Raw genomic sequence first — 72089 nt, 5'->3', positions numbered from 1 at the left:
CAAGTTGACTAAGCTTGTGTCTTAAAACTACTTAGCGCCGCTGTGTAAACCTTTTCTTAAGAAAAGAAGTCAGTCTTAACAGACAAAATTTTAAATAGTTCCTATTCCCCCCTTGGAACTAACCTTGTCACGTTATAAGGGACCAACACCTCTGACTGGTAACTATGCTTTTACTTCAAACAATAGTGTCGAGTGATCTGATGCAACAGTGATCAGGTTGTGTAATTTTGAGTTCACAAATCGTTCCTTCCATGCCGAATTAACTAAGGCACGATCAAGACGCTCCTTAATCCAGCGATTCGTGTTTCGTCCTACTTCCCACGTAAACCGATGCCCCTGCATATTCATACTTGATAACTGACAGTCCGTAACATCGTTTCGAAAACCTTCATACAACCAATTTGGATGACGGTTACCACCACGTTTGTCATCCAGTGAGAGGAGATCATTAAAGTCCCCAATACAACACCATGCTTGAGTTGGGTTGGTATTCAGAGATCTCAATAAGTCCCATGATTCGCGCCTTCTTGTTCGTTCCGGATAACCATAAAAGCCAGTTAAACGCCACATTTGTAACTGAGGGGTAGAAATTTGTGCATCAATAAAATTTTGTATTGAAGATAAAATCTGTACTGAAACCGACTCTTTCCATATCAGTGCTAATCCCCCTCCAATACCCTGACTATCCACATTGAAGTATTGATGAAATCCCAATTTAGTACATAATTTTTTTATTTTTTTCGATTTAACCTTTGTTTCCATAAGAAATAGAATCAACGATTTGTGGGCTCGAACCAAATCCCTAAGGACATTCACTGTTCGTGGATTGCCCACTCCACGACAGTTCCAACTTAAGCAACTCATGAGGTTTCACGGGTCTGGTCTCCAGAACCCGCTACTTGATCGTGTTTTAACTGTACGGTACAGTTTGTTGTGTTGCTATTTGAAGTACCTTCTTTCCTACTTCGTTTGGGATCGATGGCTATCGCCTCCTCCATCTCTTTATCGCTTTGTATCTGATTTTTTGGCTCTCCATCAGATTCTGAATATCCTTCTCTATCTGATACTTGCTCCCTTAGCCATTCATTATTATTTATTATAATTATAACTATTTATATATAATTTATTATTTATTATTATAATTTATAATTATTTATATATAAATTCATCACTATTTATTATAATTATAATTACTTATATATAATTTACAATTTATTATATATATAATATATAATTTTTATTATATGTGCAACTATTGGATGCAAATCGAGAGGGATTGAGAGAAAGAAAGATTGAAGGTTTTGACCCTAAATTAATAACTATTAAGCACGCTCACTTGCTTCAAGGAAATTACTCCCGAAATCAAAAGAAACTCAATTCTTCAAATTGAATGAGCTCATTTTCTCATCATTTGTTGATCGAATTTGTTAATCAAATTTTAAACTATGTTGTTTTTAAATTCCGAATGCATTTACATATAGGGTGTATCAAAAAATTAAAAAAGTTTTTTATAAGTTTTTTTTTTTTTTTTGATGAAAAGTTATTTATAAGTTTTTCTTAGACTTTTAGAAGTAATGATTCCAAGTTTATGGTGAGCATGTGAATGAGCAATCACATCCAAGAAATGTATAATAATTCCCTCAGTTGTACGTATTTATGTTTCCTTTCCAGCTATATATATATTAATTCCCTTTTTCAATTATCCAACTGCCAAGAATATGATCATCATTAAACATACAATGAAGAGAAATAGAAATAACTCTTATTGCTCATTAAATTATGTTTTACATTCTCTATTATGCTTATATTCTATATACGAATCAATTTATATTTTGGAGAAATTTTATAATACGCCAGGCATACCATGGCTTCTGTTTAGTGGAGAAGGCATACCACTTCATATTGTTGAGGTGGTACACCCGGCGGATTATAAAATTTCTCTTTTGTTTTGCTAGCTAATTAACATCACAACCTTTATTGCTAACAACCTTTCCTACCTATCACTAACCACTTCTAGGTTGGGTGATCACAGTTGGTTACTATTTTAGGATTTCAAAATTTCCAGAATTATATCTAGTCAATAGTATCATTCAGTTCGATACTAAAAAAAAAAATGTGAACGGTTCAATCTTCAGTCCGTTTTTAAAATCTCCAACATATTTTTTCAGTAATATTAGGAATTTGAAAATCTCCAAAATTATATCTAACTGAGTAAACAGTATAATTCAGTTCAATCCTAAAGAAAAAAATCAACGGTTCAATTCAATTCTAAATCTTTTTATTCGGATAAATGATCCAGTTCAAAAATCTCTGAAATCCACGTTGAGCCTTACTACTACCAGCTCGGCAGCTCAACTTGAGCTTCTTTACTCGATAAACTAACTGTTTATTCCGAAAGATTATCCATGGTGTTTGATTTGATTACTAACCGAACTAAAATTTATATAATTACTTTGGACTGAATCAAATGCAGTATATAGACGAACATTATGAAATCGTAAATTCCTTATCGGTTCAGTAACTGAATTCCATATAAATAAGCGAAAATAATAAAGGATTTAGATTTAGTTTAGATAAGGAATTGAGTTGTACCAAATTGGATGGATAATATATGTATTATATGTTATTTTATTTACATAGTTTGCAAATAATATTATAAAAACATCTATTCAATAGCGGAGACAAGAGGGGTCTGGAGGGGCCCCGGTCCCTCCAACCACCGGAATCACTCTTATTTCAGCTTCCAATCATCGAAAGATTGAGGTTGGAGATGTAAGATGGTGTGGGAAAAAAAAGTATATATATAATTATAAAATTGATATTTTAGCATAACAATCATGTATTGGTGTGTATTTACATACTATTTGTTTTCAAAATTTTCTGAAATAACTGAATCGATAACGAAACTAATATAAAACCGAACCGAATGAGACTAAATAAACAAATCCAAGCAATAATTTCCTCATTCCAATCGTGAAAGGTAAGAAATCATTTATTTCATTTCATAGCCAACAAAGTTTATCCACCATAGATATGGTGCATGTGCAAAAAAGTATATATAATCCCTAGAAACAGGTTGGTTTGGGGGGTATCATATTAAAAATGATAGGTGGTGAAAGAAGACTTGTTAATTAATAAATTAATGTGCATGATTGAGTTGATATGAATCTTAATTGATACCTAGATCTTCTCTGAGGTTGTAAAGAAATATAAAAGTTTGATATATATATAGAAGATTTTATTGTACTAAAATAATAAGTCTCTATGAAATGAAATGTATGATTAGGGTTTGCAAGACAAGCTGTATTTTGGGTCCTTGGAATCCACAAAACAAAAGTTACATCCTGATCTTGTCCCACATGTTGAGATGCTACACATTTTGACACTTGGCTCTACCTAATTAATTTCTTCTAGATACAAGGGCAATATGCCCTACTTTCTCATATGTGATATTTGACTAACGTATTAATGACCCAATCTAACTCACAAGCTCTTCTAGTTCGGTTAAAGTTGGATTCGAGATGGTTTTTTTGAGCTACGGATTGGGTTAAGACTCGTTAACTGTTCTAGCTCGGTCAAAGTTCAATTCGAGATGGTTCGTTTGAGCTATGGATTGGGTTAAGACTTGTTAACTATTCTAGCTCGGTCAAAGTTCGATTCGAGATGGTTCATTTGAGCTATGGATTGGGTTAAGTCTCGTTAACTGTTCTAGCTCGGTCAAAGTTCGATTCGAGATGGTTCGTTTTAGCTATGGATTGGGTTAAGACATTAACGAGTTGAACATAAATTTCCTTAAGCTCAACTTTGAAATACACTATATGTTCAAATATTTTTTTTGTTTAGGCTTTTTTATGTTCAAATATTTTTTAATTACTATATATATTTCATTAATTTTTAAGTTAAAATAAAATAATTAATGAGTATGGATTAGGGATGGTAACATGTAGGGTACCCGTGAGTAGTGTCAATCACAAACTCTTACCCGTTTATTTTTTAATTACATGTATCATTCCCATTATTCTAACGGGTATATGTTTTACATCCCATACATGTCCCATTTAATTCACGGGTATCCGTGGATGTCCTTACCAGTTCAGAATCAATAAAGAAAACAAAAAATATTACAAATTTAACAAAATATAAATTTAATAAATCATTTATCTAAAAATTGAACAGATTGAACCTTAATCAATAAAAAAAGCAGCTTAATGGTATCACTTAAAAGGTTGGTGTTCAAATATCACATCTTACATCTAAAACACAATAATATTTTTTAATATATAAAAAAGTTATGACAGGTAACGGATACCGGGTACCCTGTGAGCTATTCTCATACTCGTCTCATTACCCTAACGGGTAATAGTTTTGATCTTATACATGTCTCATACCCTTTTATACATTGTATGGATAGTCCCACTAGAGTCGGATAGTGCCGGGTGTCCGCGGGTAGAGTAGCCATTACCATCCCTAGTATGGAGATAAAAAGAATTAATAATTAGCCTCTCAACAAATCACAATTTACGGGACCTATCTAAAATAATACTTAATGATATCATACTAAATGATGGCATATGCGTGACATCGTCACTATTCTCATTGCGGCCCAATCGTAATAATGACTCTCACAATTTCTGTAACCTATGTATAGTATTCATGAGTCTTACTTATTAGTTGAAGTTAATAGGTTAATTGTTTTATTTACATACTATTAAAGCCTCACATTCCAAAAGTTCAAAATACATACCAATTTGTTTAAAATCAAGTCAAAATATTCAACTAAGCCTAATCCCTAAATTTAACATCAGGAAAATATATATTTTGATCCCCCCAACAAAAACCCAATTAAATAATACCCATATACTTTGTGTGTATATATAATAAAATAAAATAAGCCCAATCCCCAAGTGATGACTAGGAAAAATGTGGCACAATAATAATGCATTTGGCCCTAATTGTCTCTCAAAGCAAAAACCAACATCCCTATTTATTTTATTTTATATTATGATCCATCTTGGATGTATTTATTTTTTATATTAAATAATCATCAATGATTTAACTTAATCTTCAGTTTAAGAATCCTCATAATCTGAACATTATGATCTTCTTTTTATATAATATGAATTTAATTATTTCCTTTGGTTGATTTCATCATTAATTAAATAATTAAGGGACTTTGTGTTTTTAGCATATAAAATTAAAATCATTTGATGATCTGTCTTAATTATGCCCAATTAACTTTTCAGATTTTGTTTCTAATAACTTAACCAAAAGCAAAAGCAAAAACGAATCAACCAACTAATTTAAAATCATTCATATGCTAATTTTATCTCTAATTAGTCAACTCTACCAAAGGAGACAACAAGTTAATTAAACTTTATTTTTAATTACTCATTACCTGAATATTAATTAGATAACTAATTGAACCGTAATTTTAGAGATAATAAACTAATTATATGTGTCTGAATTAATTCTTTGAGTAAAAAACCTCTCAGACAAAGATATTCAGATTTTAAAATTTCAATCAATGAGATATATTGTCTACATACTTAAATACATTATAAATTCAAGTAACTTATGTGCTTGAGTATGTGTAAATAGATAACTGAAAAATTACTATTGAAATTGAATTAGTAAAATTCATCTAGATGAAGCTCCATTTAGTTAAAATTTGATCAAAACTCAGCTCGAAATATTAACAATATCGATTCAACTTATAAAGTTCCCTTAGTTTGACAAATTTTAAAATTAAACTTTATTGATTTACTTCTTTTTTTTTTAATGGTTGGTTTAGTGCAATCCAAGTGTTGATGAGGTCATTGATTCAATGAACTAATTTTTAATTCTTCAACCCCATGCTTTCAATTATTTTATTACTTCTTTTTATGGATCCATAATTCACTATTTTATATATATTTAGTTAATTTATGCCCAACTTTATAATTAATTAATTTAATATATAGCTTATTGTAATTAAAGTGCAAATCATGTTGATTGCATGCATGCATTTAGTCAAGGTTCTCAATTTATATGTTTTTTAATCACAATCTTATAATTATTATAAGTTGAGTTATAATTGAAGTTTCTCGTCATTTCTTACTGAGGTTAATTACATATATTTTAATATTGTGACCACTGAACTTCAATTTTTAATGATATAATAACTTAACGTTACACTTTTTAAACTTTTTAATACTGATAGTCACTCAACGGCTCAAAACGGCCGTTCACAGCCTCAAAATAAAAAATTCAAAGAGTTAATGATATTCTAAAGAACTTTAATTCTTAAAAATTTTCGTTTTGAGATCATTTAGATGTTGTTTGGTTAGGAAAAATTATAAATTTTTAGAGAGAGAAAGCTCCAAAAAATGTGATTTTAGAAAATAAAAAATGTAATTTCATAGTAAATGTCATTCTGAACAACTTTAATTCTTGAATATTTTCATTTTGAAATCCTTAACGGTTATTTTGAGGAATTAGTTAAAATTGAGTAGCCACCGATGTTAAAATAGGTAGAATTCAATGGTCATACTGTTAAAAATTGAAATTCAGTAACCACAATGTTAAAATAGGTAAAATTCAATAACCATAAATGTAATTTACCCTTTCTTACTGTAGGAACCAAATTTAAAATAAAAAAAACATCCCACAAACTCAACATGTGTTGCTAATTAAATACCATAATATTCAAAATCAGCCCATATTGTTGTAATGGTAAATCTTTACCATATTGATTTTTTTTTTTTTTTTTTTTTTTTTGGAGTTATATATATCCGAATAGTCTTTACCAAAAAGTAACACATATTTTTATGAAGTTTACAGCAAAAAAATAATGATTAATAATATTGTATTATTGGTGACGTCATTCTACATCAATTTATTTGGTAGGTAATGCGATATTAATTCTATAAACTAAGAGTACGAAAGGGATTGGGAGTATAAGAAAAACTGGTTTTAATTTCATCATATTGAATTAGAAAACATGATCTTGCATACAATGCATAAAAAATATCGGAAAGATTATGATAAAGATTGACAATCATCTAACAAAATTCCTATGTCAGAATTATCACAACTTATTATCAAAAACTTGAACTAACCTATGGGAATCTCTCTCAAAATTGAGGACTGTAAAACAACTACTCAGCTCCCCAAAAGTCCAGAACATCTACAGTGAATGCATTGAGCAAACTTGAAAATCGAACACTATAAACACACAGAAACCTATCATTTTCATCCTTTATGGACAAATTCGATACTTGTATTGTTCAAGTTGACTAAACAAGAAGCATCAAACTTACATTTTAACCATTGAGAAGGCGCCATTGACCAAGGTGAAGAAAGCGGATTAGAGGGAGAGGCTGATTATCTCCAAACAAAACTAGCGCCAACTAGAGTATGATACGTATCTTCATGATGGGAATGACAAATGTGACACCAAGTATCAACCTCGATACACTTACGGATATACATATATATAGTGAATATACGGTTTGCCTCAAAAATTATGAAAGAACAGAGAAACTTCCCTTCTACTGCTACTCCGTTATAATGCATATTTTGAACAGATTTTGCTAACTGAAACAAGCAATGTCTATAACCCTGATCTACTGTTTAAGCATAAATAATCTTCAAATGCTCTTTCTCTGACTATTTTTGTTTGGGGACAAATCGCCACAGGTCAACTGCAATATCTACCTCCTTTTTCTTATGAAATTTGTAGAGTTGTGGCACATCAAACCGGAGCTAACAGGAGGAAAAATATTCCAAAATCAAAATATCATTGAAAAAGCATTTTTCTTTACCAGCTGATAAACCAAGTGTCTTTCTTTTCAGCTGAGCAAGCAGGTAATTCAGATTTGAATAATCTTATGCAGAGTAAGAAAAAAAAGTGCAGCAAATACTGAAGCAATCAGGGGGCCAGCTTACACACCTCTGATAAGACTTCAGCACTGACAGCACCGAAATCTCGCAGTGCTGCTCTTTTTACATGCTGCAAGCAATACAGAAAAATGGAGGGGGGAAAATTGGTCACAAGATAGAAACTCAAAAGAACTGCAGAGAACGTACAAGATCACAGACGATATAAAAGCATAAAAGAGGCGAAATCCATGCCTTACACCCAACAGACAAACAAGAGAAGGCTAATTAACACGAATCCAGTAGCTGGAAAAACCAAGTTCAGAGGCTTAGCTAAATGGATTTAAGAACATTTTGTAGCCCTAATCATGATTTAAATGCTAAGTTAAAGCAGTCAGAAACTATCTTAGACTTGCTTCTGGTCGACAAGAAACTTTTCTATCACACGAGGATAGTCTTTATATATACAATAGTTCATTGATGGTAAAATTTTGCATCTCAGCTCAAACGTGCAAAGTGCCACATAATCAAAATACCCCAACATCCACAATCCACCCGACACCACAAGAAAATCATTCAAGGTTGAAAGCACAGGAATAGGCATTGAAAAGGTACAGATTGTGAAAAAGAAGTCCTGCATGAAGGTGGAACATCACACATTATCAATTATTAGTTACACTACACTGCTCCTTTCTTGTAAGGCATCCTACGAATGCTTATTTGTTAGACGGATAATCTATTCATGTGTTTCCAATATCTAAAATATGCAGGCTTATGACAAGTACTCCATAAAAATACTTCACAGGAAACGTAAACTAAACAGAATATCGATTAATGATAACTGCTAGGAACATCAAACAACTCACATCCCTTGTAGAGGTCTTGTGCAAAGAATAAACTGCATGAGAAGCAACCTGAATCCAAAAGAAAGGGGAGCATATATCAATTAGAACACATTGCAACGTATTTTCTGCATTAGAAAGAAAATATCTGCAGTCATAGCTACCTGTAAAGCTACAGCAAGGAAATCCATGTCAGCACCTTTTTTCCGGGTTCCAAATGGAGGATTCATTATAACAGTATCAACAATTTGACCTGAAAGAGTACTCAAAACCATCACATGAAGACATCGAATCAAAAGCCAAACACCCAGTGACCAAATTTAGTACTTCAATCAGCAGAAATATTTTCTTCAACCATCCAAAAGATGAACTTTATCATGTATAGTGGATAACAAATAAAATTTCCACTCATTTTGTTACCTCTCAATTCTAAGTTCCTGATGTCACACTGCACAAAATTTATGTCCAACTGCAGGTTCAATCATTTAACAAGCAAATATATATCAGTTATGTAGAATTTGAAGAAAACCCAACAAGAAATCAATCAGCATTTCAAAACCACATGTACACAGACATGTAGAGCTTGTTCTCTGCCGGAAACCTATTCTACAAAATAATATTGCGATCGCATATATACATATAATGATTTACCAAAAGGAAGAAAGAAAAAACACCTCAAGTTCCTCTGCATTTAATGATGCTATCTCCAGAGATTCAGCATCAACATCAATGCCGAGGACCTGTCTATTGCAAATTGAATACAAAGTGATAAGAGACAAAATGCAACCAACCATTCAGATGATCATTCAAACACGACTCAGCATACAGATGAAACTCACAAATTCCTCTGTTACACGGAAACTGAAACACTTAGTGAATTTCTACAGATCAATGCTAATCACATGTTCCCTGATATTTTTTTATTTACATGTTTTCCCCAAATTTCCGTTTCTTATATCCTTTACAAATATAGTTTCCTGGTTTCGTTTCCATTTCAGTATCGGCTTCCGTTTTCCGTGTAACATAGACAAATTCACGTCTTTGAGGTTAGCTAACATCAAGTATTAGGATATCACAGCCAAACAGAATTCAAAAACAAAAACACAGGCCAAAGGGGAGAAGATGAAACTCACTCTGCACCTAAAAGAGCTGCTGCAGCACCCAATGTTCCACATCCACAACCGAAATCTGCCACTACCTTGTTGCTCACATCACCAAATGAATTCTCCGCCTACGCAATTACAAATAACTTGTTTGTGATACATCTTCCATGTAAAGAAGATGAATCATAAAAAAAAATTGATTAAAAGAAACGATAAATGAAGCAGGAAAAAAGGCATACAGTATATAGCATTCGAGAAGCAATGTGCGGTCCAGTTGGGTATTGCTCTAGTTCCACCTGAGAAGTAGACAAACTCAGTAAATAGCAAAGCGAAGCGATCATTGAGAGAGAGAAAAGAGGGAAGACCTTCGGATTGGAAAACTGCTCGAGATCGCCTAAGAAGCTTTCTAATTGCTTCAACTTCATCTTTCTTCTCCAAACAAGCAAAAATTCCAAGTATAATTCGTGCCCTAATTTAGTTCAAAAGTATTTGGAATGGATAAAAGCGTAGTATATACTTGAATTTCTTTTTATTAATTTTAAATTTCGGAATCGTAATATATTCTTCCATTCCATTTTCCTTTTAATATTTAGAATTTTATCTAGGGTAATTAATTTATTAGTCCTTATATTTTGACAAAACACACTGTTTAGTTTCTGTATTTTAAAAAACACACGATAAAGTTTCTAACGTTTTCTTGTAAACTGTTTAGTCTCTAACGTTTTTTTCAGTGAACTGTTTAGTCCATGCTGTTAGACTCTCATGAAGATTCTGATAGTCAATTTGGATTTGCGTTCTTCTTTTCCTTTATTTTCCTTTTCTATAAACTCCCATGCATCTCAAATCAACTTTGAGTGTTCTTCTTTTTTATTTTCTTCTTAATCGTTCAAATTCATAAGCATTGGGTCTGTTCTTTTTCTTGTTCTCCATACAAATAGCTTCTTTTTCTAAATTGGATCTCCTCTTCTGAAGTTTGAAGGTAAATAGTAAAGGGTAATTTAGTCATTTCCGAAGTCATAAACGATAAAAAAATCTAACAAACAGATGGAAGGACTAAACAGTTCACTGAGAAAAAGGTTAGAAACCTTATCATATATTTTCGAAAATACAGGGACTAAACAGTGTTTTGTCAAAATATAAAAACTAATAAATTAATTACCCTTTTATCTAATGAAAGTAAATGGTATAATTCACTTTCGGTTTAAAGATAAATTAACAGTTCACTCTGGCTTTGAATCTTTTTATTGGATATAATCAATTATTCACTTAATGTTACGTTTGTTAATTCTAAATGAGTTAATTTTAACTCAATCTCATCTTATTATCTAAATTCAGTACTTATAATAACATTACCTATTTATATTAACGATATTTTATATACTACATTTAATTTTATGGTGTCTTTCACATTTTAATGGGCCAAAAAAAATGTTTTCTTTCTCTAAAATCTTGCAATTTTGATTTTGAAGTCATTTTGAGTCAAAGTAAACAACATAAAATATTAAAAATAGGAGTGTCAAAACAGATTCATGTCATAATCTTGTTATGTTTAATCATTGAACAGATTTTCATACACATTTCGCATCATAATAGTATAATCCCAAAGCTTCAGTATAATCCCAAAGCTCTAAACCTTGTTGGAATCTAAAACCAGCATGAGATAGAAAAAGTAAGGATGTGAATGATGAAGATTCAATTCCACCACGTATGGCTACCTTGTTACAACTTGACCCCAGACGAAGACCCCACCGTGGTATGCACCAATAAGACCCTTTGTAGCCAATAAATCCCAACGCGATTTTCCAGTTTCTGTAAGAATGCTATTAGAGCACCACTAGTGGTGGATGCATCTTTTTGTGCCATACGGGCAAAAACACCTTTAACAATTAACAATCCACTATATTTTTTTCTTACTTTTTTTTGTGAGACTCATTTATTATAGAACACTATACGGACAAGATTGGTAACTGCTGCATCTAATCTGGCATGTATAATCAGTGGAGGAATCAGGACTCCGGATGACTCGGGGCTCAAACATATCTGTAAAAAAAAAATCAAAACGTCAAAAAGAAAAAATCGAAATTAACTGTGTGGTTGACGGTAAATTTTCAAAGTCCACGCCGTTAGGGTTTGGCAAAAATTGTTTAGCTTCCAACTCATTAAAACTGTAAAAATGTTATCATTTTTTTAGAAACTAGCATTGAACTAATAGAAAATTAAACATGTTAGACATATTAAAAATGAAGTCAAAAGTGTTCACATACATCTCAAATAAAAGTAAGCATTCTTAATCATCTTATCTACCTTTAAACATTGAAATAATACTACATAGAATCAATATAATTCTCTCCAAAATATTACCAGACACTACTACTTTAAAAAAAAATTCTCAATTCTCCGGCAGCCTGCCGGATCTCGAACCCCCCCTAACCTCCTCTTGGTTCCGCGCCCCCCCTAACCTCCCCTTGGTTCCGCCAGTATAATACACAGGCAACCCGATTGGGTCATTTCCAAGGCTCCACAAACAAGCTGTATTAATTTTTATTCATATTTTAAACTAATTCATATTTTCTCTCAATTCACAAGCTGCTTTAGTTTTTATTCATATTTTCTCTGACGCAAGTACACTCACTGACACTAGTTTTTAGAACACTAGTTGTACAAAATTTAATGTGATTAGAACTATTCCACTGACAGAAATTCACTGCACTATAAATGAATAAAATTTCATTTATAACCAAAAATTTATATAAACCTCATTTATAAATAAATTTCTGCATTCACTTTACCATAAGATAAATGTTATAAAATTAAAATTCATCTGATAAATATATAATCTGAGTGGATGAGTAAATTTGTTAAAAAAAGTTCATACATAAAAATGAATTTGTAAGTTCGGTTAACAAAAAAATCTCTCCATATGTGCAAACTTCAGTTCCGAATTTAGCATACAACATAAAAGGGGGGATCACAACACCCTTACAAAATAAATCCCTAAACTATCACAAGACCTTATCATGACAACTTAATGTAAAAACCATCTTTTAAGCTGCTTGTTCCAGGTCAAGCGTATCTTCAAGACACTATAAACTTATCTATACAACATATCGGTATGTAATATATCGTCCTGCAGTTTCACTTGGCCTGATAATCTTCACAACTTGCCCACGCTTCAGCCCGTAATATCTAGCCACTGGATCGGTAATCTGAATTCGAGGCAACTATACAAGAACAACATTGAATTAGAGCAATTAACAACAGAATACAGAAAATATGTGTATTCACAATTTTCATACCCCAAACTAGTCCAAAGTTGTATGATAGTTTCTTTTCTTTTTTTTTTTTTTGGTAGAAGTTGTATATGATAGTTTCTAATTTAACAGTTGAACATCGTATTCAGTTCTAAGTATTCATACACGCAGGTCAACTAACATGCATACACAGAGAAACTAAAACATCATGGACATGCCTCAAGACCCGATGAAGCCACTAACTGGATCAGATCCAATTTTCATATTCGTCTCCATTACTCTTACTAAGACAGTTGCAGAAAATGCTTCATCATAATTATTCAAGTGCCAACTATATAATATTAACCTTAAAAATATATAGCAAGCTAAGTTCAAAAAACAAATACATTATACATATATATGGTTTTAAATGATTTATTTAAATCAAACAAAAACGAATTAGTATAAATGTGCCAAAAATAATGAAAATAATACTTGTGCCTTGAAAATTTTCCTAACCTGTGTTTCTTTCACGGTGTATCTCTCCAACAATGTCTTCTTCTCTTCAGTTGTCAGCACCTGATGCTCAGGGACAAGAACATGCTCCTTGATGTTGACCAGTAGTTCTGCTTCCTGCATCAGAGATGCAAGGCTTAATATCTTTCCAAAAATTCTAATAAGAATGCACAAAAGATTAAGTGAAATTGCAATCTCATCACTGAATCTCAAGTTAAAAACATATTGGTAATGAACCAAGATGCTACGATGTCGGGCAATGGAAGTTCTATCAGTGTAGTACTTTTAAATCCATGTTTGTGTACCTAGAATAAAACCCTTGTAACAGAGAAACCCTAAGGGTCACCAAGTCAATACCAATATACAAATATCAACGGATATGAAGTCCTTAGTAAATAAAAATTTGAGATATGTATATTCAATGCTTAAAACTCCATGACTCAAAAAAATCAAATCAGACTCCTTGGGTTTATAGGATTACTTTGATGAATATAATACTTATTACTTATAGTCTATGAAGCACGGACACGGGTGCGGACACGGCAAACGGCAAACGGCATTTTTAGAAAATATGAGACACGGGTGCGGCGGGGACACGGCAAATTTTATATAATTAATTATATATATATTAGATATAAAAATATATAAAAAACATGCTAAATCACAAATGAGATTATAATTTAGGATTTTTGATAAATTGCATAATTGATCCTTAAATTTTATAAAAAAATTTTAAAAAAACCCTAATTTTTAACTTTTTTTTACCCCAGCCGTGTCCCGCCGTGTCCCCGCCGAGTCCCCGAGTCCGGCGAGTCCGACTCGGCCACGGCGACCCCGGGGAAGAGTCCGTGCTTCACAGCTTATAGTTCACTATGTCTGCCAGATAACAATTAAGAACTACATTTTTATTTTCCACAGCTTCCTATAGCAGTTACCTGAAAAACTTCCAACTGGAATTTCGAAGCAATCTCAGCTATACATGTTCGAGCAAAAGGAGTCAAATTTTGTTGAACAGCTAAGATTGCTCTGAAGACATTCTCTGACTTCATTCGATTGGTATACGTCTTCATTGTCTTGACACCAACTTTTGGTTCTTCAGGAAAGAAAACATAAATCTGTACAAAGAATACCGCCAGTCATTAGCAAAAGAATCCCTATAATAGACAGTGATATATAGAGAGAGAACCAAAAAGTCAATTACGATACCAAACACAATTCCACAAGTGTGAAATCTGTGTACTTCTTTCTAGAGATCTCTTCATAAAGGTCATATCAAAGAACAGAAGGCATGAAGTACATGATTACATCATATTAATGCAAATTCAATATGAACATACTAAGTTGTTACTTACACACTTGTATATAAATTAATTATGTTAAAAGCAAAAGGATGCAAGTAAATACAGAAACAGTGTGGCTCACCTATAACCAAAATAACAAAGCATTTATTGTGTGATATCCAAAATAAGAATGTGGTAATTACATTGACTATTTGACTGATGGTGGAAAAATAAACAAGGTCTTTTCAGGTACAGGGGAGCAAAACTATTATTCCAATGGACTACCAGCAATGAAAATGGTAGCTTGTTTGCCCTATCTATGAGTGACATACATGAATTGATCCAAAAAATAGTACATGAATACCTGATCAGAGCTATCATTGCGTTTTGATTTGTGGATAACAAGATCTTCCCTTTTCATGTTATCACCATATTTTGACATGAACTGCTCCTTTGACATGTTGATCTCAAATTCTCCAACCAAGTAACCCCTATCCTTCAGCATTTGCATCACAGTCTTCCGTATTCTAAACAGCCTCTTAAGTTCTTCATCAGACAGAGTCATTTTTCACTGATAAAATTTGAAAGAAAGAAACAAATTAATTAAGTGATTGTACTTGGCGTTGTTTCACGTAACGCCTAGCAAGAGAGAAATAAGTAGCAAAACCCTAAAACAGATAGAGAGCACATATAATTTGTAAGGTCTATTTTAGACAAGAGACGCATATAATTTGAGGGGGTGACATTATAGGAAAGACCTAAGGAATAACTCATATTTATTGTTACTTCTTTTATGCTGGACTACTTTAATAAAGAGTGTTCTGACATCCCCTCGTGTGAATTTCCTTTGAGTTTGAAGCGTGCATAGCACAAATCAATACCATGTGTTGAAACTTAATCAACAAATGGGGTTGTTAGGATTTGAGCCCTCGAATCATTTGGTCTACGAGACTAAAATAAAACCAATTGAACTAAAAGCTTAAGTTTATAATAATTTTTGTGTTACTCTCTGACGCTATCCACTCAACACCCATAGTCTCCAACTCATTTCATTAATGTATTGTCAAAAATGTTACATCTATGGGAAGTATAAGGGCGGCCGGGTGCACTACTGGAGCAAGCCTTCCTCTACCAATTTATTTGGCAAGAGACGGCTCCTAAACCCGTGACCTCACACGACAACAAGGTTTTTACCGTTGCGCCAAGGCTCGCCCTCATGTGTTAAAATATAACAGGTAACAAGACAACATTTTAACGTAATATGACGGACACATTCTACAGCACGTGTAAAGAACCAACACAAAAATCGTCCCTCCATGTGAACTGAAAAATTAATCAACCCTGGACTGCAATCTACTTAATTAAACGACAATGAACTGGAAAATAATAGTTAACGCAATATAATTAAACCACAGTATCCAGAAACAGTTCCATCACAATATCCAGAAACAGAACACAATATCCAGAAACAGTCTCATATCCAGAAACAGAAAACAATATACTTAAAAGTTAAAACACAATACATAATAGTTATTTTTTGTCAGTGTCATAATAACTACGAACCAAATGAGAAAATGAACGGAAGAAGGAGAAGAATCGAACCTGAAATTAACGAGCAAGGGAAGAAGGAGAAGGGCAAGGGAGTAAACGAAGAATCCGAGGCGTTGGAAACCCAGACCGGCTCAGAGAATCGCAGGCGCCGGCGATCAAAGAAATCAAGGGAAGGAAGGAGGAGAAGGGAGCGATCGAAGAAGAACAAGGGAAAGAGGTGGATTTTGTTTTTGATTTAGATTTGTGGCTTTTTTACCTTTTTATAATGGATGATGCTATTTGGCTAGAAAATAGAAGGATAGAATGACTAATGTAACCTTTAACTTAATTAATGAGTAACACCTCTAGATAAACGTTTTTTCTTTTGCTGTTTTAATAATTCTCGTTTTTTTTTAGAATAACGCTTGTAATCTTGAATAAAGGTTTAAAGGGTTAATTAATATTTGAATATTCAGTTTTTTTTTTTTGGATATCAACTCACTTTTTAAAGTTAGACCGAAAATATCAAATTAACATAGGATCAAATCAACCCTCAAAATATAAATGTAAGAGTAAAATTTATATTTCATTTTTAATATATAAATATTATTTATGGTGGAGCCCCTCTCAACATTTTACTCCGGCTCCGCCACTGTTTATCATCTCAACAAAAATCCCATTCACAGAGTATAATGAAATTGACTACAATGAGGTAAATCAAAGTGGCGGAAAATATGCAAAGACTGTACTAATGAGAATCGAAAAGCAAAGAGAGTGAACAAAGAGTTGGCTTCAAACATCACAAACAACAATCTTAACCCTAAATCAAACTTATTCCATTAAAACTAAGTTTATTTAGCATCGAATTCATGTTTAGTACCAGATATTAAATAAATTCATGTTCAAAATCAACACTCAAATTTGAAGAAACTACAAATTACCTTGAGCCAGCAACGCCAACGATGGACGGCGCGAACTGCACAATAAAGAGAAGAGAGAATGAAATCGCGACGCCAACCGCAAACCAGCAATGTCAATCGACAGATAAAACCGCAAAATGAAGAGAGTGACAGAGGATTGCAGGAAAAACGAGTTTTAGGTTTGAAGGAAGGGCAGACGGCAGTATAGAGAGAGGGGTCGAATTAGGGCAGAGTAAATTAGATTTAGTACCACAAAACTAGTTAATTTTGAGTTTAGACCATAATAATGGGATAATGTCTAAATTTCACCTTGTAATTTTTGGGAAGTGCAGTACGAAACTGATACTACTCCTTATATTTTTCAACCAATATCAATGTTACTTAGTAGAAAATGAGTGTTGCTATTTACCGCCCCCGGTTTACTAGTTATGGTTCCCATTTTAACAATTTTGCCCTTGTCATATATTTTTTTTTTGGTCTGAACAAGCTACAAATGTATTAAGCCAACATAAAAACGTTTTTCTTGTTGTTTCTGAAATTTTTTTCCTGGATTATTTTTCACTCACCCCTAGCCACCTTAACCAGTTAAGAGTATCTCCAAGAGACTCTTAGTGCACTCTTTAAAAATAATATTAATAACTGACTCTTAATGATTTAAGAGTAACTAAGATATATCATCTCCAACAATACTCTTTAATTGGGTATGGACTTAACAGTGCTCCGGAATATGCTGGGATCAGTTGCAAGGTATCATATCCAATGTCGACGTCCCTGTGGGGGGTTCGGACCCTGGGAATACTCTGACGATCAAGTTAGTAAGTGTATTGGTGAGGTGCATAAAATAGTGAGTGAGAGTGAGAGAGAGCGTACCTTGTGGGGTTCCTTTGATGCATATTTATAGGGGGTGTCATTGGGGTTGGGCCCGTTCAGGATGATTTAGGACTTTTAGTGGGTCTGGCTCATATCCCTAATTTAGTGGGTCTGGCCCATAATCATTCTTTATATTCACTCCTTATTTATTATTTTATTATTATGATTATCATTTATTGTTATATTTACTAACAGTGTGAGGAGAGAGACTCCTCAATAATAAATTGTTCATAAAAAATGAATTGAGGAGATGCTAACAGGTGGAGAGAGACTCTTTATTAACAGAGAGTATGATCTTAGTTATTTGATGAGCCACAAAGATACTATTGGAGCTGCTTTTTAACTCTAAGAGACTGTTGGAGATGATAGGAGGCGAAAATCTGGGCTTACAATAATCACTTTTTTGAGTTTTAAGAGCATCTCATTGCACATGGTAGTTGATAGCTCTATAGATTGGACATCTTACTTGAATAGATGTTGAATTATGAGGCTGTATTTCGCTTATTGAATATGGGAAGAGTTAGGATTTGGTTTTGTTAGCTCTCATACTCCTTTTTTTTTTTCTACAAATTTAAATTTTATATATTATAAAATTTAATTAATTCTATAATGGACCAAGAAGGATCAAATAAAGGTTTTTTTTTTTTTTTTTTTTTTGTGAAATTTGGTTGAACTAAGAAAATAACAGTTATATTATTGTGAGATAAATTATAAATTTAGCCCTATGATTATAGGATCACAATATATTTAGTCTACGTACAAAATAGTGTAATCTTAAACCTAACTTTTATATAAAGGTGCAATTTCAAGCCTGATTAATGAACTATGTTTTTTTTATTCTATGTGGAGTTTCATGTTTTAGCTACCCTCCAACCTCTAGTATTCTGCTTGAAATTGTACATATTCTGTTAATGAAAAAAAACTCATCTTCTGTTCATGAGGTTGGAACAACGTCTCGTAAATGTCAAGTTCAAAATTGTATTGTTTTGTACGTAGAGGATAAATTCATATATCTCCCCTAATAAACATATGACTAAATTTTTAACTTTTTCTTTATTATTGTTGGAAGAGAAATTGCAAAATAAATTTTGGAGGCCTCCTTATTGTGCTATTGTTATTAAGATACAATAGGAAAAAAAATGACAATATGTGTTACTGTTGTCGATTTTCGGTTCTATTTAGCACAGTCTATTATTGTTTTCTATATATAATTACTATTAAATTCAAATACGAATAATAATTATTTATGGGTTATAGTTTTTAACTTATGTTACACGGAAAGGCAAACTAAAATGGACACCAGGAAACGTTATTTCTAAAAAAAAATTAGCTAGAAAACGGACACAAAATGGAGAAACGCCAATGAAGCAGAGTTTCCATGCAATATAGTTGTTAATAATTAAGATCTCAATAAGTATTGTATTTGAAATTAATTTTGAATTTCATCAAAAAAAAATTGTTTTGTTTTAATCGGAGGCCTCCTAAATGGGAGGCTTTAGACGGACACCTAGACTGCCGCCCTTAAAGGCGCCCCTGGTAATAATTTCAATTAGTTGAATGAGTTATGCAATTTGATTGGTCATTCAATTACTTTCGCCGTAAAAGTTATTCTTGTAATTTCATAATTGATATTATTTTGAGTATTATCTTTCCATTTGCTCGTCTTTCACATTTTTCATTCACGTCCAACAATTACTAAAATGAAATCTCATTATATCTGTTTTTTTAAAGAAATCAATTTCTGTTTTTACCTGAACCAAACCGAACTATGCTTCGGTTCGCTTCGAGAAAAAGAGCCTTGTTCGGTTTGCTTTTCGAACCATTCTAAACTATTCAGATGGTGATACATCAGTCGTTGTAATAATGTGTCATCATCAGAATAGTCTGAGACCAGACCATTCTAAAATTTCCTATGTAAATAGGCAAAAAGAAACTATTAATTAATGAAAAAGGATATCAAAACAATTATGAGTCCTATTTTATAAGCTCAAAACCTAAAATACACCATAATAGAGTTGATTCCTAAATAAATAGGATCATAGTTGTTAGAATCGTACGAGTCACGAGTCGATTCGTACGATTCGATCCGATTCTTTATGATTTCGAGTCGGATCTATGGTACGATTCGAAATCATCAAGAATCGATCAAATTGGTGGTGAATCGACCGAGTCCATCAATTCATGACACCATTAAATAAACTGTTTTTAATTTTTCAAAACTCAAAAACGTGTATACATAAGAAGTAAAACTATTTAATAAGCAGTTATGGGATACAAATAGATACAGGGCCTGCTCTAGGGGGAGGCCACCTAGGGCCTCCGATCGGAATTTTTTTAAAATTTGATAATTATTAAAAAAATTATAATTAAAAAGTATATAGATTTAAATATATACCAAAAGATATTGCTAGGTTGAATGGTAAAGACATAGTGGAGATGTTTATAAGGGTGAGTGTTTGATTCCCTAGATTAGCATTTTTTGTTCACATTTTCTCTTATTTTTTCTTTCTTTCTTTGACAACACGAATGTATAAATTATTACTTTGTTATTGTAGTTATTTTTAAATTTTTTAATTTTAATAAATTATAAGATGAAATTCACTTATAAATTGTAATTTGGTGCAAATGTTATTTAGACTCTGATTTATTTAAAATTTTAATATTTGCCCACTAATTTATTATTTGATCACATTTAGAGGGTAAATTTCATCTATGGTATACAACTTTTACCCTAAATGACACTTTGGTGTACAAACTTCAATTTGTCACACTAATATATAGTACTTAGGGGTGACCTCTCACTATGTTGTACAGCCGGTAAAAATGACCGGTCAACGCTCACTCAACACGCCACCTCAGCTTTGACGGTTCAAAAAGTCAAAAATGTCAATCACTTAATATAAAATTACTTATATACCCCTATCTCTCCATCTATTCATCTTCTTCTCTCCGTTTCTTTCTCTCTCGAAAAAAATTCTCTCTTTCTCCTCCCTCTCTAACTTCTTTCTCTATCCGGTTCCACAATTTTATCCAAACAATAAAATTGTACAGATCAGCTTCTTCTCTTCTGCTACTTCTTCTCCCCCTCACACTCTCCACCTCTCCAGACCGCTTCTTCAAGCCATCATCGTCATCATCGCCTACAATCAAATCCACTGATTCACAATCCAAATACTTGATTTCGGACAAAAGGTCTACTTGGAGGAGACAGATCGACAAATTAGGGTAGTAGGGACCAGGTATACAATCGCAGATGACGTGACATACGGTGATGAACAAACGGTGGTGATGGAATAGAGCACACTTGCTGCTTGTAAATGGTAAGGCATAAAGGCGTGACATTTATCCCCTGTGGGCACACCTTTTGCAGATTGTGTTCAAGAGAGGTTTGGGTGGAAAGGGGTAATTGTCCTATATGCAATGGATATATCTTGGAAATTCCGAATATTTTTTAGGCTTGTTCATTTTAAAACCATGTTACTTATTGTTCACACTTCATAAGCAATTTTCAGATTCCTATAAAGAAATTATTTTTCTCTTTACCTATGTATTTTTCGTTCAGTTGTTTGGATAAAATTGTGGAACAGGATAGAGAAAGAGGTTAGAGAGAGAAAGAAATTTGAAGAGAGAGAAAAAATGGAAGGAAGAAGGAATAAATAGAGAGAGGCATATAAAAGTAATTTTATATTAAGTGGTTGAATTTTTTTGACTTTTTGACCGATCAAATCTGAGGTGGCACGTTGACTGAGCGTTGACCGGTCATTTTTACCGGCTGTATACCACAGTGGGAGGTCACCCCTAAGTACATATATATTAGTGTGACAAATTGAAGTTTGTACACCAAAGTGTGATTTAGGGTAAAGGTTGTACACCATAGATGAAATTTACCCCACATTTAGACCATAAACTATTTAAATTGATGAAATTTCACTCAATTTTGATGATTCCTTGGATCAACATTTATTGGTTCATTTTTTCTCTTATTTTTTTTCTTTCTTTTGACAACACTTGTACTGATTTTTTCTGAACTTCTTTTCATATTTGGAAACAATGTATAAACTATTATTTTGTTATTGTACTGATTTTTAAATTTTTTATTTTTTAATTACAAGACGAAATGCACTTATAAATTACAATTTGTAATTTAGTATAAAATATTATTTAGATTCTGATTTATTTAAAATATTAATATTTGACCACTAATTTATCATTTGGTCACATTTGGACCATATACTATTCAAATTGATGAAATTCTACTTAATTTTGATGAAGTCTTGATAAAATTGTTTCCTTATGATATGTGGTGATATTTTGACATATGAGCTTGACATGCCGTACGTTTTAAAGTTGATTTATCCAAATAATTAATGAAATTAAAACAAGAAAATAAATCTCTAAACTAAAATTTATCAAGTCTAGTTATCAAAATATCATCATATGTCAATAATTCTATTAAGTTTCCATCCAAATTGGATTGAAATTTCACCAATTGGGATAGTTCAGTGGCCAAATGATAAAATTTTGGATAGATCAAGCGCCAAATGACAAGATTCCTTGGATCAATTGATGCCCAACTAGTGATTTAAGCTTGTAATTCATAATAAATACGCGACTCAGCCAATTTTTAATCTCGAAGATAAATTCTTCTCTTTCTTTCCATAGAATCTTACGATTAGATTTGAGTTCAGCCGTCCAAGATTAATTTCCAGAAATTAATAATTTATCATCTGCTTGCTTCTCGCATGACTGGTGAGAAGAAACTTGATTTTAAATATATAAAAGAAAACTCGATTTTACATGTACAAAAGCAAGAAGAATAAGAAGAATAATAATTTCTTAACTTTATGTTATTATTATATGACATGAATTGTAGTTAATAATTTATTGATTTTACTATTTAATATTTATTATTTCTAAAATAGTAATAGTTTTAGATATGAAAAAAAATACACAATACGTCTAGAGCCTCCAAAATGCTGAAGACGGCTCTGAATAGATATAGAAGACTCTTCTTTAGACTTTATAAATTCCATTTCTCTGTTCTTTCCTTTTCGTTTTCTCTTCTCTTCTATTTATTTGTTCTTTTCAACTATCCTCTATAATATTCTTTCGCTGTCTTCAACTTTCTGCATCTAGAAGAAGAAGATGATTCTTTTGATACTGAATTCTTTGCTAATTAGTTTTATTAGGATTGCATTAGATTTGAATTTTAACTTTAGTGTTTGGTTGATAACTTGATATAATTTTTATTTGTATATTAAAATTGCATTTTTTTAGACTAATATTTAAAGTTAAATATGGTTAATATTTTATTTTATTTATAATATTTTGAATTTGAACCGAATCTTATGATTCGGCTCGATTCACAAATCCCGATTCGCAAAATGAGAATTCCGGATCACAATCGAATCTCAATTTAACAACTATGGATAAGATCTAAAAACACAACTGTCTTCCCCATATAAAGTATGAACTAGATTCCAATTACAAATTATATGTGTTCTCCTATCTGTTTTAGGGTTTTACTCAATGTTATCAGACCCGGACAGACTGGTCAGTTTGATCTCCAGTTTGGGTCTCTCTGATTTTCTTACACCTCTAGTGCGTGTTACAAGCTTGTTGCTTGTAACACCCAACCAATAGAGAGATTGTGTTTTCTGTGTTGCAAGTAAAGAATTGTTACCACTGTTAGTAACATGAAGTAAAAAAGTTGGGAAATTTAAATTTATTGCATCTGTTGGAGATTGTGATGCACGCATGTGTGAAAAGGCCCTAATAAAGTGTCTATTTCAAACTCTCTATATGGAGAGTCTTTTGTGGAACAAAGTGGCAGACAAAGTCTGCCATTCATTATAAAATATAATAAAATTTCTTTTTATTATTATTTATATATATACAGAAATCTTATTATTTTGTTTTTTAAACCTTTATTATTTTTACTTTATCAATGTGGCAGTTCATATATCTAACTGATGTTACAACCATTATTGTTGCTCTTAATTCTCAACGAACCGGGCTGGATTGGGGTCAAATTGGCATCGACGCCCTAAGTCAAAAAGAAAGGAACCTAAAAAAGTAGAAGGACAGAAATCTAAAATAAAAAAACAAACTTAGACAGAACCCTAAATTAGAAACTAACATCAACGCCTTCTACTTCTTCCTCTGCTCTTCGATCGTCCCCTTCTCATTCTTCCATTGCTCTTTAATTTCAAGCTCGATTCTTCTGTTTATCTATTATCTATGAGTTATGAAATGTGTTTTTTTTGCAGTCTAGGGTCCAGTTGGAATTTTTGTGTTGGCTCTTTTACATGTCTCCTTCAATTCCTCTAGATATCCAAATTCTTCTCAATCATGTCAACAGACAGACAAGTAGTGTTTTAGATTTATTTGAGAGGGTAGAGAAAGAGAAAATTAGAGATGATGTTTATAAAATTGAAGATAATGATTTCTAGAACTTGTGCACTACTTTGTGTAATCTATAAATATATGTACTTTGTTGGCAGAGTGCATCAGTTGATTATACGCATATAATTCATAAAAATTTATTTATTACTTTATTCAGTCCGACTAATCCGAGTCATTTTGTTGAACCAAGCGACCCAACTACAAAGCTTGGTTGGTGTCTGATATTGACAACATTGGTTTTACTACATGTTTCTCCCTTGCTAGTTCTTATGTGAAACAACTCCGCCAAGTACAACCACTTAATTAATCCGTTTCTTTCTTTCAAATCTTATCAGTGAAAAATGAATGTCTGATGAAGAACTTAAGAGAGAGGGTGTTTAGAATACAAAAGACTGTGATGCAAATGCTCAAGGATAGGGGTTATTTGGTTGGAGAATTTGAGATCAATATGTCAAAGGAGCAGTTCATGTCAAAATACGGTGATAACATGAAAAGGGAAGATCTTGTTATCCACAAATCAAAACACAATGATTAGGTGTCCATGGACTATTTTCGGATCAATTCATGTATGCCACTCATCGATGCTGAAAACAAGCTACTGTTTTAATGGCTGGTAGTCCTTTGGATTAATAGTTTTGTTCCCCTGAACCTGAAAAGGACCTTGTTTATTTTTCCACCATTAGTCAATGTAATTACCACATTCTTATTTTGGACATGACATCATGAAAGCTTTGTTATAAGTTTTCTGTATTTACTTGCATCCTTCTGCTTTTAACATAAATGTGTAAGTAACAACTTAGTATTTTCATATTGAATTTGCATTAATATGATGTAATCAAGTCTCCTGTTTTTTTTTTTTTTTATATGAAGACATCTCTAGAAAAAAGTACACAAATTGTGTTTGATATAGTATCTAACGTTTTGGATCTCTCTCTACATCTTTATGTATCACTGGGATTCTTTTGCTAATTACTGTCATGGCATATGTTTGTACAGATTTATGTTTTCTTTCCTGAAGAACCGAAGGTTGGTGTCAAGACAATGAAGTCTTATACGAATCGCATGAAGTTAGAGAATGTTTTCAGAGCAATCTTAGCTGTTCAACAGAATTTGACTCCTTTTGCTCGAACATGTATAGCTGAGATTGCCTTGAAATTCCAATTGGAATAAATTGATTCCAACTGGAATTTCGAGGCAATCTCAGCTATATATGTTCGAGCAAAAGGAGTCAAATTCTACTGAACAACTAAGATTGCTCTAAAAACATTCTCTGAATTCATGCGATTCGTATAAGTCGTCATTGTCATGACACCAACCTTTGGTTCTTCAGGAAAGAAAACATAATATAACATGACAATAATTAGCAAAAGAATCCCACCAATAGACAGTGATACATAGAGATGGAGATGTAGAAAGAGATCAAAAACGTCAGTTACGTACTATACCAAACACAATTCCACAAGTGTGAAATCCGTGTACTTCTTTCTAGAGATCTCTTCATAAAAATCATATCAAAGAACAGGAGGCATGATTAAATCATATTAATGCAAGTTCAATATGAATACACTAAGTTGCTACTTATACATTTGTGTATAAATTAATTATGTTAAAAGAAAAAGGATGCAAGTAAATACAGAAAATTGTGTAGATCACTTATAACCAAACTAACAAATCTTTTATGATGTCATATCCGAAATAAGAATGTGGTAATTGATCACATCGCCCTTAATGACCATGTAGTATTTGTTCATTCACCGTTAGATCTAGGCTTATTAGAATCACATGGTAGAGATTCAAAGCATCCTAAAGCTTAGATTTAATAAGCCTAGATCTAACGGTGAATGAAAGGTCCATGTAAACATGGATGATTTGACCGATGGTGGAAAAATAAACAAGGTCTTTTCAGATTCAGGGGAACAAAACTATTAATCCAATGGTTGCCGCATCTGTGAGTGACATACATGAATTGACCCAAAAATAGTCCATGAATACCTTATTAGAGCTATCATTGTGTTTTGATTTGTGGATAAAAAACTCTTCTCTTTTCATGTCATCACCGTATTTTGACATGAACTGCTCCTTGACATGTTGATCTCAAATTCTCCAACCAAATAACCCCTATTCTTGAGCATTTGCATCAAGGTCTTTCGTATTCTAATCAGCCTCTTAAGTTCTTCATCAGACAGAGTCATTTTTCACTAATAAAATTTTAAAGAATAAAACGAATTAATTAAGCGATTGTGGTTGGCGTAGTTTCACATAAGAACTAACAAGAGAGAAATAAGTAGCAAAACCCTAAATCAGATAAGAGAGCGCATATAATTTGTAATTAGGTCAGACTTTAACATATATATGGGGAGGGCGGTTGTGTTTTTGGATCCTATTCAATTTAGGAATCAACTCTATTAAGGTCTATTTTAGGTTTTTGAACTTATACAATAAAAAATATTTGCAACGGACACAATTGAATAGTATAAAAGAATTTTTTTAAATTGTGTATATATCCTCTGGCCAAAAAGTTTAAAACTAAATTCATATAATTCTTTTCATATTCTTTTTCATTAATTAATAGTTTCCTCTTGCCAATTTACGAAATTTTAGAATGGTACGGGACTAAACTGGTCTTGAAGCATTTTGATGATGACGCGTCATCATCACGGCTGACGTATCACCATCTGAGTGGTCCAGAATAGTTCGAAAAGCAAATAGAACCGAAATAAACCAAACCGAACAAAGCTCTTCTTCTCATACCGAACAGAAGTATAGTTTGATTTGGTTCAGGTGAAAACAGAAATTGATTTCTTAAAAATAAAAAACGGAATGAGATGCTCTTAGAAACTCGAGAAAGAAAAAACAAAAAGACATGCACTTTCCAAGAACCAGTCCAATCTATATAGCTATCAACCACCATATGCAATGAGATTCTCTTAGAAACTCCAGGAATGAGAAAACGAAAATAACACAGCTTAATTGTAAAGCTAGATTTTGTCCTCTTATCATTTTCAAGAGTTGAACACAGAAGCTTTCCATAGACTCTACTCTATCATCAAATTAATTGTAAAGCTAGATTTTCTCCTCTTACCATTTTCAAGAGTTGAACATAGAAGCAAGAACCCAGAAAAATCATTTCATCAACGCTATTCAAATATTATTTTCCATAGACTCTACTCTATCATCAAATTAATTATCACTTAGTTTAAGCTTTAGCTGATGATAAAAATAATTTCATTTTTATCTTACGTGGTTTATTATTAGTTTATCATCAACTTCCTTTCCAATTTAAGTCTAAAACTAGGGACTTCCCTATCCGAAAGGATATTCTTTTTGTTAAGAAATCATTAATGTTCTCAATAATTTCACTGATAACCTCCGTGTATCATAACGATACACTAAATCACGTTCATCTTCAAAATAAACAAAAGCAAAACTTGCAATAACATTACCAAATGAGAATTGAATTAGACATTGTTGAAACATTCTTTTCTTTTGAAAGTTGAAAAGTTATCATATCTATTATTACTCACAACTAAATCCTAAATGCTGAAAATAGATGGAACATAAGCTCTGAAATTCTGCTCTAAGTAAAAAATCCAATCTCTTATCTATAAAATATCATTCCAGTTGATTGATATCACATAAGCTCTGAAATTCTGCTCCATCACAAAGCCAATTCTCACATAACACCCAAAGCTTCCCTTATCATGTTCATGAAGCATTCATAAAGTGAAACACCTCCCTAATTACCATGGGGCCAATCACAACTTACTCTTGAGACATTATCAAAATATGCAGAAAGAAAGGGATAGTCATAGCATTCACTTACCAGTTCATTATCAAAAAGAAATTCTGCTTTGGTTTTCCACTATATATACGTCCCAAGACAGGCCCGAACTACTTCACTTGCACAAACAAAGGCTAACTGACTACTACTCCTTTTAGAGGAAAAATTATGGTTAAAGCAAAATACCAAATTGATAGGCAGGGTTAAAGCAAAATAACAAATTGAGACATTTTACAAGCAGCACAACACATTGAGACATTCTCTCTTTTTCAGCATCAAGATGCATGACCTGAAATAGGACATTAAATGTCAATCCCTTGACACATAACCTCAATATGAGGAAAAGGCGAAACCTGAAGCCAGGGATATGGATCAATTTAGTTTCAATTTATGCCAATTCACAAATGCAAACACATCATCATGTTTAATTTCTGTGGTAGCAACAAACATAATGAAAAATATTACCTTACTGAACTTCTGATATGTAGGCCAAACGCCAAATTCAGAACGGTGATGAACTTCTGTGAAGCGATGTGAGCGATCGTAGATCGGGATGAAAGGAAAGCGAGTCAATCGGGATGATGAAGGGAAGGGAAGGGAAGGGAAGTAGTCTATCGGCTGGGTAGTGGGCAGGATGAGAAAAGGTTTTGTTTGTAAGGGTTTTTTTTTTCTTTTGTTTTTGTTAGGTTTTTTTTTTTGTTTTTTGTGTGTGAATGTTTTTGCTAGGTATTTATATTAGAGGTAAAGAGTTTAAATTCTTTATCGAATATTGATTGACCATTGACTATATTGAATATTGCATATTGACCCATTGACTATGATTGTTTCCTAATTTATACTATGTCACCTCATTATTCCCATTAGTATTTTTCCTTTTAGAATAAGGGCCTGTTTGTTTTACCTACTGTTTGTTTTTGCTGTTTACTGTTACGGCTTGCTGTTTGTTGTTACGGTTTGCTTTTGCTGTTACGGTTTACTGTTTGCTGTTCGCTGTTGGAAAAGACTGATTTTCCAAAAAGCAGAGATTCTCTGCTTTTGTAAAAAGCTGCTTTTCGGGTGTAAAAGGCAAACAGGAGATCACTAACCAAACACCTAATACTGCTTTTCAGATATAAAAGGCAAACATGATATAATTAACCAAACACCTAAAACTCTCCTTTTGAAGTGAAAATGCAAAAATGAGCATGAAAATGAGCAACCAAACACTCTCTAAATCTAAAATATTTTAGGCTTTGGGCCCGCTATTGGTGGCATTACCACTTCTCTATCAGTACTCCCTCCAAGATAACTAGTCTTGTCCTCAAGACTGAGATCGAGAAACTATAACTACGGATGGCAGTAGAGTCTTCCCAAATTGCTTCTTCTTCTAGTTTAAATTAAAGACTCTCCATATTGGTCCATAGTACGATGAGCAAGAATGGACTTAGGAAAATAAAAGTCAGCAGGGTCCATCTTTAAATCGGAGGGAAGTGTAGCCTCAATTTGCTGAGAAGAAACAACTTTCTTTAATTGGGAAACATGGAAAACAGGGTGAATCCTTGACTCTTACTGAGAGAGTGAAGAAACAACTTTCTTTAATAGGGGGACTTAGATTATTTTATCTTAGCTTTTAGCGAAAGATGGAAGAATTCTCTGGGAGGTGCTAGTAGCATCTTGTGTCCTTATTATTTCATTTTCTTCTCTTTTTCTATCTCACTTTATCCTACATCTCAAGTTTCTCTCATTGGTCTGACCTGCCGGATCAGCTAAAAGGCGGGAAAAAAACTGATACAACAACGGAAACTCGTAATCAAACCCAAACCCGTTTGGATGCTCATGAGGCACATATTCAGAGCTTACAGAATGATGTTCATAATTTACAGATTAAAGTGCAGGATGTCAAAAGTGTTGTCGATGCAGAAAAAGTTCAACAGATGCATTCAGAACTTTCATGATGGATTGAGTAAAGAACAGAGGAGAGAGATTGGGAGACGGTGCTCCCCATAAATCTCCACAACCTTCTTCTTCTGGAGACAATCTCAAGAGAGAAAACGATCAATTCCGATTAGCTGCTAAAAAGGTCAAGTTGCCTGAGTTCAATGGGTACGATCCTTGTGGATGGATTTCTAAAGCTGAAACATATTTCGAAATTCATGAAACTCCATCAGATATGCAATTCTGATTGGCTAAGTTGAGTATGATTGGTGTGGCTCAACATTGGTTTGCTCTGGTACAAAAGGACCATGCTTCACTAGCTTGGGAACAGTTCACAATCGAGCTCCTCCGGTGATTTTTTTTCCGCCTTTTAGCATATCTGTTAGTTCGAACCAATGATGGAAACTCGTAATCAAACCCAATCGAGTTTAGATGCTCATGAGACACAAAGTCAGAGCTTACAGAATGATGTTCATAATTTACAAATTAAAGTGTAGGACGTCAAAAGTAAGAACAAAAAATAATTAAAAAAACTGGGGTGATATCGGTTCATGGTGGACTGCCGGTTTTCGATTTAATTCCATTCTTTGAGAATTAAGAAACTCAGTGAGATTTAGAGCGGAGATTTGGCCGGTTTTCAATTTGACCAATCTGATCCGAGTCTAACACATTGCAAATAAGTAGCATGTTATTTAAAAAAATAAAAATAAGTTTTACATAAATAATAAAGTTTTATGGATGTTCATGAGATTGTTAGTCTACCCTTTAAAAAGTTAAAGAACCCTAGACTGCAATCTGAAAATAATCTATTAATACATAATAGGCCTAATATATAAATAACCTCCTGAATTTGTTCAAATATTGCAACTGTCCCCCTCAACTTTCAATTGTAACAACTTACCCCTTAAACTTGTCCAATTGTAAAACATAACCCAAAATTGGAAATTTTTTTACTCCGTATTTGAAGCAACCGTAAAAAAGATTTCCCGGATTCGTATCACGCGAAAGATCTGATTATCATACTCCACGAGTGTTGCAGATTTTGTATTTCACGTGTTCCTTCAATTGTGGTCCATGTCAGTAATTTGGGGTTGTGTTTTACAATTGGACAAGTTTAAGGGGTAAGTTGTTACAATTGGATAAGTTTGAGGAGTAAGTTGTTACAATTGAAAGTTGGAGGGGACAGTTGCAATATTTGGACAAGTTCATGAGGTTATTTGTGTATTAGGCCTACATAATAATCATCTATTCTTGTCCAATTGCATCAATAACCTTATATTTCCAATAGAATTTGTTGGATGCAGAAAATTAGAAACACACCTTGCCACGTGTTAAAAAGAAAATTATACAAAAACAAATAATTAGAAACTTTTGAAAGTTCGCAGAGCAGTGAAAGTTTTGAGGTTATTAAGAACGGATTTGGCATTGTTTTTCAAGACCCTAAAAGTAAGTTTTTCAATTTTCTCAGTTCAAAGCAATGTTATCAGATTTGGATCGGACCAGCCGGTTCGACCGGTCGAATCGGGAACCGGTCTGATTTTCAGTCCGAGCTACACTGGTTTAAAGGATGTATAAAAAACCGGAGTGAACCGGGTCAACCCGGTGAACCGGCCTGACCCCGGTTATCTGAGAAATGAAAAAAAAAATTTAACGGAAGTCCGACGCATCACACTTAGAAGTAGGGAAAAGGAGGACAACAAATCAGTATGCAATGGATGAAAAACACCATTAGAATATCTCACTCAGAAGTAAGAAAAAGAAGCAGATTCGGGCGAGGAAAAGAAGCAGATTCCGGCGAGCTCTCCTTGATTAGCTACAGAGAAAAGAAATCTACTCCATGAGGTGGAAAAACGTTATACCATGTTATATTCATATGTGTACAAGAATACATCAGCTCTCTTTCTTAACCCTCTCTCTATCATTTTTCCAATCAATTTTTATGGAAAGAAGACAAAAATTATGGAAAGAAGAAGAAAAGAGGAAAGTATGGATGGACTGATATTTTTTTTTTTATTGAGAATAGCAAACTTTCCTCTTTCCCAAGAATAGAGTAATTTTAATTTTTTTTTTTTAATTAAAGGATGGAAATGGAGTATTTTAGTAAAAAAAATTACAAATTAAATATTAGTTTATCTAACACTAACTACTCCTTTGTTACGGAAATAGAAAAAAGATGGATTTTATTAAGTTTAATTTATTTATATATATAAATAATTTATAATTATAATTTATTTCGGATATAAATAATTTATATAAATAATTTTGAACTAATTATATATATTTAATATATATTATTTATTTATTTCGTCATCCAGTTCGACCAATCCGAGCCATCCAATTCGATCAAGTGACCCGTGACCCAATTATAAATCCAGTTTGATGTCCGGTCCGGTTCTGATAACATTGGTTAAAAGCATTGTTTGATAAATGCAGAATTGCTTTCGCTAAAAGTTAGGAAAGCTGGAAAGGTTGTGGTAGAGTGGTAAAAGCTCATCCTCCCTTAACCAAAGGTCCAGGTTCGATCCTTGTCTTTGGGAATGGAAGAATTTCTGTAGCCAGCAGTCTCACCCATAGAGGTGCAAACCATCTACGAAAGTAAATAGCCACTGCTGTCGGCGTTGGATACACTTACGAACCAAAAAAAAGTTAGGAAAGCTGGAAAGATTGTTTTTATGAAAAGCTGCCATTTGTAGCTTTTGGAGAAAATAGTTGTCACAACTTATCAAGAAAGTTGACATTAAAAAAAATTCAAACAAAATATACATAACTTTTAATGTAATCTAATATTATATATTTTTTATTTAACTTTTAGAACTTTTATAGTGTCTTTTACCAGACACTCATCAACTTTTTCCCACAGTAATTTTCCTCACAACTGATTATGTTGGTCACAGCAATGTCAAACCAACCTTGAGTACAATTGAACAAGAATATGGTATTATTCAACACTTTTGAATGTTTGAGAGAGGGGGGAGTTGAAGTTTTGAGCGAGGTACAAAGGACAATATATATATTAAGCCTAAAATGTAATTTGTCCTTTCCTTTTAAATTTTATTTAATTTAATTTGACCATTGAGTAGAACATAGAAAAAAAAACTAAAGAGATTAGAAATAAAATTCAAGGACTATATACTTATTTTTAAAAATTACAGTGACTAACTAGTGTAATATATAAAATTTAAGAACTATATACTTATTTTTAAAAATTACAGTGACCGGCTAGTGTAATATATAAAATGAAAACCGGAAACGCATTTTCTATTTTCAGTATTTACATAAACGACCTTAGAAAAAGAAAAAATCTAAGTTAGTGGCCTCATAACTTTTCATGATTCTCAGCCTCCTACAAGTATCAATAAGTATCATACAACAAGAATTTCATATAAAATGTTGAAGGAAATGCTTTGTTATAAAATAGGTAATATGGCTCTTCCAAGACACAGCTGATAGCTCCCATTTATATAGGGTTTTTAGGATTAATTTAGATTGTTTTATCTTAGTCTTTAGTTAATTTAGATGTTAATTTGGTAGTTTTTAGTCAAATTACGTATTTTCCATTATTTATGGCGTTTTCTGTATTTTCAGGTGTTTTTTAGGACTATTTGAGCATTCCCGAACCAGACCGAGCCTTTTGGAGCAATTTCGGACAATTCAGGGATCGTCGGAGCACTTTTGGGACTCGCCAGGGACCATTAGAGCATATTTCGGAAGCCCATGGACCAAAACAGATAAAAACCAGAGTTCTGCCCTATTTTGGCACTTGTCTCGACGAGACACAAAAGCGTCTCGGCGAGACAAGGCCTGTCTCGACGAGACACTGCCTGTCTCGACGAGACGAGGCGGGAGAGGCGCAAAAACGCCTCTCCCTTACTGGAATGTCGAATTATTATGCCCAAAAAGCCCTTTTTAATATAGAAAACGACCTTTGTACCCCCGGAGACATTAGGTTTTCTCCCTAACTCTATAAATAGGGAGCTAATCTTCATTATTCGGGGGACGGATTCAATAGGGAGCCGTCGTAATGTAGAATTTTAGCTTTTTATTTCCTTGCTTTCTAGATTAGGTTTACTTTCAGTATTTATTTCTTTCAAGAACAATTGATGGGAGAAGCGCTAGATCTTCTATTGTGTAATTGAATCAGACAAACGGGTTCTAGATTTCTTCTCTCTTACCCTTTTATCTTTTACTTTTATAATCTATTGAAGCTCTTTTTCCATTGTTCCTATTGTCCTTTCGCTATGATTGGTTTGTCTATGAACTGATCCCCATCCAATCTGGGATGGGGATGAGATTGATTGTATGATTATGTATGATTAGGGATCCAGGGTTTATATGATTGCTATTGATTGATTGATTTATGCATGCTTAATGCATTGAGACCGACAGGAGATAGGATTATAGATAGATATGAGACCGACAGGAGATTATCTAGTCTGAATTTGTATGAATTGACCTCGCTAGGACACTAGGAGTGCGGCTTCGTGCATGGGCTACGGCTTTAGTCTTAATCACCATAGAATCTAATGCTTTGCATGACCTAGGTTATATTGCCTAACCAAGCTATTAACCAAATGCATGTAAATAGGTTATATGGATATTGATCACGTTCATATTTGTTGTTAGGGTGATTACCGTCAAATAGATAGCAAAAATACAAATCTGAACTCCCTAAACCCATACATAGGATTCAATCAAAGGATTCCTCAGCCTAGGTTGTGCCATACATTAATTCACCTTCTACCATGTCAATTGTTCCCTCTATTTTGTTTCTTTATTGTTTTCAATTCCTTTAAATTAGTTATTCACAAACCCAAATCTTTATCCAACCCTCTAAACAATTAGATCATTCTAGGTAGATTTACTAGTTATAACAAATAGTCTTTGTGGTTCGATCTCGTGCTTAGCACAATATTACTTGTTGCGATAGGATACACTTGTCCTATTAAATGCTATATATTTTACGAGCATCAACAGCCTGGAGAGCGTTCACAAATTGCGAAGGTACATAGCCTCCAAATAGTAGGAGTACTATAATGATTTTTATAATATTGATAGTGAATATTTATTTTAAGAGTTAAAAATTACAAGCTATTTTAACAAAAAGGCTTAATACATCATCCGTTCCGAAACTTTTAAAGTGCCCTGAAAACCTCATAAACTTGCTTAAAATGTCTCCATAGCCTTCAACTTCCTTAAAATGTAATCAATTAATCACTCGGTTGCGAAAAAAGTAAGTTGTGTGTGAAAGGTGTGTTGCACACGCCTTAGAATGTTATTACATAATCTACATAATAGATTAAAACATATTGAAAATGAAGTTCTTACTTACTCATTTGTAAAACATGTCATTTCTCATATTAGAACCTTATACTTCGACCTTAGTCGTTTTACTTTTCCAATGCACATGCAACACACCTTTAGCATGCAACTTAAATTTTTTTTTTTTTTTGCAACCAAATGATTAATTGACTGTATTTCACCCAAATTGGGAGGCTATTTGGACATTTTATGCAAGTTGAGAGAGCTACCGGGACACTTTGAAAGTTTAGGGGGCAATCAAGCTTTTTGGACAAATTCAAGGGACAAACACGGGTGCTTATTAAACTCTTCTCATAAAATCTTAGTTTTGGAATCACACACTCAGTTAAATCGAGAAATGGTTTGTTTCTCAAACGTCTCAATCTTTCGTCCCTCGACTACGTTTACTTGAGGACAAGTAAAACTTTAAAGTCCGATGAGGTTGATAGGGACGATTTATCTCTATCTTTTAGGGTGAATTGCAGTTTATTTTTGAGCTAATAATGACGTTTAATGATTAGTTCTTCGTATATTTCAATAAATCAACAAGATGTAATAAAATGTGCACTTTTAGTTAAATTTAATCATTTTAAATCTTGTTTCTTTATAAATAAAGTAAATAAATAAATCAAGTCATACTGAGTTCAATGATTGTATTTTACAGGACGCAAATTGCAAGAGACAAACGAAAAACATAGAAGAGACGCATTACACGCCATATGAAAGGAAAAAAATACTCTTCCAAAGTCAACACGGTGTGTGGAAAGTCAACACAACATGTGGATGTGAAGGGGACAAGACGTCGCGTCAATGAAGACATTTTTGGAGATGTCCCCTAGTGAACAGGCATCCCACACGGTGTGTGGGAAGCCCCACACAATGTGTGGGGAGCCTGAAACAGCCAACATCAAAAATTTCCGTCCAGATCTGCAGTCCCCGAAACCCACACAGCGTGATGGAATTCGACATGGCGTGTGGATCCTGAGTCAATGCTTTCACTCGATGTTTTAAAACAGGAACTGTGTCTGGTCTCTCCATCCCCAAGTCAACACGGCGTGTGGCAACATTTTTTCAGCACTAGTGTGTGAACGAACCAAAGACATTATAATTTACGATTGTACCCTGAGCTTGATTTTTTGTATAAATAGGATTGCTTGGCACTCAATTAGACATGCATTGTCTTTTTTTTTTTTCTTCCAATCACTGCTTCTTAACAATAGCACACGGGGTTTCAAAAATTTATTTCACAACTTATCTCTTAACAATGATGGGGATAAATTACTAATTTATCCATTTGATTATTTGTGGAGAACAGATTTAGTCTTTATGTATAAAGTGTACAATTTCAAGTCTAAGACTATGAAATGATGCAATTTTAAACTTTATTAATGGAAGATGAATTCTTTTTCATTAATAGAATATGTGCAATAGAATGCTAGATGTAGAAGGTAGTTAGAACATGAAATTACACATGAAAAAATCTCATCTTCTTCCATTAATAAGGTCTAAAATCGCATCATTTGATAAATGTTAGCGTTAAGATTGCATTGTTTTGTACGTGAGAGCTAAATTTGTCCTTGCTTAGTAAAATTTGTACATTATCCCACAATAATATAGTTGCTAACTGCTTCGTTCTTTTTAAATTACCCAAAAGCTTGAGTTTTATTTAGTTCTTCTTGGTCCAATCAAGAATTAATTAAATTTATATTTACTAAATTTAAATTTGTAAAGAAAATGAAGCATGAGAGCTGCCTAAAACCTCCAAAATACTGGAGTTGCCCCTGCTACCGTTTTGAGTAGGGTCATAGATTGGAGATTCAAAGGCTTCTAGCAGGAAGATTACTGATTTTAAGATCTTACGAAAATCAGCCACCATAGTGGATAAGGGTGTGCATCGGTACAAAACCGAACCGAACCGAAAAAACCGAATACTGAAATGATCAAAATAATTTACACCTACACTGAATCGAATAATAGGTAAAACCGAACCGAAATATACGGTTCGGTTCGGTTTAAACCGAACAAACCGAATTAAGTTAAAAATAACAAATAAAAATCACTATATTTTCTCATTAAATTTACCTCAACAACAAAAATTGAAATATTTCCAAAATATATCTATATTGGGTTATTATCTCAACAATAATAAAAAAATAAACTTGTATAATCAAATATATATGTGTATATATATATATATATATAAATGTAAAATATGTGTAATTCGATACGGTTCGGGTTTTTTACATTTTCTGTCAAACTGAACTGAATCGAATACCGAAATACACTTAAAATTAAAACCAGTACCGAACCGAATTATTAAAAAAACCGAACTGAAAAACTGAATTCATCCGATTCGATTCAATATGCAGTTTAAACCGAACGGATGCACACCCCTAATAGTGGAGCGCAGTTATCAGGAAGAGAGGCGTGCTCGAACCGGCAATTCAGGGTTTCAACCAAACAGGACCTATATCTTTTTCACGAATATAATTTTATCTATTCCATTTTATTTCTATATTGTTTATTTCAATATTGTTTATTTCAATCAATGTAAAGACATAATCTTTAAGTAAATGAAAGAAGTTCTTTTTCTCTACAAACTAGAACAGAGACAATCCTACAACTTCTACTTCCTATTCTTCGTCTTTCTCGGTTTGCAATCTATCTTGACGCTTAGGAGTGGCTGGACTGCGTTGAACTGCCCGGTTCTGGGCCTCCTGTGGCACCAACTGGTAAACGAAGGATAAAATCATCTGATACCCGCATAAAAAATACTTCCCATCTCTGCTTTTGGGCGCTTAGTTTCAATTTGTGTAATCCCAACCGCACCGATACGGCTTAACCTTCAGTTATCCACAGATGCTACTTTGAAACAACTTGAAGGGGACCGCCCAGGAGTGACGGAAGCGCTTGATCAAAGACATACGCAGAGTGGTCTCCCTATAAAACAAAATGAAAAGACCGGGTGGGTGGGCACTAGCGTACTAGACTCATGGCCTAGTGAATTGTGATTGCTAGCAAAAACTTGGAACTAACATATGGGAATCCATCTCAAAAAGGATTTTATCAAAATTGAGGTCATTAAAACAACTACTCGCTCCCTGAAAATCCAGAACCTCTACAGTGAACACATTCAGCAGACTTGAAAATCGCACACTATAAACACACAAAAACCTATCATTGTCATCCCTTAGGAGGATCATCACCTGGTCCAAGTAGAAGGACAAGAAAGAGATTTTTGGTTTTATTGCTCCACGCTCGTCAAGCTAACTTTGCTTTTTGGGAGGTGAAACAGCGGTACACATTCGGTACGTGTATCGTTCAAGTTGACAAAACAAGAAGCATCAAAGTTACACTTTAACCATTGGGAAGGCAAAGAAGGCGGATTAGAGCAGAGATTCCACAAGATATCTAGCACTTTACAAATATCATATCTGAAATAAGAGGAAATAATATTCTCTAGCCAATAAATAAATGCAGCTTGAAAGTCATCTCTTCTATTGCTGGTGTTTGACAAACTCCAAACAAAACTAGCAAAGTCACACGCAACTAGAGTGTGATTCGTATCATCATGATGGGAATGACACCAAGGATCAACCTCGGTACACTTACGGATATAGTGAATATACACAATTTTCCTTCAGCCCCTCGCAATATTTTGCCTCAAAAATTATGAAAGAACAGAGAAACCACCCTTCTACTGTTACTAAGTTATAATGCATATTTTGAACAGATTTTGCTAATGAAACAAGCAAGGTCAACTGCAAACATCAAACCCGAGCTAACAAGAGGAAAAAAAATCCAAAATCAAAAGAACTGCATATAACCGTTATTAAAGAGGCAAGATCCCAGTATATACAAGCACAAAAGAGGCAAAATTCAAGCAATACAGATAAACAAGAGAAGGCTAATTAACATGAATCCAGTAGCTGGAAAAAACAAGTTCAGAGACTTAGACAAACAAATTTAAGCAATCAGAAACTATCTTGGACTTGCTTCTGGTCGACAGGAAGACTTTTCTATCACAAGAGGATGGTCTTTATGCATCCACATCCACATCCACAATCCAACCGACGCACAAGAAAATCATTCAAGGTTGAAAGCACAGCAATAGGCATTATTCTTTTCCAACGTATTTTCTGCATTAGAAAGAAAATATCTGCAATCATATCTACCTGTAAAGCTACAGCAAGAAAATCCATGTCAGCACCTTTTTTCCGGGTTCCAAATGGAGGATTCATCATAACAGTATCAACAATTTGACCTGAAAGAGTTTTCAAAACCATCACATGAAGACATGGAATCAAAAGCCAACACCAAGTGAACAAAGTACATCATCATATATTATGGATAACAAATGAAATTTTCGCTCATTTTGTTACCTCTCAATTCTAAGTTACTGATGTCGCACTGAACAAAATTTATGTCCAACTGCAGGTTCAACCATTTAGCAAGCAAGTTATGTAGCATTTGAAGAAAAACCGACAAGAAATCAATCAGCATTTCAGAACCACATGAACATGAACATGCAGGCTAAGAGCCTGTGGTTTCTGCCAAAAATCTATACTAGAAAATAATCGAATCCATACATACAACGATTTACCAAAAGAAAGAAAGAAAAAACACCTCAAGTTCCTCTGCATTTAATGGTGCTATCTCCAGAGATTCAGCATCAACATCAATGCCGAGAACCTGTCTATTGCAAATTGAATACAAAGTGATAAGAGATAAAATGCAACACTATGTTGCACGGAAAATGAAACGGACACCAGGAAACATAATTTCTAAAGCCTAGTCTTCAAAAGACTAACAAAGAAAACGGAAATGGAAACGCGGAAACGCTAATGAACAGGAGTTTTTGTGCAACATAGATGCAACCATTCGGATAAGCATTCAAACACTACTCTCAGCATACAGATGAAACTCACAAAAACTGAAACTCACACTAAACTTGTACAAAACGTTTCGAGCCATGTTTCCATAAAAAAGGGCGGCCCGGTCGCACTACGCGTCCCCGCTGAGCGAGGGTCCGGGGAGGGGTCCCACCACAAGGGTGTACTGGGGGCAAGCCTTCCCCTGCCAATTTATTTGGCAAGAGGCCGCTCCTAAGACTCGAACCCGTGACCTCTTGGTCACACGACAACAACGTTTACGAGTCATGTTTCCATAATTTAAAAAAATTGAAAATTCATTTCTTAGGATGTAATGTAATGTACTTTTAGAAATAGATCAACACTTATTCACGTTTTTGAGGTTAGCTAACATAAGCTACTAGAGCATCTCCAATAGGGTGACATGACTCTCTAAATTGTCAAATTTAACTAGCCATTTAGAGATGGAGCATGACATGACTCTCTAAAATATATAGCTAGGCTAAATTTGGCTAGTCTAGCTATTTCTATTTTTTTATTCATCCTCTCTCTTTCTTCTTTGTTTATTTTTTCTCTTTCTTTTTACGTTTAATGATAAAATAATCAAATAGAGAGCAAATAGCTATCATGGTTGGAATAAAACATAAATTTGGCTAAAGTTAGAGATGCTATTAGGATATCACAGCCAAACTGACTTCAAAAACAAACACATAAGGGAGAAGATGCAACTCACTCTGCACCTAAAAGAGCTGCTGCAGCACCCAATGTTCCACATCCACAACCGAAATCTGCCACTACCTTGGGGTCGGAGCTAGGTCAAAGGAAGAGAGAGGAGAGGAAGACCTTGGGGTTAGTGAACTGTTCAAGATGGCCTAAAAAGCTTTCTAATTGCTTCAGCTTCATCTTTCTTTCTTCCCCAAACAAGGAAAGATAGATTAGAACATTGTTCGGCTAAATCCCCTTTCTCCTCTTTTTCTTTTATAGGATGCTTGGTGCTTTCCATAGTTGTACAAAATTTAATGTGATCACAACTATCCCATTGAATTGTGAATGTATGAATATTATTTTTTTTAGAAGATCGTATATTAGATGATAAAAATACACTCCACTATAAATAAATAAGTTTCATTCATAACCAAAATTTATATGAACTTCTACAAATACATTTCTACATTTACTTTAGTATTAAGTTAATTTAAAATCTATAAAATTAAAATCCATCAAATAAACTTATAATCAGAATGGATAAGAAAATTGGTTAAACAGTTCATAAATATAAAAACGAAACAGATTTGTAAGTTCGGTGAAAAACAGAATTCTTCTCCATATGTGCAACTTAGTTCCGACTTCCGAGTTTAATGAGATTACAGCACAAAGCCATAAAAAAGGGGGATCACAACCCAGTTCAAAATAAATCCCTAAACTATTCCAAGACCTTATCATGACAACTTAATGTTAAAAAAAACCTTTTAAGCTGCTTGTTCAAGGTCAAGCATATCTTCAAGACACTATAGACTTAACTATACGACATATCGGTACGTAATATATCGTCCTGCAGTTTCACTTGGCCTGATGATCTTCACAACTTGCCCACGCTTCAACCCATAATATCTAGCCACTGGATCAGTAATCTGAATACGAGGTAACTATACAAGAATAACATTGAATTAGAGCAATTAACCACAGAAAACAGAAAATATACGTCACAATTTTCATAAACCAGACTGGTCCGAAGTTGTCTGCCATTTTCTAATTTAACAGTTGACATCGCATTCAGTATTCATACACACAGATCGACTAACATGCATACACAGAGAAACTAAAACATCATGGACATGCCTCAAACCCCGATGAAATCAGGCACTAACTGGATCAGATCCAAACCAATTGAAATTTTCATATTCACCACCATTACTCTTACTAAGACAGTTGCAGAAAATGCTTCATCATAATTATTCAAGTACCAACTATATAATATTAGCTTAAAAATATATAACAAGCTAAGTTCAAAAAACAAATACATTATACATATATATAGTTTTAAATGTTTTATTTAAATCTAACAAAAAAGAATTAGTATAAATGTGCCAAAAATATTGAAAATACAACTTGTGCCTTGAAAATTGTCCTGACCTGTGTTTCTTTCACGGTGTATCTCTCCAACAATGTCTTCTTCTCTTCAGTTGTCAGCACCTGATGCTCAGGGACAAGAACATGCTCTTTGATGTTGACCAGTAGTTCTGCTTCCTGCATCAGAGATGCAAGACTTAATATCTTTCCAAAAATTCTAATAAGAATGCACAAAAGATTAAGTGAAATTGCAATCTCATCACTGAGTCTCAAGTTAAACATATTGGTAATGAACCAAGATGCTACGATGTCGGGCAATGGAAGTTCTATCGGTGTAGTACTTTTTAATCCATGATTTCATACCTAGAATAAAACCCTTGTAACAGAGAAACCCTAAGGGTCACCAAGTCAATACCGATATACAAATATCAACGGATATGAAGTCCTTAGTATGAAGAATATTGAGATATGTATATTCAATACTAAAACTCAATGACTCAAAAAATCAAATCAGCCTCCTTGGGTTTATAGGATTACTTTGATGAATATAATACTTATATTTCACTCTGCCTGCCAGATAACAATTAAGAACTACATTTTTATTTTCCACAGCTTCATATAGCAGTTACCTGGAAAACTTCCAACTGGAATTTCGAGGCAATCTCAGCTATACATGTTCGAGCAAAAGGAGTCAAATTTTGTTGAACACATAAGATTGCTCTGAAGACATTCTCTGACTTCATGCGATTGGTATAAGTCTTCATTGTCTTGACACCAACCTTTGGTTCTTCAGGAAAGAAAACATAAATCTGTACAAAGAATACCGCTAGTCATTAGCAAAAGAATCCCTATAATAGACAGTGATCTACAGTGATCCAAAAATAGTCCATGAATACCTGATCAGAGCTATCATTGCGTTTTGATTTGTGGATAACAAGATCTTCCCGTTTCATGTTATCACCATACTTTGACATGAACTGCTCCTTTGACATATTTATCTCAAATTCTCCAACCATAACCCCTATCCTTGAGCATTTGCATCACGGTCTTTCGTATTCTAAACAGCCTCTTAAGTTCTTCATCAGACAGAGTCATTTTTCACTGATAAAATTTGAAAGAAAGAAACGAATAATTAAGTGGTTGTACTTGGCATTGTTTCACATAAGAACTAGCAGGAGAAAAGTAAGTAGTAAAACCAATGTTGTCAGAACCGGATTGGACATCAAACCAGATTTATAGTTGGGTCACAGGTCACTTGGTTCAACCAAATGACTCAGATTGGTCAGACAATTATATATATATATACATAATCAACTCATGCACTCTGCCAAAGTTTATCAACTTCCTACCTTTAAATGCACAACAAATACAAAGTATATATATTTATAGATTACACACAGTAGTGCACAAGTTCTTGTAGAAATCATTATTTTCAATTTTGTAAACATTACCACATTATCTCTAATTGACTCTTTCTCTACCCCTCGCAAATAAATCTGAAACACTACTTGTCTGTCTATTGACGTCATTGAGAAGAGTTTGGATATCTAGAGGAATTGGAGTCATTCTACTGCACTGCACATGTAAAGAACCAACAGAAAAATTCCAGTTGGATGCTGGACTGCAATCTACTTAACTAAAGGACAATGAACTGGAAATAATGTGGCCTTGAAACTGCAAATTGTGCTTCTTAGATTTTCTTCTTGCCTATTTACATAGGAAATTTTAGAATGGTCCGAGACTAAACTGGTTTTGGACCATTTTGATGATGGCACGTCATCATAACGGTTGATGTATCATCATCTGAGTGGTCCAGAATAGTTCGAAAAAAAAACTCAGAAGGTAAAATCAGAAATTGATGATGGCACGTCGTCAACAAAGCTCTTTTTCTTGAACCAAACCGAAGGTAAAATCAGAAATTGATTTCTTAAAAAAAGAGATGGAATGAAATTTTCATTTCAGTAATTGTTGAACGTGAATAAAAATTAAAAAATGTGAAAGACGAGAAGATGGAAAGATAATACTCGGAACCATTCATGAGATTTATATCAACTTAATAAGTTTTAGTTCAATTCAATCCTAAATTCAATTGAACCTCAAAATATCAAATTGAATTCAATTGAACCCTCAAAATATCAAATTCAATTCAATTGAACCCTCAAAATACCACATTCAATTCAATTCAAAATACCACATTCAATTCAACCCTAAATTCAATTGAACCCTCAAAATATCACATTCAATTCAATCCTAAATTCAATTGAATCCTCAAAATATCACATTTCAATTCAATCCTAAATTCAATTGAACCCTAATAATATCAGATTCAATTCAATAAATCTTAAAATCAAACCCCCTAAATATCATCAATTCAATTAGAGACCCTAACTATCACATTATCAATTCAATTTAATCAAAAACCCTAAAATTAAAATCCTATAATCAAAATCCCTAAAATCACAAGCCTAAAATCAAAACCTTAAATTAAAATCTTACCTCTCTATCTCTCTTCCCCAACTTCCGGCGGCGAGGAACTGCGGAAGCAGCAAGCAGGTTCTTGAATGGAACGGCGGCAGCAGCAGCAAATCGCGAATGTGGAGGAGTGGAGGGTAAATAGTATAATTGCTGCACACAACACAGGTTTTAAATTAAATGAAGGGTGAATAAGTCTCCCACAAAAATTAAAAAAACCTAATATACAACTAAAACCACGTCGTTTCAATTGTAGAACTAAAAAAAAAATCCAAATTACAGAGATACACAAACAAATGGAAGAGCCCATAAAAATCATTCAAATATGGTTTGCCATAGACTCTACTCTAACATCAAATTAGTACAATTTCACGAAAATTGCAGATGGAAGAACCCAGAAAATTCAGAAGGAATCCCAAGAATGAAGAATGCAGAGAACCCAAAAAAAAAAATAACACAGAGAACCCCGAAAAAGATTGACACACAACCGATAAAAATTAGAAAGAAGAACGGAGAAGAAGAATTACATCGTACCTTAGGGATTAGGGAGATGATCCTCGATGCAACGATGGAGGAGACTGGAGACTAAAGTCGGAGATTAACGCAGGTGAAAGAGAGACAAATCGCTATCAGTGAGCCTTTGCTTTGTGAGTTTAGCGGGTACTAGGTCAGAGTTTATATAGGATGTAAACAAGAGTTAAAGTTTAACTTACACAGTAGAGGTTAAATTTACTATAAATAAATTTTTTTAATTAATTTTATGTTTGAAGGTTACAGTATAGAAGTTAAAGTTTAACTTACACAGTAGAGGTTAAATTTACTATAAATAAATTTTTTTAATTAATTTTATGTTTGAAGGTTACAGTATAGAGGTTAAAGTTTAACTTACACAGTAGAGGTTAAATTTACTATAAATAAATTTTTTTAATTAATTTTTTTAACTTACACAGATAATAGAGTTTAAATTTACTATAAATAAATTTTTTTAATTAATTTTATGTTTGAAGGACAGAGGTTAAAAGAACTAAAAATTTAATTTTCATTAATTTTTATTTACTCTCTAAAAATAACTTCCAAACAAAATTAATGTGATTTTTAACTTTCCATTAGTTTCATTTATTTCCATCAACTTAGGTTAACTGAAAAGAATTTCAGAAATAAGAAGCAAAACGTTTTTAACTTATAGAACTTTTTTTTTCGATTTTTTTTTTGTTTCTATTGAATTTTGAGTACATTTTTCATGTATTTACATATTACATTCACACACATGTTCATGGGCTGGTTCTGTCCAGACCAAGTTGAGTTTTACGCTAAATTATTTGTTCAAGTTCAACTTAATTCATGTATTATATTTATATTGGGTTCAAATCGGATAGGTTAAGATAAAAAAATTGATTCCCAAACTCTGTCCAATCTATTCCTGTAATATATATTTATATTAAAAAACTAATTAATCATATTGATATGGAAATTATGGATTCGATTAATGGGAACTGGAGATTAACTGGATTTTATGGTTACCCAGAGAGGGCTAGAAGAAGAGTACCTTGGGATTTACTACGCTCTATTGCCTCCGCTTCGTCATTGCCATGGACGATAATTGGAGATTTTAATGATCTTCTTTCCCCCAGATGATAAAAAAAAGGTGAGCACGATCACCTTAATTGGTGTTTTCAAGGATTCAGAGAAGCGATAAGTGATTGTGGTTTACTCGATTTGCCATGGAGGGGTTATCCATTTACATGGATTAGGCATAGAGGTAAATGGAATAAAGTGCAAGAAAAGCTTGATAGGGCAATGGCCAATTCCGATTGGCTTCTACTTTTTCCTGAAGCCTCTTTGCTTAATATCAAGGCGTCCCTTTCGGATCACATTCCAATTCTGGTGAACACACTTGCGGAAATTGAGAGTAGGATGTGTAGGAGATTTATGTTTGAAAGGAAGTGGTTTAGAGAGGCAACATTGGAGGAAACGGTAAGGGAGAGCTGGAATAAGGCTGATTTTATGCCTCTGCTGGATAAATTGGACATTGTGTCAAGTTCACTTGATCGCTAGGGCAGGGGTTTACTTCGGGTTGAGCGTGAGGAGGTGGATACGTGTTCAGCAAGACTTGATCAATTAAGAGAGGCGGATTCTAGGGCAGCAGCTGAAGAATATGAAAAGGTAAGAATAAAATTGATTGATAGACTTCTAAAATGGGAAGACCATTGGAGATAGAGAGCAAAAATTGATTGGTTTAGAGATGAGGATTCCAATACGAAATTGTTTCATTCTTATGCAAATGGTAGACAAAAGAGGAATAAAATTGTGAAACTACAAAGGGGTGATGGGAGTTGGACATCGAGTATGGATGGGTTATGCAAAGTGGCGATTTCTCATTTCAAAAGTTTGTTTGATGATGCTGGTTTGGGGCAGGCAATGAGGAATGATTCGGGAAGGCTCATTGATTTGTCATCTGTTTGCAATTTAATCAAAACAAAGGTCACATCCCTGGATAATAAAAAATTAATTGAACCATTTACCCTTGATGAGTTCCGAGTGGCGCTTTTTGACATGCACCCAGACAAGGCCCCCGGCCCGGATGCTTTTAATGCTGGCTTCTTTCAACGATTTTGGTTGTTGATCGGTCCTTCGATTTTTCAAGCAGGTAAAACATGGTTGGAGATGGGTAAGTTCCCTCCTACTCTAAATGATTCAATTATTACTCTCATCCCGAAATGTGAACAACCTTTGTCTATGAAGGACTTGAGACCCATTGCTTTTGTGCAATGTGATTTATAAAATCATCTCAAAAGTTCTTGCAAATCGATTAAAAGAAGTGCTTCCTAATCTCATATCAGAATCTCAATCCGCCTTCATTAAAGGTAGATCTATTCATGATAATATTTTGATTGCTTTTGAAATAATTCATAGTATGAAAATAAATATTGGAATAAAAAAGGGGGAGGTTGCACTTAAGATTGATATAAGCAAAGCATATGATAGAGTGAGTTGGGATTATTTGTCAAATGTAGTCCTTATGAAGCTAGGATTCTCGGAGGTGTGGATTGGATACATAATGCTTTGTGTTAAATCAGTTAAATATTCGATTAAAGTTAATGATCGAATTGTTGGCTCTTTTTCCCCTCAGAGAGGATTGAGGCAAGGAGATCCACTATCGCCTTATTTATTTCTATTATGTGTTGAAGGGTTGTCTGCTTTGATGTTGGATGCAGAAAGAAGGGGGGTTATTCATGGAGCTAAAGTGAATAAAAGGGCACCATCAATCTCTCATTTATTGTTTGCTGATGATGCTTTTCTGTTGGTCCCTTACGAACAACGGAGCTTATTCTTGTAAATCTGCATTTGAAGCGTTCTATCTCAACTTGGACTCTCCTCCTTCAGTCGCTTGGAAGAACATTTGGGCCTTGAAGGTTCCCTACCACATTAGGAGTTTCCTGTGGCTTGGTGCTAAAGATAGGTTGCTTACGAACGTGGAAAGGAAAAGACGCCATTTAGTGGAGGCTGATACTTGTAGTAGATGCAGAGTTCAGGCTGAAACTACCTGCCATGCTCTTAGAGATTGTGTGAAGAGCAAAAATGTGTGGAGGGAAATTCTTCCGGGCTATTTGCTACCAAATTTCTTGGCCTATCCTGGTCATGATTGGTTTATAGATGGAGTTAATGGTTTGTTATTGCCTGAGCTGGAGCATGGTGCTGTTCTCTTTGCCGTTGTCTCTCACCAACTTTGGCAGTGGAGGAATGCTGATATTTTTGGAGAATGAGCAATTGTCTTTCTTAATTTACTTGCTTTTTTCTCTAAAAAAATTAATACTATTATTAAGAGCTTTAAGGAGGATAGTTTATCTAATACTAGCTCGAGGAATGTGGTTCAGTTATTAGGTTGGAGTAGACCTGGTGAAGGAACATCGAAGTTAAATACTGATGGCTCTTGTCTGTCGGATGGCAGGATTGCGGCTGGTGGGGTTTTGAGAGATGCTGGTGGTGCTTGGGTGTCTGGCTTTGCTCAGAACCTAGGAGTGGGATCTTCCTTCACTGCTGAGCTCTGGGAAATCTTCTCTGGGCTTAGGCTCGCCAAAAGTCTGGGTTTAAAAAGTCTACTCGTGGAATCTGACAACCTAGAAGCAGTTAAAATTATCTCTGGAAATAAAGCTTTGTGTTTGAGTAGCCAAAATTTAGTAAAAGGGATCAAAATGTTATGTTCTTCCTTCGACACCATCAACTTTGGACATGTCTTCAGTGGGCAGAACAGGGTTGCTGACCGCCTTGCTGCTGAGGGCCATATGAGGATGTTAGGAGTCTCTACGTTCTCGTCGCCTTCAGACTTCCTTTTTTCTATGCTTTCAGATGATCTAGTTGGGGTTAGCTTTCCCAGACTAATTCCGGGTTAGTTTTTTTTTGTGTGTGTTTTGTTTGTTTTTTCTTTTCTTTGTCTACAAAAAAAAAACAAAAAGGAGGTGAAACATAAAAAAAAATGTTACTGTTTTGAATTGAGACAAAGGAGATCGACAATACAGATGCACGTTTCCCTATTCGAGGCATTTGATGTGTCGTTTCTGAAGCGTGTATTACACGCATCAAATTCGGCCAATCAGATTTAGGTGCATCAAACTGCCTTCTCTATGTCTCACATTTGGATTTCTTCTTTTCAACCGTTATTTATAAACAAAATTAGTAATATACCAATTTTATTAACATACTCTTTAATCGGTTACAACCAATTATACAAAATGATAAAGAGATTGTTACCATCAGACATGATTTAGACGGATTGCCTCAGAACTTTTGATCATCGTCAGAACTCAAATTTAGCCTAAAGTAACTCGAATTTGGCCAAAAAGGCCACTTTGTATGAAAATTGGCTCTCAAATACAAGTTAAAGGACCAAATCAATTATTTATCACATTGAACTTTCATTGTAGGCAAAAGGCATCTTAAAATGGATGAACTTTCATTATTTAATTATCACATCATCCGCGCTTAAAAACATCAATTGTGTTTAAAATATTTAACGTGTTACTAATACAATTCCAAAGAAAATATTAAAATACAAACAACTAAGGGTCCGTTTGTTTTACCTACTGTTTGCTGTTTACTGTTACGGTTTGTTGTTTGCTGTTACGGTTTGCTGTTGTTGTTTGCTGTTGCTGTTACGGTTTGCTGTTGGAAAAAACTGTTTTTCCAAAAAGCAGAGATTCTCTGCTTTTGTAAAAAGCTGTTTTTCGGGTGTAAAAGGCAAACAGGAGATCACTAACCAAACACCTAATGCTGCTTTTCAATTGTAAAAGGCAAACAGGAGGTTACTAACCAAACACCTAAAACTCTCCCTTTTGAAATGAAAAGGCAAAAGGAGTCTGAAAAGGAGCAACCAAACACCCCCTAAATCTATCATATATAAGTTAATCATATTAGAATGTTTAAATAACCAACAAAAAATGCAGTTACAAATAACCAACAAAAAAATGTTTCAGTTTATCGATAAACTTGTTTGAAATATCTAATATCGCAATTAAATAACAGTGAAACCAACTTTTTAAAAATTTTGGTAACATATAACTAAAAACTGATTTGTTTTTTAAGGCTTAATACCCTCCCAGCCTCATCAAGTTGGCCCAATACTGCAAATGACCCCGTACTTACACTTTTAACAAGTAACCCTCCAACTTGCTTATTTCGAACAAATAATCCCTCAAATAAGTTATTTTGAGAGTTTTTTTTTTGCCCTTTACTTAATGTATCACTAGATTAGTTAGATGTAGCAACCGATAATTTGAAATCTTGTATTTCTGATATAATATTATGTTGAATGTTTTTTTGGGTTTAGGGGTTATTTGTTCTAAATAAACAACTGGAAGAGTTATTTGTTCCAATTGAGCAATTTAAGGAGTTATTTGTTCCAAATAAGCAAATTGAAGGTATTACTCGTTAAAAGTGTAAGTATGGGGTCAGTTGCAATATTGGACCAACTTGAGGAGCTGAGAGGGTATTAAGCATTTTTTAAACATTAGAACTAAACGCTGCCCTAAAATTATTAGGGTAATATTTGACCTTTGTCCAAATATATAATTAATCAAAGACTCTAAAATTCAAAGGCCTCGTGATAAATTTTGTTCAATTTTACATTAAGTATTAATAGGAAATTTTCTTTTGAGAAAAATTGGTTAAACGCATATTGGTCATTGAATTTCATAGTTGTAGACTGAACTAATTGAGACAACTCAAAGTTGAGAGACTATTTTAAAACAACCATATAAATTCGATGATCAATAGTACATTTAACTGGGTTAAATATGCTTCAAATGGTAGATATCCCTGTACAATTTACCAAATCAAAATGTACTGAAAGAGAAAACTCATCTCCAGTTTGGCTCCCCTGTCTAAAAAGGGCGGCCCAGTCGCACTACGCGTCCCCGCTGAGCGAGGGTCCGAGGAGGGATCCCACCACAAGAGTGTACTGGAGGCAAGCCTTCCCTTGCCAATTTATTTGGCAAGAGGCTGCTCCTAAGACTTGAACCCGTGACCTCTTGGTCACACGACAACAACGTTTACCGTTGCGCCAAGGCTCGCCCTCCTTTGGCTCCCCTGTCTATCTCCGTAAAATTCAAGCTTGGTAACCCAATTGAGAAACTGTCTTTTTCTCTCATAACCAGTGGTAATTTTTCTCTCATAATCAGTGGCTTATTTACCACTGGGTGAAAGAAGAAAAACAATATAAATCAAAGTCTATTGGAAGGTACTAACAAATATCGTTTTACATAATGTTAGGAGTATATTTTTTATAACAGACCAAGAGCAGCTGCTCATAATTCTACTCATAATATCAACTATTGATAGGTGACAAACGTAACTTTCCAAATTTCATAAATGTTGCAAAATGGCTTCATTTTCAATACCATCAAAAATTCCTTTTTCAACGTAACACATTAAGCAATCCATGGAAAAGTCATCCCCCATCTCGTTGCGCAATTCGGTCTCAAAACGGTTCATTGTAGAAAAACATCTATCATCAGTAGCTTTCACAATAGGTAAGATCACCGCCAACTCGATGAGTCTATACACTAAATGGAAAGCGATGTGATATTGTGTGTCCACCATCTTTTTTGCAAGAGCTCCAATATCATGAAGATCAAAAAATGCTTTATCCGATCTCACACAAGGAAGGTACATTTGGAGTTGATGGCCAAGCTCGACTAGATCACAGCTAGAAAAATCTTGTGAATATAACTTGGCAAGATGGAGTATCCGCTCATAATCAAAATTAGCAAACGAATTTGAAGGATCAAGACACGTTATACACATAAGTAACTCTGAATTTGATTCAGTAAAACGATCATCCAATTCGTGAGCAATAAGATCAATAGCCTGACAGTGTACAACAACAACAACAACAACAACAAAGCCTTAGTCCCGAAATGATTCGGGGTCGGCTAACATGAACCATCATATAAAACCGTGAAAATCAAGTCGTGTCAGCGACACAGATTCGCTCCCTCCACTCCGTCCTATCCACTACCATATTTTCCTCAATTCCCAATAAACTCATATCACTCTCGATCACCCTCCTCTAAGTTTGCTTAGGTCTTCCCCTACCCCTCACCACTACATCCCTTTGCCACTCTTCGGTTCTCCTAACCGGCGCATCAAGCGCTCTACGTCTCACATGGCCAAACCACCTTAGTCGGTTTTCTCTCATTTTATTCGCAATAGATGTGACCCCTACTTTTGTCCTAATTATTTCATTACGCACCCGGTCCTTTCTCGTGTGACCACACATCCATCTCAACATACGCATCTCCGCCACCGACATCTTATGGATGTGGCAGTGTTTCACTGCCCAACACTCCGTACCATATAACAATGCTGGTCTAATTGCCGTCCGGTAGAATTTTCCCTTCAATCTATTAGGCATGCCGGGATCACAAAGGAAACCCGTAGCACTCTTCCACTTCGACCAACCAGCTTTAATCCTATGAGCAACATCTCCATCTACTTCTCCATCCGTTTGGATAATAGATCCTAAATACCGGAAGCAATCCGAGGCCTGAACAACTCTCCCATCTAGGGTGATTGTCCCTGCCTCCCTACTCCTACGGCCGCTAAACTTACACTCCAAATATTCTGTCTTACTTCGACTCAACTTAAAGCCTCTAGATTCTAGAGTTTGCCTCCATAGTTCCAACTTCATCTCCACTCCTTCTTTCGTCTCATCAACCAACACAATATCATCTACAAACAGCATGCACCATGGTATATATAATCATATTATTGAATAAAACGAAAGAAAATCAAGTACCTTGATAAAAATATTCCCACGAAAATAGTAGAGATTAGTCGTTGATTTTCCATGAATTAACCTTTTAGCCCCATTTGAAAGAATATCCTCCATATTAGGTATGGGTATTTCTTGTGCAGAACAAAAATTGGTGACTTCTTTTAATAACTCCTCCCAACCATTTTTCCTATATACTTGCAAGTTCTTTTTCACCACTTCGATAATTTGGATAGATTTCTCTATTTCTTTATCATTTGCTCGTAAGATCAATGGTAAGGCACTTGTAATTTCCAATATATTCATCATTAATCTTCCAACAAACACAAATTCAAAAGTGAACATTTCATTTAATAAATTCTCAGCAATTGCTTGACTTTGTGAATATGTGCCATACTTCTCTATAGTTACAAGCACTCTTGCCACTGAATTCCACATGTCAAAAAGACGAATTATTGTTTCATAATGAGAACCCCAATGTGTATGACCTAATCGAGTTAAGGTCATTTCTTGATTCATGTCACTTTCTTTAGAAATTCCACCATTTTGTATTTGTTTAACTACTTCATCATGTTGTAATTGCTGAAGAGCATCATTCATCTCACATTCAGTTCCAACAATATTCACAATCTTAAAAAGAGATTGGAAAAACAAATACACCTCTGGCCCTGCATCAGCCATAACAACTAATTGAACTTCTTGATCAAAACAATGAATATAATGTGCATGTTTGTTTTCATTTAAAATGAGTCCTTTTATTCTATTAAGCTCGTAAGGCATATTAGAAAATCCATCATAACTTTGACCTTGAAGCCTCGATAGTGATAATCCATTTTCCGCAAACAATTTATCAATAGCAATGTTTGAAACACTGTGTAGAAGTGTCACTAACATGTACTACTCCAAGAAACCGCTCAATCACTTCTCCAAAATCGTTCACAAATCTCAAAACCACAGTCATGTACTCAATGACCCAACTATCTTGGGTTCCAGCAATCAAAAGAGAAAAGAACTTATCTCCAATTTCATTGAGAATAACTTTTCTCGTCTCTGTTGTAAAAGCTTCAATAATTTCTTTTTGAATTGTAAGAGAAGTCAATCGATTATTTTCCAAAGCGTTGGATTGAAATGCATTCTTTACCTTTTCATCATGCTTACAAAGCCATTTAAGGAATCCAAGAAAAGGATCCTCATGTGTTGAGTTTTCCGGCTCATTATGTCTACGAAAAGCTAAACCTTGTCCCAAAAACAATCGAATGCAATCGACAACTGCTGTTAATTGAGCACGATAACTAACCTCCGTTGCCGAACTACTAACCTCCATTGCTGAGCTTTTCGATGATAACACATGATTCACATTCTTCCTGTTATTGTGTGAGCTGCTGTTACCTCTTTGGCGGACCATAACTGTAAAATTGTTACCATTTAATAAACCAAGTCTAATATTTCCTTTCACATCTATCAAAGGGAACCTAAAAAAGAAAAGAAGGAACTCCCAACCTCCACACTGAGTTAACAACATATAGAATTTCAATTGCCAAAATCTCTAATCATGTTCTTACAAATCCAAAACACATGAGACATAGAAGAATGATTACATTCTTCGATTTTCCCCTTAAACTGAAAATCCCAAACTTTCATCATGTAAATCACATTTACAGCACAAAATTCAGATTTCAATTTATACAGTAGCAGCTCTATTTGTCGATGTCAACAAAAATCTCATTATAATCAAACCAACTATAATGAAGTAAATCAAAGTGGAGAGTGAACAAATCAAACTCGTTACCCTAAAACAAGTCCATTTAAGCATCCAAATCATGTTTAGTGCCAGATATTAAACATACATAAAACAAATTCATGTTCAAAATCAAAACTCGAATTTGAATAAACTAGAAAATTACCAGCAATGCCAACGATTGGACGGCGAACCGCACAATAAAGAGAAGAGAGAATGAAATCGCAACGTCAACCGCAAACCAGCAACGGCAATCCAAGATAAAACCTCAAAGTGAAGAGAGTGAGAGAGGGTTTCAAGCTTTGAACGAAGGGCAGACAACAGTATAGAGAGAGCGATAGAAATAGGGCAGAGTAAATTGGATTTACTGTAGCATCGTCTAAAAAGTTTGAATTAAAAAAAAAATTGACTGTACTCCTGAATTTTCAACGCAACATGTCGCTTTTTAATTTGCACAAAATATTCAGTTCCCTGTATAAATTTATATAAAATGTAATTAATTAATCATTCAGTTACAAAAAAAAATAAACTAAATACAAAAGATGTATTGAGTAATGTTGGGTATATGGTTCTAATATTAAAAAAAACAAGTTTTACAATTGAACAAGTAAAAACTTCATTTTTAATCTATTCCGTGAATTATATAATAACATTCTAAGACGCGTGCAATACACCTTTCGCATTTAACTTACTTTTCTGCAATCAAATAATTAATTGATTATATTTTACGCAAATATGTATTATAATATTTATTGAAACAAGTCAAACAACTAAAATGTAATGTTCATAAGTAATATAATTCACCAAAATTTATAAAACGTGATTGAAGTCTTAAAATATATAATGAAAACAACAAAAGTGCACAATTAAATCAAAATATCAGAAAATAATATACACAATTCACGAATAACCATGCGACAATATTCAAGAGTAGATTATAATAAAGAAATAATAACAATAATAATAAACGCTTTTTTCATCGTCACTTAGAGCATCTTTAATAGAGGGTCCTTAGAAGAGTGCTTAATGATGTGGCAATTGTTTTGACAACTTTCAAATTGTGTCATCTATTAGAGTAATGGTCATTGTTTAGCAAGGTTGCTACTTTCAAACTTTTATTAATATAAAAAAATTATTTACTTGATTACTACTATTGGTGCACATTTTTAGGAGTCTCTCTCATTTCACTATTTGTTGACAATATTTATAATTAAAATGAATTATATATAAAGTAATGATTTGTGGGGCCATTGTGATAATTTTTAAAGTTGCTTACTATTTGAGCATTTTTTAACAAAAATTGTCAAGAGTGATGTGGATGATTAAATTAATAAAATATTATATTTTAGCATTGAGGGCGAGCTTTGACGCAACGATAAACGTTGTTGTTGTGTGACCGAAAGTCATGGGTTTGAGTCTTAGAAGTGACCTATTGTTAAAAAAAATGGCAAGAAAAGACTTACCCCCAATATACCCTTGTGGTGAGACCCCTCCCTAGACTCTCGCTTAATAGAAATGCATAGCGTACCAGACTGTTTTTTTTTTTTTTTATTAGCATTCTTTAAAGCAATTTCAATAGGAAATGCTCTTAGATGGCATTCAGATAATCTAGGTGGCTAAATATCGTCTAAAAGGATAAAAAAATGTCCAATGAGATTAATCGGTGGAGAAAATCAAAATAAAGTCTAGATTTTAAGTAGGCGAGGCCTAAACGATCCAGGCATCGAATAAGTGAAACTGATTTTGCTTGTGTTGAATATTTGGTTTGACCAAGCTAATGTATATAAACTTAAATTTTTTTTATTAAAAATAGTTTGATTAAATATAAAACGGATATATATTATAACCAACAGTATTTTTATATTTTCATATTATATAAAAAATAAATAAAGGGATAAAAAATTTAATTGAGATAAATATATAAATTAACTAGTGTAATATATAAAACATATTAACTAATAAATAATTTATCCTAAAAATATATAAGTTTTTTTTTTATTGAAAGTAAAAAAATATTTAAGTTTTTTTATTTACTCTTTCAGGTGATCTATGAATGCTCAATTGATATTTTTCGGATGTTTTTGTTGAAAAAAAATAAAAAATAAAACTCCACACATAGCTTCAATGGAATTTTCAGACGACTAGTGGATGCACAAACTCTGTCTAGTGTTTGGAGTGGTTGGGGTACATGATCAATGATAAGATTTCAAGGAAGACCAGTAGCCAGTTCATTTGTCACAAATTCCACTTTTATCTCATTTTTTTTTTGTAGATGATATCGTTCTTATGTTTGCTTACTATCTTTTGGAACAGCTCCGATCAACATGTTATCATAGCTAAATCCAAGGTCCTTTTCTCGGCTAATGTTTCGAAAGTGGTGAGTCAAGGTATCATTGACATTTTGGGTTTTGCCAAAACGAATGACATGGGAGACATTTGGGAGTGCCTATTATTCATGGTCGTGTCTCAAAAGAAACTTATAGTTATGTGGTTGATTGTCTTAATAATAGATTATCGAGTTGGAAAGCGTGATATGTGAACATGACTAAGAGAGTGACTCTTATCAGCATAGTGACGCCAGCGAACCCTAATTTTGTTATGCAGACCACAACGCTTCCTTCCTATTAGTGTTTGTAACCGGCTTGATAACCTGAACCATAAGTTTTTGTGGGGTGAGTATGAGTCCGCGGAAAAATGCACATAATCTATTGGGATAATGTGTGTCGTCCTAAATCATACAGAGGGCTTGGTATTCGTCGAGATTGGGATATGAATCTCGCCCTCCTTGGTAAACTCGGCTAGAAAATTATAACTAGTATGGATACTCTCTAGGTCCATAAAAAAAAATACCTTGTCTATGAAAAGGTGTGGTTTGATCTAATATCGAAACCAAGTAGATAATAATATGATATATTATCAAATAGCTCATTGTAATTAAAGGTGGAATCATTACCATGAAAAAAAAGGAAAAATGAAATTATATGGTGGAACTGAACTTGTACAAGGTACTCTCACCTGTTTTTGTTACAGCTTTCAATCCCTTAAACAAGTTTCACGTTCCTGTCTTGAGTTCTATACTTTTCTTTCCAACAAATGTGTTTGGCGAGGTATGTATGTATTATACTCTATTTGCAAACACTGCAATATTCCATGGACCTTAATGACCAAGTGAATTTGGCCATTAACCGTTAGATCTAGGCTTATTAAATCTAAGCAGCATGATGCTTTGAATCTCTATCTTAGGATTCTAATAACCCTACATCTAATGATGAATGACCAAATAGTGCATGGTCATTAAGGTCCATGTGATCAAAACCGAAACAAACATTACCTGCTGATTTTATTCCAGCATCTTTGTTATGATATCATAAACTTTTGAGCTAAATACTGCTTCATGATCCCAAAAACTCAATTTACAACTATGTTACTTAGCCCCTCCCTTGTCTTCCATTCCATCCCAACTCAAGAAATAAGAGGGAAATGGGACTTGTGAGGCCATAAACCAGACAATGGTTAATTTCCTATCACCATACAAGTAAATGCCATCGTCTGCTCATCTTGAAACCCTTGTTAAAGAAGCTTCACGTTCCTGACCACGACGCTCTCTCTGAAACACAAATCAAATACAAGTAACCAAATATTATATCAATTAAACACCAAAACTCTTTTGAAACAAAGATCAAACACAAGTAACCAGAATATGATTTCCACGTATACATGCAAAATCAACAATTTATGAGTGTCCACCTGTTATTTCTACTAAATTAGGGATTAGATGCATCATTGGTCACTGAACTTACATGACTGTCTCAAAATGGTCACTCAACTTCGATTAGTCTCAATAAAATCACAAACTTTGAGTTTTGTCTCAATTAGGTCACTCTAATGATTTCACTGATTAAAAAGCATCTGAATAATGACATAGGTAACACATCAGCATGAATCAACTCAGATCTCTGACCGAAACAACACATGATATCCACATATGCGCCACCTGGTCATCACATGTTGGTTATTTTTATACAAAAAAAAAAGTAGGTTTTTTTTTTCATAAATATTACCGACACGTGGCTGTCACGTTTCGTTTCAGTCAGAAATCTGAGTTGACTCATGTTGACGTGTCACATTACATTAATTTGATGTCTTTTAACCACTGGAATTGACGGAGTGACCTAATTGACACAAAACTCAAAGTTGAGTGATTTTATTGAGACAAATTGAAGTTAAGTGACCATTTCGAAACAACCATGTAAGTTCAGTCACCAATGGTGCATTTAACCCACTAAATTAGACAAGAACATGTTTTGAAAAGTACTGCTTGTGCAAAATCTAATCATCTAATGTACCTATTCATATTAATGACCAAAGCAGATAATGTACTTGCTTCATGGGTCTGCTCAGATAGTGTAATTGGGGAAGTATGTTAAATATTTTTAATCTTATGTGTTTATTCAACATTATAGTAAGTTAAATCACGTAGACATTAACTACTCAACTAGAATGCCAATGTTTAACTTTATAAAAAAAATTAACAACTCATAAATAGCAGCATAATAAGCAGTAGAGAATAGAATGTGCCTGTACCCCTACATAAATAAAAATTAGAACATACCCTTCTTTCCCAATATGGGTGAAAGCAAACAAAATCATAGACTGGAGTAATCGTTTGCAGCAAGACAAAATTGAGCCCCGTAAAAACCAGCAGAGCTGTCACAGGCCGTGTCCTATGTGGCATCTTCTTCTTCTTTAACCGTCAAGGGTTCTTAAACTGCAAGCAAGAAGTTCAAAACAAGTAGTAGTTAATCTCGAAAATACGATTTGAAAGTGACACGACCACAATAACCTGAGGTTCATTATGCAATTCACTTATTGTGTCATGACCTATGAAGAATAACCATGTAGAAGATTAAAGATATGAAAATGAAACAAACCAAAAGGAAAAACAAAATAAGAGGGGAAAACAAGAAACAAGGCACATAAAGGAATACTAGATTACAGTACACAAGTGTAAATAAAACTAATTGATTGAATTAGATCCACTTTTTCATAACCCTTTGCATTTACTTGTCTTTTTAACTCAACTATAATGCATATAATCCCCCAACTGTGCAACGCTCTAATCAGCAATAATCACCAAGCTTCAAAAAAAAAAAAAAATAATACTAAAATACTTTAAAAAGACATAATGTAAGAAATTACGAAATCCTTATGAAGCACCGACTCGGGTGCGGACACGGCAAACGGCATTTTTAGAAAATATGAGACACGGGTGCGGCGGGGCACGGCAAATTCTATATAATTAATTATATATATATTAGATATAAAATATGAGACACGGGTGGGGCGAGCCTCGAGTTTTGGCAGGATGCCATGGATATATCGTGGCCTAGAGTTGTCAACCGTGTCTAGTTTTCTTTTTTTCGGTTGTCGTGGTTCTGTTTTGTGGCTTCTTAGCCCTCCATTGTATTAAAAAAAAAAAAAAACTTGAAGAAGGAAGAGAACGAAGCTCTAAGCGTTTATAATCGCGATATATTAGATGTAGTTTAGGTTTTTTTTTGGTCAAATTTTGTAATTGAACCATAGGTTTTAAAAAGATTTTAAAAAAAACCCTAAACTTTTACATATTTTCACCATTAGCCAAGTCCCCGCCGTGTCACTGCCGAGTCCCATCCGTGTCCCTGCCGAGTCCCATCTGTGTCCCCGCCGTGTCCTGCCGAGTCCCCGAGTCCGGCGAGTCCGACACGGCCACGGCGACCCCGGGGAAGAGTCCGTGCTTCATAGGCCAAAGGTAATCATAACTGGAGATGTTAAAGAAACATATTCCATCTGACTTAACAGAACCTAAACAATAATTATTAGAACCTAAGAGACTTCTTTGAGTTCTATCAACTGTTTTATTCTTTTTTGTTTGCTTATCAATGACCTTAATTCAACATCTCAACCAGTCCTCTCGTTGCATGTAGTGGAACTCAAAATTTCTGATAACAGCTTTCAAAAACTCCTTATTTAAGCAGGTGATATGACCCTCTTGAACCATGAATGAGCTCAAGCTGGTGATTTCAAACAAAGCAAGCTACTAAACAGGTGTCAAATGGAACCATATCAAGCTCCAAAGCCATTAAAATTACTAATAAACAAACAAAGCATACAATATATGCGGATTACAGTACATAGAATGTCCATGGAGCATTTTGCATATAGCAATAGACACAACAAATGCAGCAAAAAATCTATACACCATTCCATCCATCGTTTTTAAAGGCGAAAGGCGACCTGAGGCGATAAGGGAAAAATATCGCCTCGAGGCGACAAATAGATTAGAAAAACACAAAAAATAAAAGTATAACTCAAATTGACTAGTTTAACTTCTAAAGTTGTAAAACAAAATAAAACTTATAGTCTAATAATAAAATCCTAATTCCTAATAGCAAACATCATCATCCAAACCTCAAAACAAAACTAATACACTCGAGATCATTTGTACGTCTTGACCTCTTGCACATACTTCCAACAGCAATCCAATCTTGTTGTTGCTTTTGTTGTATTAGAATTTGTAATTAGGTCAGACTTTAACATATATATGGGGAGGACGGTCGTGTTTTGGATCCTATTCTATTTAGGAATCAACTCCATTAAGGTCGATTTTAGGCTATGAAGCACGGACATGGGTAGGGACACGGGTGCAGACACGGCAAACGGCATTTTTAGAAAATATGAGACACGGGTGCGGCGGGGACACGACAAATTTTATATAATTAATTATATATATATATTAGATATAAAAATATATAAAAAAACTTGCTAAATCACAAATAAGTCATTCTCTATTCCATAAAAAAAACATCCATACTAAGATAAGTCATTAATTCATCACAAAAACAATATCTACTACAAATCAAATCAAACCAGAGTACTTAATCTTCAAGCATTTCATTTTCATCATCTTCTTCATCTACAAACACCATCGACTCCAATTCCGGTTCATCAAGAGATAGATCGGCAATCTCAAGGATTCCCGCACCATCCGGTGACTCAAAGGCATCTCCACCAATATCCCACATTCTTGTCTCTCCTTTCTCATATTGTGGTGTCTTCCTAGAAAGAAGACGCAAGTTAGTATGGACAAACACTAGATCCTCCGCACGTTTAGGAGTGATTTTGTTTCTTCTCATTGAATTGATAAAAGAGTAGGTGCTCCAATTTCTTTCACAACAAGAAGAGGATGTCGGTTGACCAAGAAGCTTGATTGCTATAGATCTAAGCATAGGAGTACCGACTCCATAGGAGAGCCACCAATAAGATGGATCCATTTCACCCCTATCATTAATGGAATCAAAATCACCAAACTCGTCACGCAAAGATGAAAACTTAGCATATTCAATTAAAATGTTTCTACGATCATCCCTATTTGGAAAATAACGCCTAAAACACTTGTTTCTTTCAGTAGAAATCTCCAGATCATTATGGGGAGCTACACGTCCAACACCGTTTTTAAGCCAATCATCGGTATAGTACCTACAAATGTTAACAATTAAATTAAATTTCTAAATGAATGAACTACAAATAAAATTATTTATGTCGAAGAAAAGATTAAAAATTTACCTAGGATTCAAGGAGTGTGCCAAACAATGAAGTGGGGTGTTGCTTTTGTTCCAACGAGACACTAAAATTTCGTGAATCACATTGTAAAATGTAGAATCCTCAGAAGAAACGTCTTTATGCTCATGTCTAAAGATAACAAACTTTATCTTTTTAATCATTGTGTCCCACATATCATAGATCAAGTGAAGACATGTTTTGTCTGTGTCTGCAATCCTTAACATTTCATAAATAGGCTCAGTGAAATCAACAATGTATCTAATTTTGTCCCACCAAACATCATCAACTACTCTTGACTTGAAAAAAGCAGCTTTCTCCTTGTCTTCATCCTTAAAACTATCCCATTTATCACTAATAACTACAAGTGTAAGCCCTCGTTTGATAGACAACATTCTTCTAAGCATCACAACTACAGAAGCAAAACGTGTAGGTGCAATTGACAACATCTTTAAATTGGAAGATTCATTGTAAATGACATTACTCAAGCTATGATTAGTAATGAAATTCTTCATTCCAAATGCATCACTAGCAACTTCAGCAATCCAATTGCATTCACTGTAAGTTTCAACATTAGTATCCTTTGGTGCACAAATTTCTTTCAATGCCAAATTAAGAGTGTGGACTACACAAGGTGTCCAATAAATATGTGGAAATTCATTTTCCACCAACAACCCTGCAGCTCTACATACCGGTGCATTATCTGTTATCACTTGAACAACATTTGATTCACCTACTGCCCTAATTTGCTCTTTAATCAAATTAGCAATGAAATGTTTATCTTTATACTCACCTTCGCAATTCACAGCTTTCAAAAACATAGATCCACTATATGATGTAGCCATGAAGTTGATAATTGGTCTTCTTTGAGGATCTGTCCACCCATCACTAACCAAGCTCAAACCATTCTCCACCCATTTACTTTTAATTGGCATCAACTTCCTTTCAATAGCTGCTCTTTCTTTTTGCAATAATGTAGTCCTCAGCATATTGTATCCTGGTGGCAAATATCCAATTATATTTTGATTGGCAGCCAATGCATACGAACTCACAAAGTATGGGTTCCTAGCAAGATGAAAAGGCAGCCCGGCAGAATATAACATTCTTGCAATTTCACTGTGTAGTTGATCAACTCGTTCGTTATTTGCTAACTTCTCCAAAGGATTTGTAATTGATGCCTTCCTTTTCTGTTGATCAAATGGTTTCGGTCCTTCCACCCTAGAGGAGCTTGTTCCAGCAGTACCACCCATGCTGCTTGTAAATGAACCACTACTTCGAGAAGTAGGAAGTGAGAACGGATGCGGTTTTACTTGAGCCTTTTCTGCTGCTGCTTCTTCCACCTCTTTTTGCACTTGAAGGTAACTGGCTTTGTTTATTGCAGTACAAGCTTGAATCTCTTGTCCTTTGATCTTCAACAAATGAGCGGACACGATCTAATGGTAGAAAATATTTATGACGGACACGATCTAATGGTATAAGAGAAATTTTTAAATTGTGTACATTTCCTCTGGCCAAAAAGTTTACAACTAAATTAATATAATCTTTTAATATTCTTTTCAATTAGTTAATAGTTTCTTATTGCCTATTTACAAAATTTTAGAATGTTCCAGGACTAAACTAGTCTTGGAGCATTTTGATGATGACTCATCATCACAACGGCTGATGTATCACCATCTCAGTGGTCCAGAATAGTTCGAAAAACAAAACCGAAATAAACCAAACCGAACAAAGCTCTTCTTCTCATACCGAACCAAAGTATAATTCAGTTTGGTTCAGGTGAGCACAGAAATTAATTTCTTAAAAATAACAAATGGAATGAGATTTCATTTCAGTAATAGTTGAATACGAATAAAAATTAAAAACGTGAAAGACAAGCAGATGGAAAGATAATACTCGGAACCCTTCGTGAGATTCATATCAACTATGAAATTACAGGAATAACTTATACAGTGAAAGTAATTGAATGACCAGTCAAATTGCATAACTCAATCAACTAATTGAAACTACGAACACAAAATCAAATCCTAACTCTTCCCATATTCAATAAGTGAAATACAGCCTTATAATTCAACATGTAGGTATTCAAGTAAGATGGCACTTCAGAAAGAATAAACAAAAAGACATGCACTTTCCAAGAACCAGTCCAATCTATATAGCTATCAACCACCATTTGCAATGAGATGCTCTTAGAAACTCCATGAATGAGAAAATGAAAATAACACCAGACAATATTTACTTAACAGCCTAAAAAAAACAGCTTAATTATCAAAATATAGAATAGCCACTGCGTTAACAACATATAGAATTGCCAAAATCTACTAGTCATGTTCTTACAAATCCAAAACACATGAGACATAGAAGAATGATTACGTTCAAAATCCCAAACTTGAAAATTCTAGGTGCTTATTAAAAATTCACCCCCAAAAAGTTTCTAGAAACTTTCACAATAATGAATTTTGATAACTCTTTTCTCTATTCAATTTAGCACTTTTTTCTTTCTAATTATAATTCTAAATTAACTTCAAAGCTCACATAAATAACATTTACAGCACAAATTTAGATTTCATTTTATACAGTATTTGAACAGACAGTAGCAGCTCTGTTTGTCATCTCAAACAAAATCTCATTCACAGAGTATAACGAAAATCACATTCACAGAGTATAATGAAGCCGGGTATAATGAGGTAAATCAAAGTGGAGAGTAGGCAAAGACTGTAATGAGATTCAAAAGCAAAGAGTTAAAAAGGAGTTGGCATCAAACATCAATCTTAACCCTAAATCAAACTAATTCCCCTACAAGTTACAACAAGTTCATTTAGCATCGAATTCGTGTTTAGTACCAGATATTAAACAAATTCATCTTCAAAACCAAAACTCAAATTTGAAGAAACTACTAATTACCTTCAACCAGCAATGCCAATCGTTTGACGGCGAACCGCACAATGAAGAGAAGAGAGAATGAAATCGCAACGTCAACCGCAAACCAGCAACAGCAATCCACAGATAAAACCGCAAAATGAAGAGAGCGACAAGGCGGTTGTAGGAAAAGCGAGGGTTAAGCTTTGAACGAAGGGCAGACGGCAGTGTAGAGGGAGGGATCGAAGTACGGCAGAGTAAATTGGACTTTCTAATACATAACTAGTTAATTTTGAGTTTAGACGACGACGATAATAATAATGGTAAATAATTTATGGGTAAATAATTTATTAGTCCCTTAGTTTTTACCTAACACATTGTTTAGTTCCCCTATTTTGAAAAACACATCATAAGGTCCTCAACTTTTACTAATATTAACCCTTTGGTCCTTTTATTTAGTTTTTTTAGACTTGTAATCGTTATATTTTAGCATAAACAGCTAGATATAAAATAACAGAGTAGCATAGTCAACTTGTATTGTAGTGTGGTTGTCCTAAAAGCTAAGATATGTTCGGTTAAAATTCTAAAAAAATAGATAAAAGGACCACAAGGTTAATATTGGCAAAAGATATGGACCTTAAAATGTGTTTTTCAAAATAGGGGGACTAAACAGTGTGTTAGGTAAAAACTAAGGGACTAATAAATTATTTACCCATAATTTATTGGATTTTTATAAAATATATTATTTAGTTTTTTTATTTTAATAATATATTATTTAGTTCTAATTTTTATATTTGAAAACAGTTTAATCTCTTTATAAACGACTAACTGTTGAATAGAACAAACATTAAGAACTAAATAACCCAATATTAAAAGGCCTAATACATAAATAACCCTCTGAACTTATCTATATGTTACAACTGTGCCGCCAACTTTCAATTGTAACAACTTACCCCTCAAACTTGTCCAATCGTAAAACATAACCTCTCAAACTTGTCCAATTGTAAAACATAACCCAAAATTGAAATTTTTTTTACCCCGTACTCAGAACCACGTTCGTTGCCATGAAAACCACGAAAGGGACATGGCCTAAAAAGGGGTAACCGCCCTCAGAACGTGGCCCACTAAGGAGTAACCGCCCTCGGCGGTTACTCAAAAAAACACCTATAAAAGGCCCTAAGAATAAGGGAGGAGGTACGTTCACATTTTTTTCCATAAAGCTATTGCTAAATTATAGACTCATTCTTACAAAAACTGACTTGATCGTCGGAGAGTTTTCCCGGAGATCCTGTCTCCGGTTTTGTTTTGCAGGTAACTCCGGCAAAGGATATCAAAGCGGATCCAGCAAGTTATCATTGGTGCGGTGAGCGTGGACCTTTTTTACCAACATTTGGTTAAAGGTACACGAAGAACATGTCAGAACCATCACGAACGACCGGCGTTACCACTAGATCAACCAGTATGAACTCCAGGGGACCACGGATTGCGAATTCGCAACCTGCAAGTGCACAGCCTGTGGTGCCTAGCTCATCGGGTCCTTCGGGACAATTGAGTCCCTTATTGGAAGTCCAAGTGCAAGCTGAGATGGAAATGTCCAATAGTGATTTTGTGCAGATGGCAGGACAAGTCTTGGCTTCGAACATGAGCCAGGCGGCTGGAGATCGAATGATTAATTTACTAACGGCCCTCGCCGAACACAATACCGCCGTGGCGGCTGCTCCTCAAGAACCTGTGGTTATCTCAACACAATCACCGACTATTCCTGTCATACCTGTCCTTCCGCAGCCATCTCAGGCGCCCAATCAAGTGGGCCAGAGTAGTCGCACAAACCCACACAGCCACCCGAGCAACTACTCGCACCCAGATCTCATTACGACGATACATCCGACCTGGCAGCCATCCCAACCGTTGCCAGGAGTACAAGGCACTCTTCCACAACAGCAAGTGGAACCTTTTCCTCACAGACATTCAGAGTTGATGACTCATGGGCGGGAGCACACATGGAACTTTGATCCTATAACGGGACAGCAGTTAGTCCCCCAACAGGCACACGTCTCAACACCGATGGGCGGGTGGATGCCATCCAGAATTCACCAGCAGCGGATGGAAGAAGTCCGGCGAATACCCGATATTGACTTAGAAGATCAATTACGAAGCATGATGGAGCGAATGGGGTACTCGCCTAGGCCGAGAGCAGAGGTCCAGAGCGATTCACCTTTTGCCCCTTCGTTGCGGGAATTCATTCCAGATCACAGAATCAAAGCGCCTGCCATACCAAAATACTATGGGGATCCAAATTCTGACCCTGAGGCTCATGTCAGGAACTACCGAGAGTTAATGGATGTTGCAGGGGCAAGCGAAAGCATAATTTGCAGGTTATTCTCGACAACTTTGGGCGGTGCGGCATCTGATTGGTTTCGATCTTTACCGGCAGAATCTATTCACAATTGGCAACAATATAGTCGGGATTTCTGTGCGAAGTTCGTGGGCTGTAAAGCGGCAGATATGACAGATAGGCGGCTGAAGGAGATCAAAGAGAGAAACTATAATTCCCTAAGGGAATTTGTTATCGCCTTTAACGATATCCTGGTGCGATTGCAGAACCCGGATATCGTGAGTATTCGCAACCAGAAGAAGGATGATTGCAGTTCCCCTTGAAGAAGGATGTGCGGTTCCCCGAGGTGAAAGGCCGAACCAGTTTGGGGCGCTATCCCAGTAAGTATTGCAGGTTCCACAGGTTGAATGGCCATGACACAGATGATTGCTACGAACTGAAGAAGGAAATAGAAAAACTGATCGAGAGAGGCAAGCTGAGTCAATTTGTAAGAAAAGAAACAGCTGATGAGAAAACAACGCTCCCGCATGAGGGAGAAACACGGCCAGAAAAGAAGCAGAAGAAAGGGGTGATAAACGTGATAGCAGGCGGAATCTACGAGCCTCCAACAAAAAGAACTCGCCGTGAACGGCGAAAGAGCAACACACATAGGGGGGATGCCCTCAATTACTCCTTTGCGAGAATCACGGAGCCACATGCGGATGCCCTGGTGATCACGATGGCCGTTAAAGGATGGGACGTCAAGCGGGTCCTTATCGACACAGGCAGTTCTTGCAACGTCATTACCCGGACAGCATTCAACAAGTTGGGAATCAACGACGAGCGGGTGGAACACACCTTCATGGATGTAACTGGTTTTGGGGGTCAATCTTCCCAAACAAGTGGGCAGGTGGTGTTGGAGGCAGAAATGGGCGATAAGAATCTAAAATGGCGAGGTGATTTAGAATTCGCAATTGTTGATCTCCCACTGGCCTACAACATAATTCTGGGACGGCCATTCCTGTCGGAGACGGAGTCGCTCATCTCAATGAAGCATTTGACGTTACATTTGCCAACACACCAAGGGCGAGTCATAGTTGAAGGTGATCAACTTGTATCTCAACAGGCCTATACATTATCACTTGAACCAAAACCGGAAGAGGGGGATAAAGTCGAAGAGAAGCTGCCGGCGGAAGCATTGGGAGAAACGGAACTATTCGCCATCTCGAATGACAAGAACGTGCGAATAGCGGCTGGACTCTCAGAAGAAACAAAGAAAGCCATTACCGAGGTATTGGTCCAATGTGAGTCGGCATTTGCCGCCCCAAATGAAGTGCTAAAAGGAATAAGCCCAGACGTAGCAACCCATCAGTTGAATGTAGACAAAGGGGCAACCCCAGTGCGGCAAAAGAAGAGGGGACATGCTCCTGAGTGGCAAAAGGCGATTGAAAAAGCAGTAGCGGACTTGCTAAGGTCGGATGCGATTCGAGAAGTCACCTATCCGGAATGGCTAGCCAATGTGGTGCTAGTCAAAAAGCCAAATGGAACGTACAGAATGTGCGTCGACTTCAAAGATCTGAACAAGGCATGTCCGAAGGATATGTATCCGCTTCCTAACATTGATATATTGGTAGATGGAACTGCAGGATATAAAGCCTTATCATTCACCGACGTGAAATCCAGTTACCATCAGATACCCATGGAGAAGGCGGATGAAATCAAAACATCGTTCATAACTCACCAGGCGACTTATTGCTTCAAGGTGATGCCCTTCGGATTGAAAAACGCGGGAGCAACATACCAGAGGATGATGAATAAGATATTTTCAGACAAATCCGGCGAGAACTTCTCGATCTATGTTGATGACATGATCATCAAAAGCAAGAAAATGCAAGACCACCCGCGGGATATCAAAGAAATCCTAGAAGTGTTGATCAAATATGGCCTCAAATTGAACCCAGAGAAATGCACATTCGGAGCAAGAGCAGGAAAGTTCTTGGGTTTCATTGTTAGCGGCAAAGGGGTTGAGGCGAATCCTGAGAACGTTAAAGCAGTAATGGAGATGAAGACGCCAAGGAACATAAGGGAAGTACAGAGACTGAACGGGCGATTGGTGGCATTAGGGCGATTCATATCATGCTCAGCTAGGCGATGTCTACCTTTCTACAATGCCATCAAAAAATCCAAGTCCTTTGAATGGACGCCGGATTGTCAAGAAGCATTTGAGGGGATAAAGCGATTACTATGTTATCCGCCCTTAATGAGCAGGCCGGAAGATGGAGAAGATTTGTTTCTTTATGTATCCGTCACCAGCATGGCGATATGCACTGTGATGGTGCGAGAAGAAGAAGGGCAACAATATCCAGTGTACTACGTGAGCAAAGTCCTGAAGGATGCAGAACTCCGATATTCGAAGTTGGACAAAATGGCCCTCGCAGTGATAACCACGGCGGCTAGCTTGAAACCATACTTCCAGGCGCATACTATCATTGTGAGAACTGGCATTCCAATGCGAAAGGTACTGCAGAAACCTGACGCATCCGGCCGGTTGATGGAATGGTCAATTCGCCTGGGCGAATTCGATATCCGCTATGAAGGAAGACCAACGCTAAAGAGCCAAGCGCTCGCCGACTTCGTGAATGAATTCACCTGGGATGACGATGAATGTCCAAAGGCACAAAAAGAAGAGTGGAGCATGTACACAGATGGGGCCTTATCTGCAGACGGAGCTGGGCTAGGAGTCGTCATCAAGGGCCCGGAGGTTATTCGCCTGTGCTATGCAACAAAATTAACTTTCAAAACTACCAATAATGCCGCAGAGTATGAAGCAATGATATGCGGATTGAAGTTGCTCAATGAACTCACCCCAGAAAGAGTGGTAATCTACAGCGATTCCAAACTCATGATAAACCAGATCACAAAAAATTATCTGGTGAAACAGGAGGAGCTCGTAAAATACCATCAGGTAGTCGGCCGATTGACATAAGAGTTAACACACAAGGGAGTCGTTTGGGAGATGGTGCATGTTCCGCGAGGCCAAAATGCAAAAGCTGACGAATTGGCAAAGGCAGCGGCAAGTAGAGAACCATGGAGTCAAAAAGCATGCAGCTTGGAAATAAAATCGGCACCAGCATTCGAGGTTGATCAGATTATGATCATCGAGGAACTGGAAGACGATGAAGATTGGCGGATGCCAATCCGTCAATACCTGGAGCAGGGAGATTTGCCGGTTGATAAGAGCTTGGCCAGAAAAATAATTGGGCAGTCGGAACGATACTCAATGCGGGATGGAACTTTGTATCGGAAATCGTACACATGTCCATGGTTGAAATGCGTTAGTCGCAATGAAGGAGACTATGTGCTGCGAGAACTACACGAAGGAATTTGTGGCGCGCATGAAGCTTCGGCGGCATTGGCAATAAAGGTCAAACTACTGGGATACTACTGGCCCAAGGTGGTGGAAGATTCCCAAAAGATGGTTGCGGAATGTCGCAACTGTCAAATCCATGCGAATGAAAAGCATGTTCCCGGAGCTGAACAAATCACTATAATGACGGCGTGGCCATTCGCAACATGGGGAATTGATATAGTGGGTCCATTCCCAGAAACAACAAAGAAAAGGAAGTATTTGATAGTCGCAGTGGACCACTTCAGCAAATGGGTAGAAGCGGAGGCAGTAACCGCACAAACACCTGAGCGAATGATCGAGTTCTTACGGGAAAACATTATCATGCGATTTGGGATCCCGCAGAAGCTTATAACCGACAATGGCACCCAGTTCAACTGTGCCAAATTCAAAACATACTGCGAAAGCATGGGAATCAAGAATCATTTTTCTTCTGTAAACCATCCCCAATCAAATGGTATGACAGAAGTTACCAATAGGGCCATGGTTCAAGGCATCAAGAAGCGGCTAGGTGACAAAAAAACAGGTTGGGCGGATGAGATACCCCATATGTTGTGGGCATACAGAACCTCTGTAAAGGCAGCAACAGGCGAAACACCTTTCTCGCTAGTTTATGGAGCCGAAGCAGTCCTACCTGTTGAAATCAAGTCGCCCACAGATCGGAAAATTTATTATTGCGACACACAAAATCCTATCAACATCAGAGATGCTTTGGATTCTGTGGAGGAACGAAGAGAGAAAGCTTACATGCGAATGGCAATGTACCGCAATAGAATCAAGAAATACCATGACAGAAGAATGCGAAAAGTAATAATCAACGAAAACGACTTGGTCTTGAAAAAAGCGGATAAAATACAATCCAGAGATGGCAAAGGCAAGCTGGGTGTCAACTGGATCGGACCATACAAAGTATCCAAGAAGCTGGGACCAGCCACTTTTGAAATAGAAGAA

The 72089-nt window shown here is 35.0% G+C and overlaps 4 protein-coding genes, 1 long non-coding RNA gene and 2 pseudogenes across 8 annotated transcripts; all 7 read right to left on the bottom strand.

The window, feature by feature from the left end:
- Positions 1–7006: 7006 nt before the first annotated feature.
- On the bottom strand, positions 7007–10306 carry LOC136202693 (uncharacterized). Of its 3 annotated transcripts, XM_065993466.1 has the most exons (9): positions 10168–10305; positions 10042–10098; positions 9833–9930; positions 9374–9443; positions 9120–9168; positions 8864–8952; positions 8724–8771; positions 7931–7990; positions 7007–7743 (listed from the first exon to the last, which is right to left on the bottom strand). In XM_065993466.1, the coding sequence occupies exons 1-9, from the start codon at positions 10225–10227 to the stop codon at positions 7648–7650; spliced, it is 627 nt and encodes a 208-aa protein (XP_065849538.1). In that variant the 5' UTR covers positions 10228–10305; the 3' UTR covers positions 7007–7647. The 3 variants fall into 3 exon arrangements, with proteins under 3 accessions (XP_065849538.1, XP_065849537.1, XP_065849539.1); XM_065993465.1 differs by lacking the exon at positions 7007–7743 and having other exon boundaries at positions 7928–8491; positions 10168–10306; XM_065993467.1 differs by lacking the exon at positions 7007–7743 and having other exon boundaries at positions 7928–8491; positions 9374–9439; positions 10168–10250.
- A 2321-nt stretch (positions 10307–12627) lies between these two features.
- Positions 12628–16628, bottom strand: LOC136201915 (DNA-directed RNA polymerases II and IV subunit 5A). The gene is made up of 5 exons (XM_065992295.1): positions 16431–16628; positions 15193–15399; positions 14484–14663; positions 13552–13665; positions 12628–13023 (listed from the first exon to the last, which is right to left on the bottom strand). Exons 2-5 carry the CDS (start codon positions 15391–15393, stop codon positions 12898–12900), a joined length of 621 nt encoding a protein of 206 aa, XP_065848367.1. The 5' UTR covers positions 15394–15399; positions 16431–16628; the 3' UTR covers positions 12628–12897.
- An 11503-nt stretch (positions 16629–28131) lies between these two features.
- LOC136201918 (uncharacterized) lies at positions 28132–29034 on the bottom strand. Of its 2 annotated transcripts, none has more exons than XR_010674187.1 (2): positions 28800–29034; positions 28132–28687 (listed from the first exon to the last, which is right to left on the bottom strand). It is a non-coding gene; the product is annotated as an uncharacterized lncRNA (long non-coding RNA). The 2 variants fall into 2 exon arrangements; XR_010674186.1 differs by having other exon boundaries at positions 28132–28623.
- Positions 29035–39337: 10303 nt separating this feature from the next.
- On the bottom strand, positions 39338–41320 carry LOC136202692 (uncharacterized; annotated as a pseudogene).
- A 606-nt stretch (positions 41321–41926) lies between these two features.
- Positions 41927–45841, bottom strand: LOC136202691 (DNA-directed RNA polymerases II and IV subunit 5A-like; annotated as a pseudogene).
- Positions 45842–52176: 6335 nt separating this feature from the next.
- LOC136202690 (uncharacterized) lies at positions 52177–55306 on the bottom strand. Its single transcript, XM_065993462.1, has 2 exons — positions 55133–55306; positions 52177–54635 (listed from the first exon to the last, which is right to left on the bottom strand). Exon 2 carries the CDS (start codon positions 54120–54122, stop codon positions 53217–53219), a length of 906 nt encoding a protein of 301 aa, XP_065849534.1. The 5' UTR covers positions 54123–54635; positions 55133–55306; the 3' UTR covers positions 52177–53216.
- Positions 55307–61768: 6462 nt separating this feature from the next.
- LOC136202927 (uncharacterized) lies at positions 61769–65696 on the bottom strand. Its single transcript, XM_065993923.1, has 3 exons — positions 65464–65696; positions 62569–63995; positions 61769–62481 (listed from the first exon to the last, which is right to left on the bottom strand). The coding sequence occupies exons 2-3, from the start codon at positions 63810–63812 to the stop codon at positions 61881–61883; spliced, it is 1845 nt and encodes a 614-aa protein (XP_065849995.1). The 5' UTR covers positions 63813–63995; positions 65464–65696; the 3' UTR covers positions 61769–61880.
- Positions 65697–72089: the final 6393 nt, after the last annotated feature.

Source organism: Euphorbia lathyris, chromosome 8 (assembly GCF_963576675.1).
Source record: "Euphorbia lathyris chromosome 8, ddEupLath1.1, whole genome shotgun sequence".
Lineage (NCBI taxonomy): Eukaryota > Viridiplantae > Streptophyta > Magnoliopsida > Malpighiales > Euphorbiaceae > Euphorbia > Euphorbia lathyris.
This window is presented reverse-complemented; position numbering and strand designations above follow the sequence as displayed.

Coding starts and splice junctions, on each gene's coding strand:
- LOC136202693 (XM_065993465.1), bottom strand. CDS start 10,227: ATGAAGTTGAAGCAATTAGAAAGCTTCTTAGGCGATCTCGAGCAGTTT. Junction 9,169..9,373: donor TAAATGCAGAGGAACTTGAG/GTGTTTTTTCTT, acceptor TTGAACCTGCAG/TTGGACATAAATTTTGTGCA. Junction 8,953..9,119: donor CAGGAACTTAGAATTGAGAG/GTAACAAAATGA, acceptor GTACTCTTTCAG/GTCAAATTGTTGATACTGTT.
- LOC136201915 (XM_065992295.1), bottom strand. CDS start 15,393: ATGACTCTGTCTGATGAAGAACTTAAGAGGCTGTTTAGAATACGGAAG. Junction 13,666..14,483: donor TCCAGTTGGAAGTTTTTCAG/GTAACTGCTATA, acceptor TCTCTGATGCAG/GAAGCAGAACTACTGGTCAA. Junction 13,024..13,551: donor ACACCGTGAAAGAAACACAG/GTTAGGAAAATT, acceptor GTTCTTGTATAG/TTGCCTCGAATTCAGATTAC.
- LOC136202690 (XM_065993462.1), bottom strand. CDS start 54,122: ATGTTAGTGACACTTCTACACAGTGTTTCAAACATTGCTATTGATAAA.
- LOC136202927 (XM_065993923.1), bottom strand. CDS start 63,812: ATGGGTGGTACTGCTGGAACAAGCTCCTCTAGGGTGGAAGGACCGAAA. Junction 62,482..62,568: donor GCACACTCCTTGAATCCTAG/GTAAATTTTTAA, acceptor TAACATTTGTAG/GTACTATACCGATGATTGGC.